A 71426-nucleotide genomic window follows, 5' to 3' on the forward strand; every position below is an offset into this window, starting at 1 on the left:
TTCTTGCAAATCATTGCCACCAAGCCAAGCAGGATAGCTATTCTGGTCACTGCCCCTCTGATGTAAAAACTACGTATTAGGGGCAATACTAAAGCTATTTCTGGATAAGAAAATAAACCTAAGGACTATAGAGGTATTAAAATCTCAAAAAACCCTAGGGACCATAAATGCATGCAAACCTTCACCCCAATAGACATTATGAATTCAAAAAGCATGGCTATTAGCTGCTTTAAACGAACACAGAGTAATAGCAACCAAAATGCAGTCAAAACAGGGTTTTTTCCATTCTCTCAAGCCCCATGTTGGGTGCCAAGATTTTGTCCTGGTTTAGGGCAAATTTGGTAGAGAATCTCCAAAGAAGAGCCCCTCCAGAAAGCAAACCCACACGGCCCCTCCCCCCAACCGGTTCGGGAAGAATTCCTCAGAAAGAAGTGGAAAGAACCTGTTTATTTAACAGGCACAGCAACCCCCAGCACACAAAATGAACAATATTGGATGATACCACTCTGAAAAAGGTGAAAAAATCAGAAAGTCTCTTTCGGGGGTGGTTGCTCTGTTAGTCCCTCCGGCGCTGGGGCAGCTGCTGCAGCTAAACAGTGCAAACCCTCAGTGTTCCCAGGTCCCAGTCTGGAGACAGTTCGAGATGGTCGAAGAAAAAGGAGAGGAGAAACAGTCCAGGACAGAATTTGGACTGTTTAGCTAGAACTAGCTAATAGGCAGAAGCAAAAGCAAGCAGAAGCGTGAGCAGAGAGAGAGCGAGCAAAGCAGAAAGCAAAAAGCGAAACCAGCCCTATGTACTTCCCTTCTCTGTATCCCTGATAAGAGAAACCCAAACAAAACTTTCACTCTTCAGAGCTGGTCTTAAAGGCACAGAACACATAAATGGGGATACAAGCATCATAATGTCACCCCAGTACAATATCAGAGGAAAAACAGTTCACATCAGAGGAAAGACATCACAAAACTTGATCCAAGTGGCTGAGGTATGGATATGGGAAAGGGAGCCTGTGAAAGGACCTCCTGTGGTCCTGAAAATGCCCATAGTGCACCCCACCTGGGACTACAACAGCACTGGGGGAAAGAAAGACATGGAGGAATACAGAACACTGATTACAAGTGGTATCAAAGAGGCAACTCCATGTAATCAAAATGCCCGTAAGGCTTTTGATGAGCAGAAACAGAGGGAAGAAACCCCAACAGAGTGGTTAGGAAGGTTGAGGAAAAATATGAGGCAATATTCAGGAGTTGACCCTGACACGGTGGCCAGACAGATTTTACTAAAGGTAAATTTTGTCACTCATGCCTGGCCAGATATACGGAGAAAGTTAGAAAGCTGGATGGTTGGCGAGAAAGGAGATTAGAGGATCTTTTAAGAGAAGCACAGAAGGAGTATGTAAAGAGGGATGAAGAGAAAGCCAAAGCAAAAGCCAAGGTAATGGGAACTGCCATTAGGGAAGGAAACCAGCACATAAAGTACTACCCAGGTAAGGGAGGGGGATTCCAAGTGCAGGAAGATAGATGGAGGGGGGATGCAGCTCCTTGGGACTGGGCACAAAAAGGAGAGTTTGGTAAATGGGGGAACCTAGGACGAGTTTGATTTTACTGTACAGTGGGCATATCAGAAAGAATTGCCCCCAGATGGAAAAGGAGCTGAGGGTCTATGAGACTGAGCAAAAAGGAGAAGTTGGAGTCCAGGGGTGTCAGGGGCTCTACCTCCTGGGGACAGAATACCATCAGGAGCCCTTGATAACTTTAAAAATAGATCCCCATGAGGAAGTATTTGGATTGTTAGTAGGCACAGGGGCTGAAAGAACTTGTGTTTGTAGAATCCCAAAGGGGTGCAAAAAGGATCAAGATACTGTGCAAGTAGTAGGTGCTAAAGGAAGGTTCAAAGCCTCAGTTATAATGCAAATAAAGTTTGAAGGAACAAATAAAATAGGAATTGGGCATGTTCTATTAGTTCAAGAAGCAGGATGCAATATATTAGGGTGAGATTTACAAGGGCAGTTAAGTATTTTAATACACCCAGAGGAAGGAAAAATGGTGGTTAAACTTCTCGAATAAGGGAAGAGGACGAGGGCAAAATTCATGAGATGGTGTGGGCAAAACCAAAAAATTGAGGCAAAATGAACATGAAACCTACAGTAATAAAATTAATTGATGACAGCTATCCAGTCTGTGTATGACAATACCCACTCTCGCTGGAAGGGAGATGAAGACTGCAGCCACTGATCCAGGACCTACTTGAGGATGAGACCTTAGAACCAGGATGATACCTTAGAACCATGTATGTCCCCCCATAATACACCCATATTACCAGTAAAGACGTCAGATGGGACTTACAGGCTTGTCCAATATTTGAGAGAAATGAACAAAAAAACCAGTGAATTGGTACCCAGTAGTGCCTAACCCCTATACACTACTGACTAATATCCCCCCAGCACACCAGTGGTTTAGTGTCATAGACCTAAAAGATGCTTTTTGGGCAGATCTGCTGGCAGAGAAAAGCAGGGATAGGTTTGCTTTTGAATCGGAGGACCCCGATTCTGGGAGGAAGCAATCGCTTTGGTGGACTAGGTTACCCCAAGGGTTTTCCAAATCTCCAAACCTCTTCGGTCAAACCCTAGGAGAAGTAACACAATTCTTCTCCATCAAACCTGAGATAAAGCTCATCCAATATGCAAATTATTTCCTTTTCACAGGACAGGACGAAAAAGAAGTTTGGGAATCCATCATAGTGTTGTTAAATTTTCTGAGGGACCAAGGATTTTGGGTATCAACAGGGAAACTCAAATTTGTAGAGAGGGAAGTAAAATAAATATCGCAAAATCAGTAAGGAGTATCCGGAGCCAAAAGGCTGAGAAATGGCTCACTGATTCCCGAAGGCTACAGTATGAAGCCATCTTAATAGATAAGGGTTTAGAGCTAATCATGAGTAACCGACTCAACCCTGCCCAGTTTTTGGATGGAGAAACAGATGAGAAACTAATACATAATTGCCTAGAGGTTATAACCTATCAACGTAGAGTAATAGAGGATGTAACAGATCAACCACTCCAAGGTGGAAAACAATTGTACATTGATGGATCATCACGGGTAATAAAGGGGCACAGAGTATTGGGATACGCTATAGTGCACGAAGGGTTGGTAGCCATAGAAAAGAGAAAGTTATACCTTCCAACTGGTCAGCCCAAGGTGTGAGCTGTGTGCCCTAAAACGAGCTCTGGAAACATTAGCATGGAAAAGGGGAACAATAGATACAGGACTCAAAATACACTTTTGGAATAGTGCATACCTTTGGAAAAATTTGGGAAGAGAGGGGGCTATTAAATCCAAAAGGAAAGGGACTGATTCACGAAACTTTTGTCTTAGAGGAGTTAGAAACCTTACAATTGCCAGAAGAAGTAGCAGTGGTGTATGTTAAAGGGCATCAAAAAGAGGAAACTCAGGAGGCATGAGGGAACAATTTAGCTGATTTTGAAGCTAAAAATGCAACTGAATCAGAGACAGATAAACTAATAATGGTGTTAACACCCATGAGACAAATGCAAAAAGTCCCCATATTCAGTGGGACAGGAAAGGAAGAACTCCTTAAAATAGGAGTCAAGAAAGATAACAAAGGGAAGTAGAGATGAGCAGATGGAAGGCAAATATTGAATAAAGCCCTTGCCAGGAAAATGTTAGAAGGCATACGTGGAACAACACATTGGGGTACACAAGTGCTAAGAGATCAGTTTCTAAGGGATTTGAGCTGCATAGGAATTTTCAGAATAGCTAAGCAAGTAAGTGAATGGTGTATGATATGTCAAAAAGTGAGTAAGAAAATCGTGAGGAAAAGACCCAGAGGAGGGTGAGAACTATCCTTAAGGCCCTTTCAAAACATCCAAGTAGACTTTACCGAGCTTCCCGAGGTACAGTGGTGGAAATTTTTGCCAGTGATAGTAGATCACGTGACTCTTTGGGTAGAGGTGGTACCCACTGTGAAAGCCAGTGACAGTGTTGTGAGTAAAACACTTCTAGAATCAATCATTCCCCAATTTGGGATGGTAAATAGGATTGATTCAGACCAGGATACTCATTTCACATCGAAGATATTGCAGAAAGTTGTTCAGGCCCTGGGAATAAAATGGGAATTACACACTCCATGGCATCCACAGAGTTCTGGTTGGTAGAGAGAATGAATCAAATTCTTAAAAGAGCTCCAGTTAAGCTAACGATTGAAACCCAAATGTCATGGATAAAATGTTTCACTTTGGCCTTATTAAGAATTAGAACCCAATCCCAGTCAGATCTGGGGGTGTCACCTTATGAAATGATGTTTGGGTTACCCTTCCTGACCTCACCCCAGAAGGTTGCCACCTATGAGGAAGGGGAAGCCAATGCCAAGAAATGTCTATAGCACAAACCTTAGAAGGGCTAAGGCATAAAGGGGCAATTCCTCAAACTACCACCCTGGATTTCAGAATCCATAATATTAATCCTGGGGATTGGGTGATGATCAAGTAATGGAGAGATCAGCCTCTAACTCCTCAGTGGGAAGGTCCCTTTCAGGTACTGCTCACCACCGAATTGGCCGTGTGAACTGCAGAGCGGGGATGGACTCATGCCAACAGAATCAAAGGCCCAGTAGGAGAACCCAAAGAGTGGACTGTAATGTCCAGGCTGGGTGAAACAAGATTGACTTTCAAGCAGAGACTGATAGACAACCAGAAAAAAACACCAAGATGCCCAAAAAGTAGAGTCAAGCTTCCACCAACCAGCTCAAGAACTGTCTTCCTGTTTTAGTGGGTAAGAATTACCAGCATCTGTTGAGGAGAAGTACACAAGGGACTGTAAAAGGTAATGGGGTAGGATCCTTAAGAAGTAAGACAAGGAATAGAAGGCAAGATCGGGTTGGCTCCTTTGTTCACTACCAAGAAGGCTCCATAGCCCTGCTGTGGGTAGCAACCCCGTAGGCATGGTAAGGTAGGGACAAAAGCCATACCAGACCTCTATCATTGCTCAGTTGCCTTTTAATTCAACAGGGACTGGAGGGCAGGACCGAGTTGGCCTCTGTACTCACCCCTAAGGTACACTGACTATGGGTAGCAGCCACATAGGCACGGCAGATGGGAGTCAAAGCCATACTGGACCTCTGGGATGCCCTTTTGTCCATTCCAAATAAGTGTGCCTAAGAAAAAACTGAGATTTTTTCTCCTGTCCCACTGTCTTTGCCCACATCAACAGATGCTGGTATGACTCATTCAAGAGAGATAAATTTTTTACCTAATTGTTCAAGCAAAATGACTTACACAAAAAGAAAAGGGGAGCTTGTTATAGATTAGTAATGTTATGGTTGACTATCACAATTAAGGGGTGAATATTAAATACATGTTAAGAAAAATTTTGTAGATGTATAGTTATCCTTCCCCTTCCCTTGCATTGTTATCACAGGATGGCCTCAGTAGTCGGGGCATTTAGGAGGGTTGGCTTGTTACTATGGCAGTGCCTGACCTCCAATCAAGGTGTAAGACAGTGATCTCCACCAGTGGACAGTGAAGGAGTCGATTGACAAGACCTTGGGAGGGGCTAGAGGTACAAAAGACAGAGCATCCATTTTGTAGATGAGCACATAGCGACTGAATCCTTTGTCCTGGTGCTGTATTCTTTTCTTTATTCAGTCTTCTGTTGTATTTTGATATGGCCTTAATAAACCATTTAAGATATTTGAAAGTAATAATTGTTTCTCACATGGGGTTGAGGAATGTAGGGCAAGGTTGTCCACACTGGGTCAGCTCCAAGGTACAACTTCACTGACCTGGCCAGACCAACTTAGGAGAGACCCTGGATCAATATCAATCACAGAATGCTGCAATCACATCTTGTAAAATAAGAACAGCAATAAAAGATACCCTTTAAGATAGGAATACATATTTCTTAGAAGCTGTTTAAAATAATTTTCCATAACTATCAAAGGAATACTTCCTAAAGAACTGCTCCAGACCAGAGAGAAATCAAGGCAGAGCCATGGTTTGTCAGGACAGGCTTGATCCTAATGAGCCCCGTGGTGCATTTGGAGCTGAGCCCTTGAACATCAGGGCCTGAGATTGCACAAACCTTTCCAGGAGTCAAAGTCAGAGAAAAACCCCAAAGTGTCTCAAAGCATGAATGGGTCTCATTGAGGTCCATCCCCAACACAGGCCCCTCATGGACTCCTTGGAGGAGAGAATTGGAGCCCAGGATGGCAAAAAAATCTCTGAGAAATTCAGTGTAGAAAGGCAAAATCGATATACTACCTTAAAAACCTTGAGTATCTCAAAGCATTAATGAGCCCCACTGAGTGTCAGTACAAAGCCCTCAAGGGACTGGTTAAACAGATAATTGGGGCCATGATTGCACAAATCTCTCACAGAGTCTGTATCAAAAGGGAAACACCACGTACCATAAAAAACCTGAAGTACATTGAAGTAATAATGAGCCCCTCTGAGTGCTGTTACTGACAAAGGCTCTCCAGGGACTAATTACAGCTGATAATTAGAGGCCATGATTGCACAAACCTCTCAGAGACTCCAAGGCAAAAGCAAAACCCAAAGTCCTTTGTAAAATCTGCAGTCCCTGCACGGAGCATTAAGGAGCCCCCAGAGCCATTCCTGAGCAAGGCTCCCCAGGGACTCCTTCCAGCAGATCCTTGAGGCCACTGGGAGGTGGGCTAGGGGGGGGAAGCTGAGGGCAGGTCAAGGGGCTGACAGTGCCCAGCCTGGCTGGGGCTGTGCCAGGAGGCCCCAGTGCCTCAGGACAAGGTGTCTCCTAACAGCCCTTGGTGGCACAGACCCTGCTGTGCCCTAGGGCACCAAGACCTACCTGGCTTCTCTTTGTCCCCACCTGTCATCACTGCCTGCAGTTCTCTGCTCTGCCTGGGGCCTGGGGACACTTCCTCAGTCGCATCCCTTAGATGGACCCATTAAAAGTCCAAGAAACTTTGGAGTTGGATTCTGACTTGGAGTTCCGGAGAGGTTTCTTCAGCTGCCTCTCAGGGACTGATGTTCAGGGCCTGAGCACAAATCCCCACAGGCTCATTAAAGTCCCTGTGCTGTGTCTGTGCTGCTGAGTCAGGCTGGGCTCCTGGCCCAGAGGCAGCTCCTGGTAACCAAGAAGAGCTTCAAAAGCACATTTCTCTTGATGAGCAGCTCTTCTGCCAGCCCAGCAGGGCTGGGGCACAGCGTGCAGCCACCCTGGGCACAGCACAGAGGCACAGAGAGCTTCAATCAGTCAGGGCTGGGAAGGTGCTGAGAAGTGCCTGGGGCAGAATCACTGCCAGCCCTTGGCACAGGAACCTCTGGCTGAAGGACAATGCAGCTGCAGCTCCTGGAGCCATCTCCTAGATCTGGAACATCCCAACGCCTACAGACGCTGTGAGTACAACTCTGAGTATTTCTGGTGCAGGGGAGGTGAAATGCTCATGAAACTCTGGCATGCTGAGGGGTTTACATAAGTCATAGAATATTTCCGAAATACTGAATTTTACAAAAATCAGGACATTTACAATAACTAAGTGGTTATCCTATTTCCTGCTATTGGAGAATGGCAGCCAACAGGAGATAAATATTAAAGGTTACTTATGAATTCTTCTTATTATTTTTGACAAGTGCCAGAAACATCTGAAGTGCTACTTTTACTGATCAATAGGTTCCCAGGAGATCCCTTATGAACTTTCAGCCATTCTGAAAGTGGCTATGGACAGCACCAGCATCACCTTTGCTGGAGCCATCAGGCTCAGTCTGAGCTGTCCTTTCTCCAAGCTGCAAACAGAACCTGCCCCCAGCCAGTGCTCTGCAAACAGAGAGAATGCTGTAGGGCCAAGGAGAGTGCACAGAGATTTGGGGTCTGTGAGTGGTGGCACAGAGAGATCAGGCACAGGGAAACACTTGCATAAGAAAAATCTCCAGGAAGCAGAGAAAAGATCAGGCAATCAGGCAAAACAAACCTCAGCAATGCTGTGGCAGGGAGAGTTTAGAGATGCCCACAGAATCCCCTCCAGTGCAGCCCCTCCCTCTGAACAAACCCCCCTCCCTCCCGTGCCCCCAGCCAAGCCTCTGCCCTCAGGGCCAGGGCTCCAAGGCGTGCAGCCCCTCCTGTGCAGGCAGAGCTGCAGCAGAGCCGTGGGGCAGCTCTGCAGCCCCAGGACCAGTTCCCTCTGCAGAGCACAGGGCTGGGAGCAGCTGCCCAGCCCTGGGGGCTCTGGCTGGGGGCACAGCTGGCTCAGGGTGATGCGGCCCCCAGTGCTCGGTTCTTGACAATGCTGTCAGGGCAGCCAGGGAAGGAGCTGCATCTCCCTTCATCCAATGCCATCATGAGGACACTTGGAAGTCTCCCTGAGGTTTCAGTCCAAGTTGGGAGCTTCAATCCAGGGTGAAAAGCTGTCCAAGAACATCTCTGAGTTCTAAGATTGATGGGGAAAGGCATAGGTGTTCTGACACTGAAAATGCTGCTGGGTTGGTGAAATGAGCAATGTGAGTCCTTGGCTACCAATGTGAGGCTGACCTGTGGTGGATCCATTTGCTCTCAGCAGTACCTGGGTTTTTTTAGGAGAAGCATGTGAAGCTGATCATCCCCTCCAAGAGGGTGGAGGCCAGTGAAATTTAAGGCCCAGTGAAATTCAGAACAGGTTAGAATGACAGACCATCACCCCTCACTCTCCACTCATCATTTGCCTCACAGAACTTCCTCTCTTCTCCCTGGGGGCAGCAGAAATGCTGAGGGTGAACAGCAGAAAAGATACAGGGGACCTTACAAAAAAACCCAACAGAACTCTTAAACACAAAGGAGTGTCTATGTGTTACAGGGGGGGTATATGAGAACGGGCTTTAATTTTCATTGCAGGTATCTCCTCTAACTCTTCACTATCATGTCTCCATGAACAGGTGCACATGTGCAGCCCCAGCAAATGTCCAACAGCAGCTCCATCAGGCACTTCCTCTTGTTGGCATTGGCAGACACGCGGCAGCTGCAGCTCCTGCACTTCTGCCTCTTGCTGGGCATCTCCCTGGCTGCCCTCCTGGGCAACGGCCTCATCATCAGCGCCGTAGCCTGCGGCCACCACCTGCACACACCCATGTTCTTCTTCCTGCTCAACCTGGCCCTCAGCGACCTGGGCTCCATCTGCACCACTGTCCCCAAAGCCATGCACAATTCCCTCTGGGACACCAGGGACATCTCCTACACTGGATGTGCTGCTCAGCTCTTTTTCTTTCTCTTCTTTATTGCAGCAGAGTTTTCCCTCCTGACCATGATGTGCTACGACCGCTACGTGTCCATCTGCAAACCCCTGCACTACGGGACCCTCCTGGGCAGCAGAGCTTGTGCCCACATGGCAGCAGCTACCTGGGCCAGTGGCTTTCTCAATGCTCTCATGCACACAGCCAATACATTTTCCCTTTCCCTGTGCCTTGGCAATGCCCTGGGCCAGTTCTTCTGTGAAATCCCCCAGATCCTCAAGCTCTCCTGCTCACACTCCAACTTCCTCATAGAGATTGGGCTCACTGTTGTCAGTCCCTGTTTAGGTTTTGGTTGTTTTGTATTCATTGTTTTCTCCTATGTGCAGATCTTCAGGGCTGTGCTGAGGATCCCCTCTGAGCAGGGATGTCACAAAGCCTTTTCCACCTGCCTCCCTCACCTGGCTGTGGTCTCTCTGTCTGTCAGTATTGGCATATTTACCTACCTGAAACCCCCTTTCATCTCCTCCCCATCACTGGATCTGGCACTGTCAATTCTGTACTCGGTGGTGCCTCCAGCCCTGAACCCCCTCATCTACAGCCTGAGAAACCAGGAGCTCAAGGCTGCAGTGTGGAGACTGATGACTGGATGCTTTCAGAAACATTAAACTGCTGGCCACATTCTGCAAATGATTTTTAATAAAACTCATCCTTGATACTTCTTGTTGGTTTGGTTGTGGTGTATTTTATCCCTTGAATTTTTTTTTCATATTATCTACAAAGAGATGTCATTGTTTTTGCAATTTCTCATTTTGTTTCTCTCCACCTCCCCTGTGGCCACAGACTGTGTCAACGAGAGGCTGTGCTCTCAGTGACTTTAAGAAACTGAAGGATGTACCAGCAGAGTTTTCTGCAGAGATGCCCTTTTATTTACTTTTCTGCAGCTGCAGCAGCAATGTCTGTGTGCAGAGCTGGGGGCAGATCAGGGCTGGCCCAGCAGCTGTGCCCAGCAGCAGCAGCACTTGGTGTTGCCAGTGCTGCTGCCATGGCCCTGCCCCGCTGCCCTGGTGGCCCTGGTGTTGCTGTAGGGCCTGAGTGCTCTCGGGGCCAGGCAAAGTCCTGGGGGTGGCAGTGCTGGGGCTGCAGCAGGGACAGCCCATGGGCACTGCTGGGGCAGCGCTGACGCCTCAGCCCAGGCCCTGGGGGCTCCAGGCTCCTTGCCCAGGCTCTCTCAAGAATACAGCCAGGCCAATGCTCAGCACAGAAAAGCCCCGTGAGCAGCCCCAGGCTGGCCATGGGCAGGCTGGGGGCAAACAGCGTCACTGGGACTCTGCAAGGGCCCTGGGGGAGATGGGAAGGAGCAGCAGAGCAGGGGCTGATCCATCCCCAGTGTGCTGAACAGCCCAGGGCAGCGTCCCAGAGCGTCCTGATGGAGCTGCCAACAACATCCCCCCTCTGCAGCCCTGGCCTCTCCCCCAGCTCACAAAGGTGCCCCATCCTTGCAGGCACAGACACGGCAGCACTGGCTCAGCAGCCCCTGTTTGCATTGCACAGAGCAGGGGGAGCACCCCCATGCTGTTGCTGTGGGGGCATGAACCTGAGGGAACACAAATGCCATCATCCCCTGAGGCCAGCAAGGGCTGGGGGACACCAGGGAGACCACTCAGCTTGGTCCTGACCTCTGCAGTCAGCCAGAAAGTTTGTTCCCATCAGCTGGGAGTTTCCTGTGCCACTGCAGACACTCTTTCTCAGAGCCAGGGCTGCCTGGCAGCCACTCCAAAACTGCCCTGAGCATTTCGTTGGCTTCACCTTTGCTTTCTTTACACCTCCTGCTAGAAATTTCTTCTAATTTCTCTCTCCAGGGGGCCTAGAACCTGACACAGCCCATGAGATGCTACCCAACCAGTGCCCCCAAGTGCAGTGGAAGAATCCCTGCCCTGGTCCTGCTGGCCACACCATTCCTGATCCAGGCCAGGAGCCATTGGCCTTTTTGCCCACCTGGGCACTCTGCTGGCTCATGTCCAGCCTGCTGTCCATCAGTCCCTGCAGATCCCTTTCTGCCTGGCTGCTCTCCAGCCACGCTGTCCCCAGCCTGTAGTGCTGCAGGGGTTGTTGTGGCCAAAGTGCAGGGCCCAGCACTTGGACTTGTTAAACCTCACCTTGTTGGATTTGGGCCCTGGATCCAGCCTGTCCAGGGCCCTTTGCGAGCTCTTCTACCCTCCAGCAGATCCACACTCACACCCAGCTTGGTGTCATCTGCAAATTTGCTGATGGTGGACTCAGTCCCCACGTGCAGATCATCAGTGCAAATACTGAAATCCATGCTGGCTGGCTCTGATCCCACAGCCATCCTGTGGGTGCCATGCGATGGCACTCAAGGTGATCTGTTCCATAACCTTGCCAAGCACCCAGGTCAGGCTGACAGGCCTGGAGTTCCCTAGATCTTCCTTCCAGCCCTTTCCTGGGAATGGGCTCACACTGGCACCTCCAGTCCTCTGGGACCTCCCTGCTGAGCCAGGACTGATGGTAAATGATGGAGAGCAGCTTGTGGAGCTCATCCACCAGCTCCCTCATCCCACTAGGATGGATCCCATCTAGTGTGAGAGACATTTGTGAGCATCTGAGTGGCTCAGCTGGTCACCAACTGCTTCCTCCTGAATTACAGGAGGCTGTTCTGCTCCCTGTACCCATCTACCAGCTCAGGAGAACACTTGTCCTGAGGACAACCAGTCCTAATATTGAAAGTTGAGAAAAACAAGGTATTAAGTAGCTCAGCATTTTCCTTGTCTTTAGTTTCTATATTCTCCACTGCATCCAATAAAGAGTAGACGTTCTCCTCCCTCTTTGCTATACACTTTAAAAAAAAAAACTATTTTTTTTTTTTACAGAATGGGCCAGGTTAAGTTCTGATTGAGCTTTCACCTCTCTAATTTTCTTTCGCATAATCTAAGGACATCCTTAAACACTTCCTGAGCTGCCAGTCCTTTTTGCCCTGAGTTCCCACAAAATCTCCATGGGCAGCCAGGCCAGTCATTTTCCTCTCTAGCTCATCTTGATAGTGAAGCCCTGGAAAAAGTTAAAGATAGAATCTAAAATGTTAAGCTTTGTGTTTTCCCAGATCAACTGCACCTGCGTAAGCAGTATGATAAATTATATAATTGTTAGATGTGATGATTGTTGAGTAATTAAATATAATTATTATATAACCATAAGTAGAATAATGAGAAACTATGTTGGAAATTCAGAGGGGGGCTAAATTTATGTATACAATAGAACAATATATGTTTAGTAATTAACATGAAAGTTATATAACGATAGAGTATAAAAACATGATCATTTCGGATTTATGGTCGGAGTCAGATTTGGGTTGAATATACCCCTGGCACCCAGAGCTCTTAAATAAAAAGCACCGCATACAATCCCTCCGTGATTATGTGTTTTTGAATGCTAACAATCTTTTGCCACACTGGGTCAGGCTGCTCCTTCCCCCTTAAGATTACTTCTTAAAGCGTGTCCATCCTGCCTGGACCCCTTTGTTTTTAAAAATATCACTTTTAAAACATCAGTACCTGATGTTTCCTTAAAAACATCAGTACCTGATTTGATACTCCCCAAATCAGCATCCTGAACAGGCCAAAGTCTGCCCTTCCTAATTCCTGGGAAGAGGTTTTGTTGCTGCCCCTCCTTCTTTCACAGAACATTGAAAACTTGGTTATTTCATGGTCACTGTGCCCCAGGCAGCCTCCAAGCCCCATATCTGCCACCAGCCCTTCTCTGTTTGTGAACAGCAGCAGACAGAGCTTTCCTTGGCAGTGGGAGCGCTACCAAAAATTTGGTGAAATATAAAGCTCCTTAACCCCAATATAGCATTAAGAAGCTGCATTCTTTATTCAGCTGGATGCACGAGGGAGAGCTCCTCCCAAAGCCATGCATGCTGAGTACAGGAAAGTTTCTGTTTATTTTCTGTATTTTGCTCACATATTCATTGATTGTCCTGGACTAAAAATACATGTGATAATCATTTCCCCAAAATCATTAACACATTTCCTGTCCCTATTACCCATGTGTTGTTCTGTCCTGGGGTCTCTCTGGTGGTCCCTGGTGGTCATGGACCCCAATGTTCCCATGGGCCTGGCTGAGCTGGCAGGACACTGAGGCTGCTGAACTTCCAGTTCCCCTTCTCACACAATGGGCATTGTGTGGTTTCCACAGACCTGGGGTTGTGGAGAACAAACCCCAGGTGTGAGCTCAGCTGGTGGAGACAATTCATCATCTGGTAGTATGAGGTCACAGAGTGGGCTATGACATCACAGAGTGGGTTAGGTGAGGTCATTTAAAAGGGATGACATCACAGACAGCCTATGTGAACATCAGAGAGCCAGCTGTGACATCACAGGGCAGAGCTCTGACATCACAGAGCGGACTATAACATCACAGAGCAGACTATGACATCAGAGACCAGCTGTGTGACATTAGAGAATGGGCTGTGACCTCACAGAGCAGGCTGTGACATCACAGAGGGGCTGTGTGACATCCCAGCAGGCTGTGTCAGGTCACTGGGTTGGTCACTCTGCCCCAGCTCCCCCTCACAGTTTCTCCCAACAAGTCCAATGCTGTTCATGCCCACTGGGGTCCCTGTCCCCCGGGATCCTCCCAGCCCACCTGAAGCCACAGCCTCCACCAAAGGATGTTCCACAGGATCCACCCCAGAGCCTGACAGGGGACAAGGGGCCAGGGCTGTGTGACCAGGACATCAAGGACAGGGATTATCCAGGTCACTGTGGCCTGGGTTGGGTTGCCCAGGGCAGGAAAGATGTCTGGCAGCTGGAGCAGGGTCTGGGAAGGGCCTCCAAGGTGGGGCTGGAGCCCTTGGGCTGTGAGCAGAGACTGAGGGAGCTGGGCTTGTCCATCCTGGAGCAGGGAAGGCTGAGGGGCTCCTCATCCTAGCCTGGCAGTGCCAGCGAGGAGGGGATGGAGAACACAGAGCCAGGCTCTTCACTGGGGGGGCTGGTGGGAGAGAAAAGCCAATGGGTGGAAGGGGAAAGAGGGGAGATCAGCCAGGGCCTGAGAAGATGAAATGAGTCTGGTTGCTTTCAGAATTTCCTCAACACCAAGAGCAGCCTGACCCCATTCTCCATCCACCACTGAAAGCTTTGCAAATCAGGAATTGTTCAGGCTGTTTTGCCCCCAGTCCAGGAAAAGCATCCTGATACAAGAATTTAATTGTATTTATATCTATCACAGAACCATGTTTGTCTGAAATTAATTTTAGTATGGAAATCACTTGTGGATGGTGGACTCATCAGATGCTGCTGGGATGTTGCATACAGCTCAGAGAAGAGTGTGATTGTTATTAAATTGTGTCCTGTTCAACTACGGTCTGTTGGCAGTGAAGAGAAACTTTCTGTGCCTCTGAGTCTCACCAGTTCCTGAAACTCAAAGGACACAAACCTGATGAGCTGTGGTTCCTACTCCAGTGGTGGCACTTGGACCTCCCTCCATAGCCAGAGCAGAGCTCCCTTGGCCCAGAAAGTCCCTGGCAAAGGAGGGATGAAGGAAACAGGACAGGCTGTGGGGATCAGGTGCGGGGTAGAGCCAGGGAGAAAAATGACTTTTGCATTTGATGGAGCTGTGCCTTCCCTTGGCTTTGTTGGCTGACAAGAAATGAACATCCCTCTGTGTCTCGGGCAGCTCCTTCTCCAAGGAAAGCGGGTGGGAGTTGGAGCCAAGGAGCTGAAAACTGCAGGTGCAGCCTGGGCTGGAGGGAGCTCAGATTTGCACAAGGCTGCTCTGAGTGCCCGGACTTGGATGGGGGAAATGGTGGGGTGGGTGTAGGGACAGAGTCTGATTGATTGTCAGCCATGAAGGGTCTTGAATTTCATATCCATTTAAACTGCATGAGGAGGTACTTGGGTTCAGTGTCAATTGGAGACTGCACCTATCAATTTATTATGGGTAAAAAAAGCAACAAACTAAACAGGACCTAAACTTTTTTTTCTCTCTGTCTTTTTAAACATAATACATTCTGTTGGAATAGGCTTCTGAAATCTGCCTAATTAACTACAAAATATTTGGAAACTGAAATCAAATTATTCCCAGAGGCTTGTTAAGGTGTTCTGAATATTAATGAGCCCTGGGACACTGAATTCCTGCACTGAAGAGCTGAAGGCTGAACAAGCCTCTGGAGCAGGAAAATTCAGCAGCAGCCTCCAAGTTGCTGAGGATGTCAACAGCCCCCACTGGGGCCATCCCTGCCCAGAGACCGTGGGGGAATGGGCAGACAAGGAGAGCGTCCCTGGGGCTGGGGCAGCAAAACTCAGAGGCAGCAGCGGCTCCAGCTGGGAAATGGAGTGTGGAATGTGGCTGGGAAAGCCCTGCCTGGTCTATGCCTAGCAGGACACACAAGCCCTGACTCCCATCCCCCAAACAACTCTCTCAAGGAGAAATTTAAAAGGAATTACAATTGTTTGTGTACTCTGAGTTGATGCACTGGGGAAATACCAACAAGAGATCCTCAGGGGATCAAAACAACAAAACAGCCTTTACTGGGAACTTTAGAAAATCAAAGAAATTTTTGCAAAAGATTTGATAGGCAATTCAATCAACAAAAAACCACTTCTCAAAGCATTAATTTGGCCCATTCAACTTCACAAACTCAAAGCCTGTTCAATTTTGAGTTAATCAAAATTTGGAAGAGGAAAAAATAGAATAAATATTTTTCTTTTTCCCTCTCAGAAAGAGAGGAAGAAAAATAGGATTCAGAGAGGCATTAACAGCTACCAGCTCCTGGATTCCAGCACTGTTCACATGGAAATTCCAAGAGGAGGTAGGGTCAAGATGTGTGCTTGCCTTGTGGTCAGCCTTCAATACCCCTTGGTCTTCCTGGGCCCTTCCCCCAGGTGGGACTTGGGGCCATTTGGTCACTCAGAAGCTGGGCTGGGGGCTGCAGCGGTGGCTGTGGAGCATTGCCTGTGCTGTGCCAGGGACTGGCAGACACTGCTGGGCTGGGATAGAGGCTCTGGGGGGATTGGGGTTCCAGGGCAGGGCAAGGCTGGACCTGCCCCTTCCTCCCACACACACTAAATGTTTCCACCAACAATCTCCTCCAGTCTGTCACAATAAGGAATTTTGGAGGTGAAATCCCAATTCTGGCCATGGGTATCTGGCCAAGAAAAACAGTTCTTTTCCATAGGAAGGAAAGCACGGAGCCCCAGTGTTTCTGCCACAGATGAGAAGTCACCCTCAACATGCAAGGTCAGCTGGACCAGTCAGGTGGTCCCTGGGAGGCCAAGCCAGCCAGACTTGTTCCGTGTTCTTTTGGTTTTATGGTGCCTCATAGTGTCACAATGGCACCTTGGATCCATGGGGCCCCGCAGTGCCATAATGGTGCCTTGATTCCATGGGGTCAGCAGTGTCACAATAGACCCTTCTTTCGATTGAGTTCCCCAGTGTCACAATGGACCACTGATGACATGAGGCCCTGCAATATCACAATGGACCTTTGGCTCCATGGGGTCTCAGGGTGTCACAATGGTCCCTTGGTTCCATGACACGCCAAAGTGTCACAATGGTCTCCACTGCTCCATAAGGCCTGGCGGGGTCACAATGGACCCTTCGTTTGATGAGGCCTCTCAGTGTCACAATGATCCCTACACTCCATGGAGTCACACAGCTGGCATTCCACACATGGAATAGAGGTGTGTGGTTCCATGGAATGTAGGGATCATTGTGACACTGGCGGAGGGACCCTGGGGCACAGGGGACCCCACTGTGCACGAGCAGTGTTGGATTTCTCTGGGGCAAACTCTAAGGAGGAATTGGGGAGGATTGACCTCCTCAGTGACCTGACACAGCTCCTTTGATGTCACACAGCCCCCTTGTGATGTCACACAGCCTTCTCTTTGATGTCAAACTGCCCCTCTGATGTCATACACAGCCTGCCATATCACACAGCTCCTGTGATGTCACACAGCTAACTCTATTATATTACCCTGTAATGTCATACAGCAGTGCTGTGATGTCATAAAAGACAGTGATGTCACAAAGTGACCCTGTGATATCACAGTCTGTTCTGTGATGTCACAGCCTGCTCTATGATGTTACACAACCAGGTGCTGATGTCACAACCCTCTCTCTGGTGCCACAGAGCCACACTCTATGATGGCAGAGACTGCTCTATGGCCTCACATCCTACTATATGATGTCACAGCCAGCTCTGTGATGTCACAACTCCCTCAGTGATGTCACAAATCCCTCAAGAACTCAGTTACATTGAAACATTTAAGTCTCTTGTACTTTGAAGAGATCCCTGTCAGGGACACAATTGAGAAAGTGTCCCCAGGTTCCAGTTAGAGCAGAACACTGGAGGCAGTGATCACAGCAGGGGACAAGCAAGGCAAAGGTGTCTCTGGTGCTGAGCACACCTGGATGTGTGTCAGGAATGCAAAGGGCCAAGGCCTGAGCCCCAGCCCCTGGCCAGGCAGATCCTGTCCCTCCCTCCTTGCTCAGGGCTCTTCCCAGGATGGGCACTGGCATGTGGGGATGTGCAATGCCAAGGGCAGGAGCATGGGGCGGCCCCTGCCAGGCTGCTGAGCAGGGACAAGAAGGCAGTGAGGTCCCAGGCCTGCAAGGGTCACTTGTCTCCTGCTCCTGCCTCAGGCCCAGGCCCAGCGGCCATGGCCAAAGTGCTGCCCAAGTTGGCTCTGGCAGGGCTGTCTTGCAGCTGCTGCCCATCCCTGTGCCCTGTGCAGCCCAGGCTGTCCCACGGTGTCCCTGCCCTGCGCCTCTGTCCCTGCAGGCTGTCGGCATCCCCTGGCTGCTCCACCTGGCTGGGCCCTTCCTTTGCTGACAGCTCTGCCTCCTGCCTGCCCCTGCCTGCCCACACAAAGCCTTGGGCTTGATATCTAAAGGGTTAATTGAAATTTTATTGTGCCTGTGAACTTTCAGCCGACAAACCAGGCATGCAGGGGCTGCTTTCCCAGCAGGAATGGTTGGAAGAGAAGATGAAGACATCTGGTTTGAGAATGCAGGGATAGAAAAAGCAAGGGCTGAATCTGGGAACTTGAGGTGGGTTTTATGGAAATGGTTAAATTTTAATATACACATAGTGACTGTATATAAGCGATACACTGGTAGAATCACATGTCCACATAAGGAATTATCACCCACTGCACCTCAGGCCTGAATAAATGCTGCTCTCTAAAACACCAAATTAGTATTAAGGAGTCTTATTCTGATATTTTGGACATTTGGTGACAACAGAAGCTCACAGACCCAAGGAGCCAGCTGTGACACTGGGTCCATTGTGATGCTGTGGAACCCCATGGAACCAAAAGTCCATTGTATCAGAGCAAGGCCTCATGGGACTAAGGAGACCATTTCTGACAGTGTGGAATCCCACAGAGCCATGGGGTCATTGTGACACTGTGGGGCTGCATGGAACCAATGGTCCATTGTGACACTGCAGAACCTTCTGGAATCAAGGGGGGTCATGTTATGCTATGGAATCTCATGGAACAAAGGATCCATAGTGACACTGCAGTGCTCAGACCATTGTTGACAGTGTGAAAGCTCCTGGAACCAAAAGTCCATTGTGATACAGCAAGGCCTCCTGGAACCAAGGGTCCCTTGCGGCTCTGTGGGGCTTCCCATAACCAAGGAGAACATTTGGACAGTGTGAGGCCTCATGGAACCACCTGCCACTGTGACACAGCAGGGCCACATGGAGCAAAGGGGCCCACTGAGACACTGAGGAACCTCATGGAACCAAAGGTCCATTGTTCCACTGTGGGGCCCTGTGGAACCAATGGGACCATGGCTACACCGTGGTGCTCCATGGAACCAAGGGGCCATTCTGATTCTGCTTTGCCTCATGTAGCCACGGGGCCACCACGACACTGCAGGGCCTCGTGAAACTACGGCAGCCTTGTTACACTGGGAATCCATTGGGAGATTGCAGGGCCTCATGGAACCATGGAGACCATTATGGCCCTTCAGAACCCATTGGAACCAAGGGGTCATTTGCAGATTGCAGGGCCTCATGGAAGCAAGGGGGGACAGCTGTGATTGGACGGGGCCCAATGGAAGCAAGGGGCCAGTGTTGCACAGCTGTGCCTCATGCAGGCAAGGAGCCACTGGGATCCTGAGGAGCCCGAAAGGACCACAGGGCCAGGGTGACACTGCAACCTCATGGAAGCAAGGAGGCCACTGTGCCACAGCAAGGTCTCATGGGAAGCAAGGGACCATTGTGACACTAGGGAGCCCCTTGGAAATAAGGGGCCTGCATGACACCAGCATTGTGACACTGAGGGGCCCCATGGATCCAAGGGAACAGGTATCAGGTCTGGTTGGCTTGGCCTGACCAGCTCAACTGATCTTGGTATGTTGAGAGTCTGTTCTGATGTGCCCCTGAAACCCTGGGGCTCTGTGCTTTTCCTTCCTGTGGAAAAGAACCATCCCTCCTGCCCAGGCACACCTTGTGGGACAACAGGACTCCTGTACGACTAACCAATATGATTAAGCAGAAGCCATTTATTGTTTATATTATGCACTTATTTATACATTCTAACCCTACTGCACACGCTCATCACGCTCTTCTTCATTGCTGCCTCTGTGTTGTCCTTGGGTTCTGCACTCACTCTGCAGGGTATGTGATTGGTTACAGTGCAGGTGGTTCACAGCCCTCTGTTATCAAGTTCTTGTGGTCTTGGTATTCTGTTTCTCAGTCTTTTCTTTCTTCATTTAGAACAGTTTATGTCTTAGTAACCTTGATGAATTCCCGAGGGCTCTGATAAGAATAACTACAAGTGGTATGGCTGGTGCACAATGTGGCCTAAGTTGTTCAGGTACATTGCTACAATTCCCCCTGTTTCTTCTTGCACCAGCCAAACCCTTTTCACTGTATTTTCTACCAAGCGGGTCACCAATTTCATTAGGCATGGAATAATACAAAGCAATGTAATAATGACTACTAATAATTACAAAGCTCCCTTTATATTGTCTTTCAACCACCCAGGTATTCCCCATCCCTCAAACCATTCATCCAATCCCAAATCATTCACTGTCAATTTCTTCACGTTGTCTTGTAGTTGAGTTTCCTGTGAATGGTTGCAGACTGGCCAGAGAGATTCATACAACACATTCCTTCAAAATCCTCACACCTGTGCACATGTGCTAACAGTAAAAAAATCTATAGCAACTCTGTTTTGCAGTGTGCCATGTCTAATACTATCTGCATGAGTGAGCATTTGTTTTAAAATAGCTGAAGTTGTGTTCAGTTGTTTGACTGTCCAGCATCCCAAGACGTAATGCGTAGCCAAAGCTGGAACAGCGGCAACACCTGGAGTAAGGAATGATGCTGTTATTTGTGCTGGAGCACCCCAAAACTCTACATGATTGTCGCAATTAGGTCTTAAGCTTGTGATTGCTCTTTTAGACTTCTTGCTATGTCCTGCTTTCCAAACAGTCTGATTCAGCATTTTGCACATGCTAGAGGCAAACATGGTTGGCTTTCCTAAATAACAAGGACCACCAAACGGATTGCTCAGAATTGCAGGCCATGCCCTATCCCCACAGATTAAAAAGACACCTGGTGGAAGCTTTTGTACAGTCACATTTGCACCAGCACTTCCAGGATAAGTCCAGTTGTGGCAATATTTGGTCACATTCTTATACCATGGAGAATTGGGATTAAGGATGACACTTTTATTTTTGGGACATGGGACTAGGACATTGCTCATATCAGTTGATTTCAGGTTTAAAAAGTAGTTAAAAAACAATCAATAATTCCCAGGTACCAATCCTAGCAAGTCTAGTTCTTGGGGCAGTAGTCTGCTTTCATTCAGTGATTGTGTTATCATACCTGCTTGGAAGCCCTCACTGTTTGGCCTAATTCCCAACCTTTTGCATATGTCCAATTTTGTACAACCTCTGATTGTGTTACACCAGTGATTCTCCACACTTGATCTATTTCCTCCCTCGTATCCCTTTCCTCTAGCTTCTACCCATCTTGTAAAACCAGTAAAATTACTTTTTAGAATACCAAATAAACTTGTACAGAAGGGATCTCATGGCATGGCTAAGGACAAATGAAAGGAGTCTACCCCAGCAGCATTGGCCCAAGGAAGCCACATATTCTGTCGATGCCATCCCGGCGGGTTAATTTCTTCTGCACTATGGATGTTGCCACATATCACAAGTAACAGAGGGAGACTCCCAAAAACCTGCAAATCTAATTTAAGACTATTCTTCATCTTTATCATTGGCAAAAACCACTTCCTCTATGAGATGGATAAAATTCAAACTGACTGTGCCTCTTGTTCTTTGCACTCTTCTCCTATTCTGTCTCCTCTGGTTCTTCTCTTCCCACTTTGTTTTGTTTGTTCTCACTGCTCAGATCTAAGTCCCCAAGTCCCAGGGATAAGTATTCCTTTTTCACATTCAATAGCCTTGATTTTATTCTCTCTCTTTTTGCTCGAGCTTCCAGAGTTCATTATGATACCACTGAAAAGCCTGCTCCTGAGATTCAAACAAATTCAGCCCTTCTTGACAGATTTCAGGTGATTTAACCGTTGTTCCTGTCTCTTGGGATAAAACCACCCAGGTATTGAATTCTTAGGTGTGCTGATGTCTGCACTCTATACACCTTGAGAAGCTCCTTCCTCTAAACTCATACCACCCATCTGATCCACACTCCACAATTCCAATCTCATCCAAGGATAGCAAAAGCGTTCACAGTTGTTTTCAGGTAATGCTGGTTGTTTCATTGGTGATATCAGGGGTCAGAGTTCCTTCTCAAGCCAGGGATGAACTCATTTCACTGGTATCCATCAGGGTCCTTTGTAATGATACAAGCATAATCTCTTCCTGCTGCAAACCTGAGTAATGTGTTAATGCTGGTGGGTCACTACCAGTACCTACCAGCCATAGAGGATTCATAACATAAACTGCTTTCAGCACTCTGTCCTGTGGGCTCAGCCCATCCTCCCCAAGTTTTTGTTTATCAAGCAGTCCTTTCAGTACCTGATGTGTTCTTTCAATAGTACCTTGTCCTGTGGAGTTACCTGGAATACCTGTGCTCTGCTTCCCTCCCCAACGAGGCAAGAAATCTTGGGTCTGTTGGGCTGTATATCCTTACCCATTGTCTGTCTTGATTTCCTGAGGCAAGCCCATGATGGCAAAGCAGCCTTGCAACTGTCGAATGACAAAACGAGATCCTTTGCTTGTCATAGGAGTGGCTCAAACCATGCAGAAAAGGTGTCTATAATTACATGAATGCATTTAAAGCGACCAAAAGAGGTGCAGATGGTCACATCAGATTGCTGTAACTGCAGGGGCCCCAGGCTGTGAGGGCTGACCCAGGACCCATTCCACCAATCATACCCTGGCATTGCAGACACGTTGTGACAATTCCTTGAGCATCCTGCAGTGATATTAAAAATTGTTTGGGTAAAACTTTTGCACTTTGGTGAAAAAACTTGTGAGCACTTCGGGCCTGGCCCAACTTATCAATAATAGGAGAAACAGAGGCCCAAAGTGGTGCCACCAGTTTGTCAGCCCTCTCATTTCCTAAGGGCAGGCCTCCTGTCAATCCAGAGTGACTCCAGATATGGAATGACAGATTTAGCTGGGAGTGTATATTCTATCTGTTAGAGGTGGGGCAGTTATCTTCTGTTAATTGGGCAGTTCTCTTTATCTCTTCCACAAACCAATCCTCCCTCTGGGAAATATCGTCTGTTAATGGGCCATTAAGTGTCACTGCATGGCTGATAAAATTACAGCATCCCGTTGTGAGACGCTCCACCCAGGGGGAGGAGCCAAGCATTCCTACCTGGATATAATTTGAGATTTTAGGACACCAGAGCAGCCTTTTCCCACTGAATTTGCAGAGCAGCAGCTTTCTTCTCCACTGGATTCCCAGAGGAAGACCAGGCCTACCTACACCACCACTGGACTCTCAGAGGAAAACCCCACCCTTCTACAGGATCACTGCTCCAACAGAACCACACCTGTCACTGCAGGAGGGCTGCAGCCACCATTTAATGGGACTGCTGCCAATACCCTGACCAACAGGGTGTCAGGTCGTATTCTGACTCTCTCAGTGGTGTGTTTTCTGGGTTTTTTTTGTACTACTGTATTTGTATTTTTTTTAAAACTTTCCTAGTAAAGAACTGTTATTCCTATTCCCATAGCTTTGCCTGAGAGCCTTTTAATTTAAAAATTATAATAATTCAGAGGCAGGGGGTTTACACTTTCCATTTCAAAAGAAGGCCCCTGCCTTCATTAAGCAGAGCTGTCTTTCCAAACCAAGACAGATTTTTGCACCCAGTGTTAGGCCCAGGGGCATTGATAGAAAAAGGGTTAAAAAGGAATAATAGTTCTTGAGTAATCTAATTTTTGTGTGCTGATACTGAAACCTCATTAAGTGTCACCATGTGGTGTAACCATGGTTTGAGTGGCACGAGGTTGTGGCTATATTTCTAACCATTTGTAGGCCCGTATCTAAACATGGGTCCTATAACTAAGGCCAATGTGACTGTTACCCAGTTTGCTTTATGGCTTAATAAGGTGAGGAATTCATGGATTTTTAACTTCCTCTGGAAGGCAGGTGTATGGACTCAGAGCTATCACACACTAACTGAGTGTTTTTGGGGTTACTTTAATAATGGTACTTACTGTGAGGAATTGACACTAGTGGAAATTTTCTCCCAACCCTTCACCCAGCTCTTTGGGCCTGCCCCACCAGTTCTCAAAGGGTTCAGATCCACTCTAAATGCTAATGATATCATACAGTGGTTGGTGTTGCTGATAGGCCTGTTCTATTTAGCATTGAGAGATAAGGGAAGATTGACCTGGATAACCACACTGACACCTGCCCCAATGACAAGGGATGCTGCTGCCCCAGAGCCTGACCCTGCCCCACAGCCCACCTCAGAAATGAACCACCCAGATTGGGTGGGGGTTCTGGTGAAGGAGATGGGCCAGATGATGAAGGAGTACTTTTCCCCAGCTGGTGAGAAACCCTCCCTCTGCCTCAAAGAGGGAGAGTCTGAGGGTGCAGCAGTGGAACCCACAGATGTTACAACTGTCCAGGTTCCAGCTGAACTGCAAAGGCAGCCACAGCCAGCAGCAGTCGCTCCTGTGGAAACAAGGAGATCTAAAATGAAATCAGAGCACCCAGGCAAGGATAAGAAAGGAGGGCCTTCACAACCCACAGGGGAGCCAATGGTTGAGATCATCACTGAGTCCCTGATGTACAAAAGTCTCCATAATCTGCACAAAGACATTGTACAATGGGGACGTGAGGCTTGTACAACCTGGTTACTCTGGGTCTGGGACCTCATGGGTACAGGCATGCAGCTGAATGGTGGTGAGGCAAGGAATTTGGGACCCTTGACCCAGGACTCAGGTATGAATCAGATTTTTGTAAAGGGAACCTGGGTCCCTTTCTCCCTGGGAGCAGCTATTAATGAGTGTCAGAGAGAGGTTTGTCCCCAGTGAGAGAATGCAGAAGCACCACTATAGAATGTGCTAGAAGACCCTCGAGGAAGGAATCAAACAGCTGAGAGAAGTGGCAGTATTGGACTTTTTGGGAGGGATGGACAGCATGATAATGATCCCAACAAGGTCAGGTGCACAGGGCAAATGCTGTGGAGTCTGGCAAATCTGGGGCCAGATCAATACACTACCTTTATTGCAACAATTAATGCCCATAATAACCAAAAGACAGTGGGTTCTGACACCAACAAGCTTAGAAACTCTGAGAGTGTGATCAATGACCCCAAGCAGGATCATATCTCTGCCGTTATTAAGGACCACAGAGAGAAGATGAGGGAGATGAGGGAGGAGGTGAGGAGGAACAGTTCCCATATGGCACCAGTGCAAATCACAGGCCCCAGTCACAGCCAAACATCCCCCAGCCAGAGAGAGAGCACACCCCACGGGCTGACCTGTGGTTCTTCCTTCGTGACCATGGGGAAGACATGGGAATGTGGAATGGGAAACCCACTTCTGTCCTGGCAGCACAGGTGCATCAACTCAAGGAGGGAAACACCAACCAAGAGAGTTCCACTAAAGTGAAGGTAGCTCAGCCTCCTGTGACCGAGCTGCCAGGTATAATCTGTCAGATCCCCTTGAAGGAACCTCTAGTATGTATGCCCAGGAAAGAAATGATAACCAGGGCTAGGGGGGCACTGACTCTAGCCAGGAAGAGGCACAGCAAAAACAGATCCTCTGGATTGTGTGGACCCGATGGCCTGGCACATCAGAGCCACAAAAATATGACACCTTATTTGATACTTGTGGCATTCACATTTTCTGAAAAATTCTTTCGCCCAGGATTTTTCTCCTGGGAAGCAGAGAAGCCTCAGAGAAAAAGGAAAACAATAATTATCTCATTTTCTTCTCCTGTATTTTGCTCCTTTGGAATGTATTTGGAGATTTTTTACCAACAGGTGATTGCTTCATTGGTTTCTGGTGTGTTTTCACTCATTGGCCAATTAGGGCCAAGGTGTGTCAGGACTCTGAAGAGAGTCACGAGTTTTCATAATTAGCTTTTTAGCATTGTGTAAGTATCCTTCCTGTATTCTTTAGTATAGTTTAGTTTAGTATTCTTTAATATTATATAGCATCTTAAAATAATAAATTAGCCTTCTGAGAAAATGAGGTCAGATTCATCATTCCCTCCTTCATTGGGGAACCCCACTAATACAATAGATACTGGTGTGCAGTGTACCCTGATGCCACCAGGACATGTGGGGGAAGAACCTGTTTCCATTGCCGGGGTGACAGGGGGATCACAGCAATTGACCCTGTTGGGAGCCCAGGTGAGCCTGACTGGGAAAGAGTGGCAGAAACATCCCATTGTGACTGGCCCAGAGGCCCTGTGTATTCTGGGCACAGACTTTCTCCAGAACAGTTATTACAAAGACCCAAAGGGACTCAGATGGGCTTTTGGCATAGCTGCTGTAGAGGCAGAGAACATCAAGCAGATCAACACTTTACCTGGACTATCCAAAAGACCATCCGCAGTAGGTCTCCTGAAGGTGGAAGAGCAACAAGTGCCAATTGCCACCCCAAAGGTGCACTGCCGGCAGTATCAGATGAATCGAGATGCCGTGATCCCCATCCACAAAATGATCCGTGAGTTGCAGAGCCAAGGGGTGGTCAGAAAAACCCACTCACCCTTCAACAGCCTCATCTGCCCTGTGCACAAGTCTGAAGGAGAATGGAGATTGACTGTGGACTATTGTGCATTGAATGAAGTGACTCAAGCGCTGAGTGCTGCTGTGCCAGACATGCTGGAACTCCAGTACGAGCTGGAGTCCAAGGCAGCAAAGTGCCTTGCCACTATAGACATTGCCAATGAATTTTCTCCATTCCTCTGGCAGCAGAATGCAGGCCTCAGTTTGCTTTCACCTGGAGGGGCGTGCAGTACACCTGGAACCGACTGCCCCGCGGGTGGTGAGACAGAGTAATATTTTCCAGAGTAGAAATCCATTTTGATTCAGGTGAAATGTACATCTTTGAATTAAGCCTGTAGCTTGCAAACATAGCTATTGAGTCTGACTGCCTGTTCTTGCAAAAAGCCTATGCTCAGAGAAACTGCTTCAGCCAAAGGACAGATATAGAGGGGTGGGGGGGCGAGGCCTTGAACTCTGAAACAGACAGAAAGGCTGTTATGGAGAGCAGGGCAAAATGACCCATTATGTTTTTTCTGATAAAGAAAAATTAGTGGCAAATGTCACACAAAATCACTAGAATGAATATGTATGAATCTATTGTGAAATTGCATGCATATATATTTGAGAGGGAGATAAAAAAGGATCTGGAGTTCCCAGAGGTATGCATGTCATTTAAGGGGAACAATTCCCACATGTGTCCAGCTGTGTAATAAACATACCGGCTTTACAACTTTCACAAAGTTGTGGAGTTTTTTGCTTCTGAAAATCAGGTGGAAGCACAGTCCCACCATCTGCCATGGACTGATCCAGGCTGCACTGGAAAAGGGTGAAGCTCCAGAACATCTGCAATATATCAATTTTTTGGGGGAACACAGCAACAGAAGTGTTTGAGAAAGGAGAGAGGATCATCCAGATTCTGCTGGAAGCTGTCTTTGCCATCAAGAAGAGCAAAGTCAAAGGATCTGCCTGAGAGATACAGTTCCTGGGAGTGAAGTGGCAAGATGGACGGTGTCAGATTCCCACTGAGGTCATTAATAAGATCACCGTGATGTCTCCACCAACCAGCAAGAAGGAAACACAAGCTTTTCAAGGTGCCATAAGCTTTTGGAGAATGCACATTCCCAAGTACAGTCAGATTGTGATCCCTCTTTACCTGGTCACCCGCAAGAAGAACGAGTACCAGTGGGGCCCTGAGCAGCAACAAGCCTTTGCACAGATCAAGGAGGAGACTGCCCATGCAGTAGCCCTTGGACCAGTCAGGACAGGTCAGAGATGAAGAACGTGCTCAATTCTACAGCTGGGAATCATGGTCTGTCCTGGAGGCTTTGGCAGAAGCTGCCTGGAGAGACTCAGGATCCACCACTGCGATTCTGGAGCCGAAATCACAGAGGGTCCAAAGTCAACTACTCTCTCACAGAGAAGGAAATCTTGGAAGTGTTTGAAGGAGTACAAGCGGCCTCAGAGGTGATTGGCACAGAAGCACAACTCCTCCTGGCACCCCAACTGCCAGTGCTGGGGTGGATGTTTAAAGGAAAGGTTGCCACTACCCACCACAACACTGATACTACATGGAGCAAATGGATTGCTCTGATCACACAGCATGCCTGTATTAGGAATCTGAATCGCCTTGGGATTTTGAAGATAATTACAAACTGGCTGGAAGGTGAAAACTTTGGTGTCACTGACAAAGAGGAGCAGGAACAAGTGACACAGGCTGAAGAAGCTCCACCGTACAACCAACTACCACCAGACGACACATGCTATGCTCTTTTCACTGACCTGATTGGTTCCTGTTACATTGTAGGGATGAACTGGAATTACTAAGCAGCTGTATGGAGCCCCACATGACAGGGTGCACAAGCTACCAAAGGGGAAGGTGGATCAAGTCAACTTACTGAACTCAAGGCTGTTCAGCTGGCCCTGGACATTGCTGAAAGACAGAAATGACCAAAGCTCTACCTTTATACCAAATTGTGGATGGTAGCCAATGCTCTATGGGGTTGGCAGGAAAGGTAGAAAAAGACCAACTAGCAGCACAGGGGAAAACCAATCTGGGCTGCTGATGAGTGGAAAGACATTGCCACTCAGGTAGAAGAGCTAGCTGTGAAAGTCTGCCATGTAGATGCCCATGTCCCCAAGAATCAGGCCAGTGAGGAGCACCAAAACAATGAGCAGGTAGATCAGGTTGCAAAGATAGGGGTCAAAGACAGATTGGCAACATGAGGGGGAGTTGTTCCTAGCTCGAAGGGCCCATGATGCCTCAGGCCATCAGGGCAGAGATGCCACCTCTAAGTGGGTACAAGACCAAGGGCTGGATTTAACCATGGACAGTGTTTCTCAGGTTATCCATGACTGTGAGACGTGTGCTGCCATCAAGCAGGCCAAGGGAGTGAAGCCCCTCTGGTACAGTGGGCGGTGGTCCAAGTACAAGTATGGGGAGGCCTGGCAGATTGACTCAATCACACTGCCCCAGACACACCAGGGCAAACGCTACGTGCTGACCATGGTGGAAGCCACCACTGGATGGTTGGAAACCTACCCTGAGGTAGGTCTCACCAGCCTCAAGCCACTGCCTGTAACATCATCCTGGGCCTAGCAAAGCAAATACCATGGAGACATAGCACCCCTGAGAGAATTAAGTCGGATAATGGGAACCATTTCAAGAACAGCCTCATCAACACCTGGGCCAGGGGACATGGCATTGAGTGGGTGTACTATATCCCCTACCTTGCACCAGTGGCTGGGAAAGCTGAACGGTGCAATGGCCTGCTTAAAACCACCTTAAAGGCACTGGGTGGGGGGGCTTCCAAGAACTGGGAGATTAATTTAGCAAAGGCCACTTGGCTAGTGAACACTCGAGGTTCCACTAACTGAGCAGGCCCTGCCCAATCTGAGCCCTTGCAAACAACAAATGGAGATAAGGTTCCAGGGGTACATGGGAGAGCTATGCTGGGAAAAACTGTTTGGTTTAATTCAGCCACCAGCAAAACCAGTCCCATCTGTGGAGTTGTCTTCACCCAGGGACTAGGTTGCACCTGGTGGTTGATGCAAAAGGATGGAGAAACCCAATGCATACTTCAAGGGGACCTTATTTTAGGGTGAACTACCCATGACGCTGTGCTTGTATCTGTATCTGCATGTACATATGTATATAATTTTAAAAAGTTTAAATTTTATGTAACATGTCGGAATGGGAAAAATTTGAGGTGGATAATATTGAGGGCTGGGTTTTGGTTGTTTTTTTTCTTTCTTGTTCTCTCCTTATTTCTGTAGAATTTCTTCCCAACTGAGTTACTAATGGGAATTGATGGCTTGAGCCAGGCAGTGAGGGGGAACTCTTGGTTTTTTTGGGAGTTTCTGTGGTGGCTGGGCGGGTGGGGCAGAGATACTGGGAGATTTGGGCTGGGGGCAGTTCCTAGCACACTCCTGCTCCTTTGGCACTGGAGGGGACACAGGCTGGAGAGGGAATTCACCACCACTGTGAGACCCCGTCCCTGCTGCCTTCTCCTACCACGATCGTGACCCAGCAAGGAGCCTTTCTTCTGCTGCTGGGTCTCATGTACCCCTGCCCTGCCAAGACATCCCGCAGGTTCCAGCTATTTGCCCTGGAGTTTTGGAGCATTCTCGTTCACTGTCCCAGGATTTTCTGCTCATCCCTGCCCTTCCAGCCTGCTCATTCCGAGAGTCCTGTTGGGGCACGGAGCTCAGCTGCCCCAGGGTTTGTGGAGCAAAGATTCTCCTCCATCCCTCCCCGTCTGGGCCCAGTCGTCATAGCCGCATGCTCCCCGTGCTGCGCCACAGCACCCCCTGCAGCCCTGGGGGGATCACTGCACCGGCCCTGCCCACCGGGAACCCCCAGCGCCCCTGCTGGCTGTGCCCGGAACTGCACCAGAGGGGAAAGCACCGCAGCCCCAAGGCTGGGACTGTGCTCCTGCTCTGGGATTGGTGATGCTGCAGGGGTTGGAGTTCTGCGTACCGTGTTATACATACTAGGAAAGAACTGTGGGACTGGGCTCCTGCTCTGGGATTGGTGATGCTGCAGGGGCTGGTGCTCTGTAGGCCTTGTTATACACACCAGTAAAGAACGGTTACTGCTATTCCCATTCCCATAACTTTGCCTGAGAGCTCCTAATTTCAAAATTATAATAATTCTAAGGGGCGAGTTTACATTCTCCATTCCAAGGGACACTGTTCTGCCTTCCCTAGCAGACACCTGTCTTGTAAACCAAGACAAGGTGTTTCAGTGCCATGGATCACAGAGTGTGCTATGGATCATTTCCATGTTCCCCATGGAAGGACTGTTACTCCCCATCCCCTCTAAGGAGCCGAGGAGGAGCTCACAGGGTGGTTGCCCTGTAGAGCAGCTTCTGCCTTTAGACGGATGAAAGTCTGCCTGGTAATGGCCCTGCTCACCTGGGTTCTTCTTCAGTTACGCGGTGCAAGGCAGAAGGACATGCTTTGTGGTCTCCAGATGGTGCCATAAATCTTTGTCCAAATTTTCAATTCCTTGGGAGAGCTGCCAAAGGTTCATATTCAACTTGGATTCCAGGGCCTTTGCAATATCCTCCTCTTCGTTTTCTGGGATGAAAGAACAAGGTCACAGGGTCACTGGTGTTTCCTCCTTGAGCAGGAGACCAGCTATCTGACACAAGCAGGCCCAAAGGTTCTGATTTATCATCCCTTACTGAGGGTCTCTCCTCAGGGCTCACCTGTAGGTATTTTTTCCTTCCTCTTTCCCCCTTAGAAATCCTCACCTCACAGGAATTCCAGTTGGCCATGAAGGCACAATCTGGAGATGATTTTCCCTTTACCCTCACACTTTTAGCAGGGTGGGGACAAGAAACACAGAACAAGCTTTCATCCCTTTTCAAAATCTCATTTGTGCTTTTGCCAGCCCAATAAATAGAGCTCCAGCTTTGAAGCGGGCCACACACTTCATTCCAAGCTCACAATTACTTGAGCCAGCAGGAATTGCAGAGGTTTCCCTGGACTCTTGGGCTGCTCCTTGCCCTGGCTTTGCTGGCTGCAGCTGGAGCACAAACAGGACCCATGGTCAGGGAAGGCTGATTGTTCCTCAGCTGTCCCTGCCCTGGGGCCAGAGGCTGCTCCCAACACTCTCTGTGTCCTGCCCAGGCCCAGGGGCACAGCCTGGGGCCAGCAAGGCCCACACTGGGGGCTGTGCCCCAGCTGAGCCTTCCCCTTGCCAGCACCAGCTCCTGAAGGCACAGCTGCTCTCCACAGGCCCTGCGCTCACAGACACGTCCAGCCTCTGCTCAGGGCAGCTCCTTTCCCTGCTGAGCATCCACAGGGAAACAAGGCTGAGCTCACGTGTGCCCCAGTGTGGGACCAGGAGTGGGGCAGCAGCAGGAGGGCAGGGGGAGAAGGGAGAGAGATGGGGACAGGACTTCAAGGGGGGACCCTTAGCCAGCATCAGGCAGTGAGAGAACTCCCAGCACACACCCCATGCAAACCTGAGGGACAGAAGAGGGACTCAGACCACCTGCACCTGCAGAGAACACTTCAGCATGGAGGTGTGTCAGTGCCATGGGTCACAGAAGCTGCTCCCCATGGAAGGGCTGTCCCTCCCCATCCCCTCTGAGGAGCTGAGCAGAAGGAGCTCACAGGATTGATGGCCTGTAGAGCAGCATTTGTCCTCAGATGGATGAAGGTCTGCTTGGCAATGGCCGTGCTCACCTTTGTTCATCTCCAGGTATGCTCTGAGAAGCCTAAGCTCATGCTTTATGGCTGCTGGCCATTCCTCTACATCTTCTGCCAGAGTTTGAATTCCTTGGGAGAGCTGCTGAAGGTTCATATTCAACATGGACTTCAGGACCCTTGCAATTCCCTGCTCTTTGTTTCCTGAGATGAAAGAACAAGGTCACAGGGTCACTGGTGTTTCCTCCTTGAGCAGGAGACCAGCTATCTGACACAAGCAGGCCCAAAGGCTCTGATTTACCCTCTCTGCTGCTCCCCATTGAAGGACTGTCCCTCCCCATCCCCTCTAAGGAGCTGAGCAGGAGGAGCTCACATGGTGGTTAGCCTGTAGAGCAGCTTTTGCCTTCAGATGGATGAAAGTCTGTTTGGCAATGGCCCTGCTCACGTGGGATCTTCTACAGCTCTGCTCTGATCTCCTGTAATTCTTTGAAATCTTCATGCAGAGCTTCCATTTTATTGTTGAGGTCCTGGAATGCCTTGTCCACTTCGGATTCCAGGGCTTGTTGATCTTCTCCCTCTCCCTCTTTCCTGTATGAAATGACTGGTGTTAGTGGGAAACTGACATTTCTCCCTTGAGTGGGAGTCCACCCATTCTCTCTGAGGATGCTCATATCCTCTTTTCTAAAGTCTCTTCTTGAGAGTCTTTTCTTAGATCTTTCTGTAGGTTGGTTTTTTCTTCCACTCTCTGGAGAAATAATCACTTCAGAGGAATTAGCCACTGTGCTCAAGGTGCAATTCAGAAACAGATTCTTTTTTTTGCCGAATTTCTTTATTCAGAGGACAAACAAAAAGCTCAGACTTAGTTCCCTCATGTCCTGCCTGTTTATCAATTTGTTTTCTCCAGACCTCTTTTTCTTAGATCATCCTTTCTAACTCAGCAGCCTTGGAAATGAATTCACTCATCCCTGAAAAACAGAGATGTGGAATTCATAGGCTGATGCACCTGTGGGCACCACATACCACGATCCTGACTTTCAAATCCTATTCCAACACGAGTTTGGTGTGGGAAGAAACCTTGGCCTCCCTACTGTAGCCCCAGTTTTCTTCCTGACATGGAGACTTTCTCTCTAACTTTCTCTGTTGAAAGGAGTCTTGGCACCACTTAGAGCCCTTCTAAACATGGGTTTGGAGCTCCAGTGCTGCTGGTGAGGAATACTGGGAGGAACCCCAAGGCCTCCTCACTGCCCAAAGGCCTGGACATGGGGGAGAGCCCAGGCCATGCTAAATTCCAAGTGTACCTTGAGGGAATGATATTCCTCTGACAGCATCCCAGCTAGAAAGGGCAGGGGCAGGAGAACAACTGGCCTTAGAATCCAGGGGGTGGGATCCAGCAGGGGTCAGGCTGTGCTGGTCTCTGCTGGGAAAAGCCCACTGCAGAGACATCTGCATCCTGAGATCCCAGGGTCCTGGGCAGCTGCATGGGGATGGGTATGTAACAAAGGACTGGCTGGGGGCCTTTAGAAATGGGAATTTATGGACAGGTGGGACTGCTTGATCTGACTGCACCAGGCCCTCACCTCTGGATCTCCTTCCTGTTTGGCAGGGTTCAGTTTACAGGTAGAGTGGGCAAGGACCGGCACTCACCTGCAGAGAAAGGCTTCTCCCTTTGGTCCCTGTTGCTAAACCCAGGGTTAGATTTCTCCTTTCCTGTTCAAAGAAAGGAAAGGAAATCCCAGAAGGGATGTGCTATGTCTTGAAATTGTTACCAATTGCCAGGAACACCCCTTGCTAGAGTAGGATGTGTCCCTGGTCAAAGAAGGTCATCCTTCTGACCAAACTGATCCCAGCCCAAAGGCCAGGCCTTCTGCTGGGCTCTGGAAAGGGTTCTGCAGGCAACATGCTCAGGGGAGAGACCTCCACTGGCCTCACTTCTCTCAGGGATAACACATCCCATCCCATCCCCTCCCATCTCCCAAGGGTTCACAAGGATGGCCACAGACAAGAGGAATAGGATCCAGCACACTTACTTGATCCCTTGAATATAATTTCTATCTATTCCTTAGCTGTATCCCATGCTGTTTCTGGACATCAGGTATATATGAAAATAAAAATCAAAAAGAAAACCAGGACATTTAACAAGGGCCTTTCCCCAAGGAACTCCAGGACTGCACTGAGCAGGTTCTGGGAAAGAACACAGTATCCCACAGCTGGCCCAGGAGCCCCACAACAGTGCTGGGGGGCTCCTGACCCTGAGGCCCACTGAGGCTCTCCTGGGCCAGGGAGCTGCCTCAGCTGCCACAGCACTCAGGCACCACACAGGTGACCCAGTCCCACCAGAGCACAGCCACCCACGAGAGGGTGGGTGAGACTCTTCTGCCTCACACCAGGAGTGGAGAGGAATCTCCCAGGTCCCTTCACTGTCCCTTGGCACATTCATTTCAGCCTGACCCTCAAAGCCCTGCTCAGCAACACCCCCTGTGTGGAATCCTCTGAATCCCCACCCCTCACTAGGAAGGAAGCTAATAAAAAAACATCTAGTTTAAAGACCAAAGACTCCAAACACTGATTGCTCCCCAGCTGGTGTTCCTGTGTGCATGCTAGCACATCTATTTCCTCTTCAGAGGACAGTGATACCTCAGATTCAGACAGTGAATTTAAGGATCAAGGGCAAAAGTCCAAAGAGAAGTAGCTTTGGACAGTAATTGAGATTTTGCTCAAAAACTAAGTCCTAGCAGCCCCAGCTATATACAAAAGAGGGAGGTTGCCCAAATGGGAATCTATTCCATAAAAGAAATTTAAAGAACTATGCAAAGCATCTAAAGATCAGGGACATAAATCTCCATATTTTAAATATGTATTACAAGTAACTTTCTCAGCTCATGTGCTTGTCGCCCACGATCTTCGTTATGTTATGCCCCTCCTCCTATCACCTACAGAGCTTCTTCTGTGGGAATCAATTTGGAAAAAATAAGTAAAAGCATTAATAAAAATTTACAAAACGGAGGATGGGTGAGCTCATTTTACAGTAGAGCACTTGAATGGGGAAGGACCATATGAAAATCCACAAGACCGAGGCCTAAATCTACCCCCAGCTGTTCTAGAGGACGTTAAAAATGCTGCCCAGAATGCTTTATTCTAAACATGGGATGGTACCATCCCACAACAAAGTTTCACTGACATTTGTCACAGCATTGGTGAGACATTTATTGAATTCACAGACAGACTAAAAGATATTATTGATAAACAAGTCAACTGCCCAAGGGCTAGAGAAGAGCTGCTCAGTAAACTAGCAGTGTCCAATGTGAACGAGGAATGCAAAAAAAATTATAAGAGCACTCTCTCCAGACCCTGAATCCACCATTCAGCAAATGGTGGAAGCCTGTACCCGTCCCACAACTACAGAATATATGGCAGCCCTGGCAGCCAGCAAACGAGCAGCTGAAGTCTTTCTGGCACAAAATAGACAAAATATGAGATGTTATAAGTGTAGGGAACAAGGCCACCTCAAGGTGGAATGTGACAAAGATTTTGGCAGAGACATCCCTCCACTGGTGGTTCCCTCGGCTGCACGCTTAGACTTTAAAGAACATTCTAAACACCGTCCCTAGTTTCAGTACCACAAGCAGATCAGCATCAGCTGTCTCAATAGCAACACCAGGAAAACTTCCAGCAAAGTGCAGGGTGACCCTGTGCAATGACACCAAATGCCAAGGTGTTCTGTCCCTCTTCCCCACCACCCCAGAAAGTCAAGGCACCAAGGGACTGTGACAACAAGAAAGAGAACCAACTCTCCGAGACCTACTAATACATTCAGGCAAGAACACACCGCACGCTCGCTGGTAAGGGCCCTTTCCATCCAGTTTGAGGATGAGGCAAGCTACCGAATTCCAACTGGTAAATTTGGACCTTCTGATGGAGCAAGGGACATTTTAATCACAGGGGATTCCATTAACAGACCAGTTTACAAGTACTTCCAGAAGTCCAAACTGTGGGACCAAGGGATGAAATTACTGTGACCGTCTCATTTGTAGACCCACCTTGGTATTTATCTAAGGGCACACCAATAGTCCAAGGTTTCCTCATACTCAAATGAACTGACATTATGCCAAAAAAACCCAAAGTTTTTTGGGCAGAGATTGTGGGCCAAGATAGACATCTGATAGAGTGTGGCTTGTTTAACAAAGGGGACAAAGTTTATCTTACAGGTGCAGCAGATACCAGAAAGGACGTGACCAACATTGCCCACTCCGATGGCCACAGGACTGGGAACTGGTGCCAGCCAATCGAGACATCTCTGGGACTGGAGGAGCTGCCACCTCTATGCGGAGCAAACAGACAATTCTTATTGAAGGACCTGAGGGTCAGGTGGCCACAGTAAGACCTTTTGTGGTAAGGGTACCTTTTACCTTATGGAGCAGAGACCTATTGTCTCAGTGGGGAGCAAGGCTAGAAATCCCCTCACCACCACAGGTGATGTGGTTTGACAGGAAGTAGGTTTTCTGGGGTGTTGTAGTCACACCAATGGGTGCTCAGATTTGAATATTGGCAACTGGTTTGGCCACTGGCGCATTGGATATGCCTCTGAGAACACAGGGGTTAAAAGCAGAGCTCTCCCCTGGGAAGCTCTCTTGGGTTTCCTGCCGGAAACCCCGTCCCAGCGGCCGGCTCGGGGCGGGGGGGAGGGGAAGCCATGCGGCCGTGAGGTAGGCCGGGCCTTCGGGAGATGGAGGGAGAGACAGACAGACAGAGACAGACAGAGAGAGAGAGACAGACAGAGACGATGTCTGGGACTGGACTGTTACCTTGAAATTTGATATCATGTGCTGCCAGCACAGCCCGGCCTGTGGAGAAGGTGGGGTGGGGGGGGTGCACCGGGTGTACCGAGAAGGAGTCTGGCCACTTGTAGGAGCTTTTAAACCCTTCCTAGAAGAGAGACAAGAGTGGAAGGCGAAGAAGGAAATGGGCAAGTGCTGAAGGTCTGAGCAAGGGAGAGATGTGAAAAGAATAGAGAAGAACTGTGGGTGGGAAAAGATGATGGAGGATGATGGAGTGGCTTTTATGCTGGATTCTTTTTGTCTAGCCATGGACAGAACCATGTTTCTTTGTGATACAGAGACTGCATCCAGCGGGGGCAATGCCCTGGAACCAAGAGGGTTCAGTGTTGATGTCCCTCAGTCCCCGAGGGAATAATTTGGGGGGGGGACAGGTGTCCCAAAGGAGACACTGTGCCCTTTTTGGAATGGGACAAAGCATCCTTAAAAGATGACCCTAGAAGCAGCTCTGGTCCGTGTTCAGTGGTGAGAGCACTGGACATGAAAGGAAGATGTCACCATGGCACAAGAAGGACTTCTTTCTTCTTGATGAACTGAGGATTGATTGTCTAAAGGATGGTGCTGGAACAAGAGCTGGTGATTTTTGGGGATGGATGGACGTATTGGAAGTCTAGTGGGGAGGAGGAGGAAATGTATTTGCAAGGTTTTCATTTTCCTGTGTGTGTTCCTTTTTATATATAGTTGTAGTGTAGTTAATAAAGTTTTGTTTTCTTTATTTCTAAGCAAGAGCCTGCTTTGCTTATTCCTGGTCACATCTCACAGCAGACATCAGGGAGAGTGTGTTTTCATGGGGGCACTGGCATTGCACTAGTGTCAAACCATGACAACAGGATTTCGAGCTGGGGCCACTGTGGAGCGCCCTGCCACACTGCTCACATGGAAAACTGATGAACCAGTGTGGGTTGATCAGTGGCCCCTTTCAGAAGTAAAGTGAAAGGCGCTTGAATTCCTTGTGCAGGAGCAGTTTTCCAAAGGCCACATAGTACCATCCATTAACCTTTGGAACACCCCTGTCTTTGTCATTTGTAAACCAGTCAAAGACAAGTGGAGGCTCCTGCAAGACCTCAGGAAAGTCAATGAGGTAATTGAAGACATAGGCCCTCTGCAACCCGGCCTACCCTCACCCTCAATGCTCCTGAGAGATTGAGAATTGGCAGTCATTGATATAAGAGATTGCTTTTTTAACATCCCCCTCCATCCCAGAGATGCCCCAAAGATTTGCATTTTCCATGCCATCAATTAATAGACAAGCCCCTCTCAACAGCTATCAATGGGAAGCTCTTCCCTAAACACTGTAAAGTTCACCAGCTATCTGTCAAATGCTTGTTGGTTGCATTCTCTCGCCCATTCAAGAAAATCTTCCTGATGCCATAATTTTTCACTCTATGGATGATATTTTAATATGCACAGAGACTGACTACTATTTAGAGACTGTTCTCAAAAAGACTATTCAAGCCATTGAAAGAGCAGGATTTGAAATTGCTACAGAAATGATTCCGCACACCTGCCCATGGACCTACCTAGGACTGTGGATCAGCAAAAGCACCATCGTACCCCTGCAGCTCACCATCATGGACAACCTGAGAACCGTGAGGCACTTTCATCAGCTATGTGGGAGCATCAAATGGGTTTGTCCACTGCTGAGGACCTTGCACCCCTTTTCAAACTCCTGAGAGGCTGTAATGACCTCGACTCACCACAAACAATCACACTGGAAGCCCTGGTAGTGATCCAAAAGGTATCAGAGGCATAGTCCACGAGACAAGCCCACCGTGCTGACCCTACCCTGCCTCATCAATTTGTCATCTTGGGTAAGTCACCCAAGTTTCATGGGCTCATTTTCCAGTGGGACCCCACTCTGAAGGATCAGCTTTTAATCACAAAGTGCATGTTCCGATCACACCAATCACATAAGATTAAAACAATCACTACACCCCAGGAGCTCATGGCTCAGCTCATTGTAAAAGCCAGATCATGCCTCAAAACCCTAGCAGGGTGTGAGTTCAATACATTTACCATCCAGTGACATCAGGTGAACTGGAAGCTTTGCTCCAGACAAATGAACACCTCCAGTTTGCTCTTGACAGCTACCCAGGTCAAATCTGTATCTGCCTACAGAAATATAAACTATATAATGATTGTTTTAATTTGGTCCCAAAATCATTAAAGAGTTGTACTCCTTTTACTGATGGCTCCAGAAAATCCCATAAATCATTACTCGGAAAAATTCTGACACTCACGAGTGGGAGTCTGATGTTCAGATTGTTCAGGGATCCCCACTAATTGCAGAATTAGCAGTCGTTCTCAGAATCTTTGAGAAGATCAAACAACCCTTGAATCTGGTTACTGATTCGGCTTATGTTGCTGGAATAGCTGAAAGAGCAGAACATTCCTTGTTGAAGGAAGTGCCAAATCCAGATTTATACAGCTTGCTTTCAAAGTTAACATACCTCCTCTCCCACTGAGAGCAACCATATCACATTAGGCATATGAGGTCACACACTAATCCCCCAGGACTGATTACAGAAGGCAATTGGAGAGCAGATATCTTAGCCATGGCAGAGCAGACCACCCTACCACACATTTTTAATCAGGCTAAACTGAGCCACTCATTTTTTCACCAAAATGCACCAGCCCTGCTCCCTATGTTTAAAACCACAAGGGAACAGGTGAGAGCAATTGTGGGCTCCTGCCCCAGCTGCCAGGAATTTGTTTTGCCTTCCATGGGGGCTGGGATCAACCCCCGAGGCCTCAAAAGTTTACAATTGTTGCAAACAGATATTACACACCATGCACCCTCTGGGAGACAGGAATATATTCATGTGTCCATAGATACATTCTCCAGGGCTATATTCGCATCTGCCCACACAGGAGAAAAGGCCACAGATGTTATCAAACATTTTCTTCTAGTGTCCTCCATCCTAGGCATTCTGCAAGCCATCAAAACATATAATGGTCCTGCTTACCCCTCCAAAAATTTCCAAAAATTCTTAGATCAATGGTGGGTGAAACACACTACTGGCATATCCCATTCCCCAACGGGGCAATCTGTTGTAGACAGGGCTCACTGTACACTCGAGAGAGTCCTTCATCAGCAGCATAGGGGAGTTGAAACACTACCAAATGTAGAAAGATTATGTAAGGCTCTTTATGTCATCAGTTTTCCTAATAATTCATTCATGGAGCCAAACCCCTCCATTGTCCAGCGCGTCTCAAAGGGCCTTGAGCTCAGCTCACAGAGAAACCCCCTGTGCTGACCAAAGACCCCAAATCTAAGTGAATAATGGGCCCATTCCCATTAGTAACTTGGGGCAGAAGCTATGCTTGTGTGTCCACAGAATCTGGCCCAAGGTGGACTCCCAGCAAGAATGTCATGCTGTTCATCGAATCGCCAAGTGCAGCTCCCAGAGACACTTCCCTGGAACTCCAGAAACAGCATAGAGATCAAGCTCGGTAGGTGTGGAGGAGAAGAAGGAAAAAGACTGTAAACGCAGATGTTTGTCACAGAGGAAGATGACTCTCCACTGCTCCAGACAATCATAAGACTCTCTGTTGCATTTTATTTGCTCTTTTTTTTTTTTTTTGCACTGTTACCCCTCTTTAGCTGGTTTTACTCTCTTGAGTTTGTTGCACTGTTACCCCCTCTTGTTTTCCCACCCCTTTTCTACTCAGTGAAAACTGAGGGGATAAGAAGAGAAGATTTGAGGGACTGTTAAAATTATATAAGTCTGAAAATCCATTTTTTCAAACTCACAGATCAACTCATCACCCCCAAGCATCCTTCCATGTTTCTGGCAGCAGGGAATCCCTAACTATTCCAGACAGGATTTTGGATGCTGCTTGCCTTTCCATCAGCTGGTGCGTGGATTGTCCTTTAGCCCAGTCAGAACATCTGGGTCACACTAGCCAAGACTTTACAGCAAGACAATCTATGCCTGTCCATGGGTAGCGTGGACAAACCCCTGTCGATGTGCCTGGTAGGGGCTCCTTTAGCAACAAATGAAAACCCATATACAGATAAGAACCCAATGGGTGGACCCAGACCCTACCTCGAGCACCAGAGGAACCCCAAGAATTAGAGCTGTCGGGGTCCTCTAAAGCTCATTACTGTGTCCAATTTCAGTATCAACCTCCCGACCAACACTTGACCTACCTTGAACTTATTAAGTCTACCCACAGGGAAGATGCAACCCCATTTAGTAAAAATTATACCCCTCCAAATTGGTGCAAGTAGACCAGTCCCACACTTTCTTCATCCTCACTCCATCCCAAAGTGCTGCTCCGGGGAGTGTTCCTTATCTCTGGAGACCAAGTATGGGCCAGGATCCCCTCACACCTTCAAGGGAGTCCCTGCAGCCTTGGCCTCCTCACTACCTTCCCCCCAAACATAACTTTACTCCAAAATTGGAAACAAAAAAAGAAATTGGCACGCCAAAAGAGATCATATACTGAATTTGATGAAAATTGCCACAGCCAAGTTTACAATTGGAACAAAGTAAAGAGAGCCGTGGTCTCACCTTTTTTACCTTGGGGGGACACAGCTGAGGCTCTTGGTGAGCTTTCTCACCTAGAGTGTTGGCAGAGTAAGCAGGCAAACGCTACCTCCACTGCAGTCAGTGACGTGACTGCACGCAACATTGCAAAATCAAGCAGCAATAGACTTTTACTGCTTGCCCATGGACATGGCCGCCAAGACTTTGAAAGGATGTGCTGCCTCAACCTTTCTTCATACTCAAAATCTACCCATGCAAGTATCCAGAAGCTGAGGGAACAAATAAAAGACTTAAAGGTGAAAAAGAACTCAGATTGGATCAATGAACTTTTCTGATAATGAGGGCTGACGAGATGGGTTTCATCTTTTGTTAAAGGAATTTGTTAGATTGTAATAATTGTTTTTATCGTTTTACACATTTCCCTGTTTATTTAAGTGTCTGTAGAAGTCCATTGGGGAAGTCTTCATTGTAAGAAAAAACAGGGGAGTTGTGGAATCCTCTGAATCCTTCCCCCTCAGGGAAATCCCCAGAGCATTGCCTTGGAGAGACTTACCATAGAGTTTTCCCCACCTAGGAAAGGAAGGACAGAAAGGACTTCCCCATGGACTCTTGCTTAACACTGATGCTTCCCACTTCCCCATATGTCCCAACTTCCCCTGGTTTCTCCTTTCCCTGTTTCCTCATTGGTTGTGGTACCCCTGGTGCCTGGCCCTGTCTTCCCTTAAGGCCAATGCCCTTCGCCCTGCCCTTTGTACCACCCCCATGCCCTCCCATACTTAAGAGTGTGCACAGCACAGGGCCAGGTCTTTTTGCCCCTGGTTTCCCTTCAGTGTGCCACAATAAATCTCGCTGGAACTGACCATACAAAAAGGCCCTTCTGCCTCTCTTTGCTGAGCTAGTGGTGGTGAGTGTGGTGTGTGGACTTGACTGCTTTGCCTGAATGCTAACCCAAGTGGCCTTTCCACAGGAGATGCTTATTGGGAACAGATATAGGTAGCAGCAACCACCATCTAAACATATGCCGCTACACACCTGCTAGAGTAGGATGTGTCTCTGGTCAAAGAAGGTCACCCCTCTGACCAAACTGACCCCACCCCAAAGGCCAGGCCTTCTGCTGGGCTCTGGAAGGGGTTCTGCAAGCAACGTGCTCAGGGGAGAGACCTCCACTGGCCTCACTTCTCTCAGGGATAACAGATCCCATCCCACCCCAACCCATCCCATCCCATCCCATCCCACCCCATCCCATCCTTTCCCAAGGGTTCACAAGGATGGCCACAGACAAGAGGAATGGGATCCAGCACACTTACTGATTGTGTTGATTATGCATTCTATCCATTCCTTAGCTGTATCCCATGCCGTTTCTGGACATCAGGTACATATGAAAATAAAATCAAAGAGAAAACAAGGACATTTAACAAGGACCTTTCCCCAGAGAACTCCAGGACTGCACTGAGCAGGTTCTGGGAAAGAACACAGTATCCCACAGCTGGCCCAGGAGCCCCACAACAGTGCTACTGGGTTCCTGACCCTCGGGCCCGCTGAGGCTCTCCTGGGCCAGGGAGATGCCTCAGCTGCCACAGCACTCAGGCACCACACAGGTGCCTCAGTCCCACCACAGCTCAGCCACCCACGAGAGGGTGGGTGAGACTCTTCTGCCTCACACCAGGAGTGGAGAGGAACCTCCCAGGCCCCTTCACTGTCCCTTGGCACATTCATTTCAAACTGACCATCAAAGCCCTGCTCAGCAACACCCCCTGCTAGTGTAGGACACGTCCCTTGTCAAAGGAGGTCACCCCTCTGACCAAACTGATCCCAGCCCAAAGGCCAGGCCTTCTGCTGGGCTCTGGAAGGGGTTCTGCAAGCAACGTGCTCAGTGGAGAGACCTCCACTGGCCTCACTTCTCTCAGGGATAACATATCCCACCCCATTCCATCCCATCCCAAAGGTTCCCAGGATGGCCACAGACAAGAGCAATGGGATCCATGAGTCCACTCCTACTTATGGACCTACCTGAGTCTCCTTGGGAATGCTTTGAGTAGCTCATCTCTTCTAGCCAGTGCTTCGCCTGAAAAGAAAAAGAAAAAGAAAAATGAAAATAAAGGAAGCTTCACTACAATATTTCCCTACGGATTTAAAAAGTGCATTTCAGAGCTTTTTGGGGACACATATGTCCCTTATACTACTCAAACCTCTGATCTACTCAGGAATTTTTATTTTACTGATTTTTCCTTCCATCACTGTCTAAACAAGTAATACAATTCTTAGCAAAAAAATTAGCTGTGTCCTCATTTCTTGTTACCTGTGTCCTTTTTTCAATATTCACTCTGCAATGCAAGGGAAAAGAGGGTCAAAATCTCTGTGGTGAGCACACAGCACTGGAGAAGATAATGCAGTTAATAAGAAGTTCTGTTGTACAAAACTTCTCTCACTCCCCCTCCTCAACTGGACAGGAGGAAAAAATACAACTGAAGAGCTCACATAAAGCCTGGGACATCCCTCTCCAGCTCTACCATGGGCAAACCAGACACGACTTGTGGATGATTGCTTTGCTTCTCAGCAATTCCCAATAGAGCAGCAAGCCAGGTAACAAAGACAAAACTGAAACCACCCCACTCCCACTCTCCCCTCTCCTGGCTGTGAACACACCTGGTGCAGGTGGCTGGGGCAGCTGCAGTGCCTGATGCAAGCTGAGCTCCAGCTGGGAGCCCAAGACAAGAGCTCGTGAACGGCCAACAGAGCCCAACAAAGGGCACCAAGAGTGGTGGCACCGCTGGGGAAGGGACACCGAGAGACCCAGCAGGAGCTGAGGGCCCGGGAGGAAGAGCCAGACTCGAGCCTTGGGCATCCAGACTGTGAGGGGATAAAACTGAGGGGCTCCCTTGCTGGGGGAACAGCTCAGGCTGTTCCTGTGGCACTGCACTGGGAATAAATGGCTTTATGGAATCAGACAGCTGAGACTGCTCCGGGAAACTTGGGCTGGAACCAGGGAGGACACAGGGGCTGGGTGTGGGGAGTCCAGCAGGGCCCATTGGGGCACTGCAGCCACTGCTGTGGAGGGGCTCCTCCCAACACTGAACACCTCTGGTGGCTGGAGTGTGATGGCCAGAGAGCCTTGGGAAGGGTCAGACTGGGAAGTTTCCCAAATATCCTCTTCTGCACAGCTGGCTGCAGAAAGCAGGGCCCTGCTGACCCTTCCAACAAAGCCACCTGTCTCTCCTGAGCACATCCATCAGAGCAGCAGGGATGAGGTGAAGGCAGAAACAGGGACTGCTCAGGAGGAGAAAGGTCTGCTCAGGGCACAGCTTGCTGCTGTGCTCTGCTCTCCCTCTTTCTTGCACTCCACTTCCCTATGCTGTCTGCTCCTTGGGACTTTCTGTTTACTTTGGCCATGTTCCAGAGAAGGAGAAGGACCTGGACTGAATTAAGGGACCCCTTGCCAAAAGCTGCTGCATGTCAAGAAAGCTTTCCTGGTGTTCAAGGGGAGGATAGACCTGGGTGAGGAAAAGAGGGGAGGATTAGCAATAGAGAAATGCCGGCAGGGACCCAAGAGAAGTCACAGCCCCAGGGCCCATGGCTGTCCCACAGGTCTAACTGAAGGCATCAGACAGGAAATGCCAGGGGTGATTTCCCAGGAATGAACACTGCTCCATCTCCTCCCACTACATTTTGCTCTTTTACTCTGGTCTGAAAGGAGGGAAAGCGTATAAATGGTATAAAACACTCAGAGTTTGAGGGGTTTTCTCCTGAAAGCAGAGCAATAGCGTGATGGCTTCTCAAACAGTAACAATGAGTAGATGATGTGCACGTGGAGCTGTCCTGGATGTGCCTCTGCCATTGGTCACTGATGAGCACAGACATTAGCTCAGATCACCGCTCATGGAAAGATGGTTGTGCTTCCAGGGATGGGTCACACCACTTCTCACAGTCAAAGACACATTGTCCTCTCTGTCTCTCATATTTGGAAGGAGCCCTGACAACTACTTTAGACAGGAGAATTATTTTATGCAGGGCCAGATCTGCACTCTTGAGCCAAAGCTGAAGCTTTGAGGGGGAAAAAGAAAAGGAAAGGGGAAAGACAGGAGAAGGGAGGAGAATAAAAAAGAAAAGAAAAGGGGGGGGGCAGGGGTAAGAGGAGACAGAAAAAATATGGAAAAAAAAAAAGAAATAAAAGAAACAAAAAAGGAAGAAACTCTCTCTGTCACATTGTCAGTGATGGCTTTGTTGCCCAGAGACCAAGAGAGTCTAGTCTGCCAACAGATGCCCAATAAATTAGACATTTTGAATTATGCATTGAGTGCAATAAAACATTATTACCAGCATGTGAGTTAAATCCAGGAGGATTGTCTGAGTGGTGGTGAAATCTCATTATGCTTTTTCTGGGGTGCTAAGGTGAGCTAATAATATTAAATATAAAAATTAAAATACGTTCTAGTCACTCCATGAAATAAGTATTCATTTTATATTCAGACTAAAAATTTTTCCGATCAGCCAAGATCAAAGAAACAAACAATTATCCATAATGTATTCATGGCAACCAGGCTGTGCCTAATCAATATGCTACTTACTTTTTACTTTTCTCCCATTTAATGTGTAGCAAGTGTCATGGTAACAATTTTTGCTATCAGACAAAAAACCCATAAAATAAATAAGTAAGGCCTGAATTGACCATTTTTTCTCTATGTAGGAGTGAATTAGGAACTGAGTTAGTGTCCGTAGACTGTGGGCAGGAAGGGACAATCGACTTTAAATAGGAATTCTATGAAATATTAACTTTGTGGTCTCCCTCCAACCCTTCCTTACTGGTCCCCCACCCTCTGCAGCACAACTGGGCCTTGATGAGGCAAAGACACTGAAAGCCCTGGGGCCCTGGAGGGCAGCAGGGCTCCCTCAGGCCTCAGCAAAGCCCAGTGAAGGCCCCAGGTTGGTCCAGGGAGCTTTTCCCACTCAATCCCCTGTGGCAGAACTGGACTCAGCACGTGAGGGCCCTCAGCAAGGCCCAGCCCAGGGACGGTCACTGCCCAGGAAGCCTTGAGAGGAGTGGGTGTCACTGCTGTGCATGGCCAACAGTGATTGCACTGGCCTTGCCCAGAGGGGCGGCTGCAGATTGCTGATTGCTCTGCTGCAGACAGCTCTGTTTGGGCAGGGTCACGCTTCTGCTGTTGCAGACACTGATATTCTTTAGGAAATTCCACCGGGACTGAAGGACAGCTGGAGGAGGATTGCCACCCCAGTGACCCCAGGGCAGTGGTTCCTGAGTGCCACAGCCCCCTGTGGCTGGGCAGGTGTGGTGTCAATGTGTTGGGCAGGGATCAGCTCTTCCCCTGGCTGGGCTCCTGCTCACACAGCCGCGGGTGCTGCTGCCTTGCTTTGCTGCTGGCCCGTGTGCTCCACCTCCCAGTCGCTGCCTTTTCACCTGGAGCTCGCTCAGTTCAGCTGAGAGCCTCAGGAGAGCAGTGCTTTACTCCTGCCTCCTGGAGAGGCCATTCCTGCCCTCGGAAGAGGCTGCCCTGGAAAGCTCGGCAGATTTCCTGATAGGCATTTATGGGAAATCAGTGTCAAACGGAGAAAGGAGGTGCTGGGGGGGAGGGAGGAGCCCGTGGGGGTGGGAACCCTCCGCAGCTGCTGGTTCAGCCCATCAAAGCCTTCTCCTCTGCACCCCGAGCTGTGTGCTCTGGTGCCGGCCTCAGTCCCTGGCCGTCGGTGCCTGGACCCCGCTATTTCCCGGCTGTGACAGCCCAGGCTGACACTGAGGAGCTCATCCCTGTGGGGCAGGAGCAGCTCCCCGTGAGAACCCCCCATTCACCCGCCAGGCAGCTCTGCTGAGCCATCGCTCCCGGATCCCCCATGCTGCTGGAGTCCTTTGCTTTGCCTGGCCATGGATGCCAGGGCAGCTGCCATTCCCATGGGAACCTGCTCACTGGCCTGAGACCCCTCCAGGCTGCCCCCAGAGCTCTTCTGCCCACTCTCCCTGATAATCAGGGAGTTTCTGAGCTGCCAAGGCAGCGTCCCCCCTTTCTGACCCTCCACTGCTCACTCACACAATTCACCCTTTGCCCATCCTGTTGAGGATCTCCAGGTATCCCAGCTGCTCTTCACACCTCCCATCCTCATCCTCTGGCAGAGCCTTTCCCCTTCCACTGCATTCCACCAGCACTCAGGCACAGCCTCCCAAACCATCTAGGGATGAGTGTGGCTCCAAAAGAATGATGCAGGCAGCTTCTGAGATAAAAACAAGCAATTTTGGGTTCTCAGGGGTTCAGAAACTCCCATTCAGGAGCATTTGGGCTAAGAAACTGCCAGTTTGGGAGCTTTGAGACTCAGGGATTTAGAGAGCTTTGGGGTCCCAAACACTGATTTAGAGAGATTTTGGCTCTGAACAAACCCAAACTTCAGGCAGCACGGCGGTTGAGAAGCACCAATTTAGGGAGCATTTTGCTCAAAACCACTGATTTGGGGAACTTCTGGGCTCAGAAAGTCCCCTCTAGGCAGGTTTTCAGCTCAAAATTCCAATTTAGGGAGCTCTTGGGCTTAGAAGCACATGTTTAAGGAACTGCAGTACTCAAAAAGTGGTCACAGAAAGCTTTGGGGGTCAGGAAAAGCAACTGGGGGAGTTCAGAAACACCCATTTAATGAGCTTTGGGGCTCAGAAAAATCAATGTCCAGAGACTTGGGGTCCCAATGCAGCAATTCAGAATACTTTGGGACCCAGAAATGCCATTTAAAGATGCTTTTGGCCTCAGAAAATAGGCATTTGGGGAATTTCACAGCTGAGAATACGGACGTTTCAGGAGCATTGGGGCTCAGAAACATCCACCTGGGGAGTTTTCGGGACCTGAAACAGCATTCGGTTCAGAAATACTGATTTAGGGAGCACTGGGGCTCCTAAAGACCAATTTCGGGACGTGCAGGCCAAGTAAACCCATATTTGGGGAGTTCGGGGCTGAGAAAAAAATCATATCAGGAGCTTTGGGACTCAGGAAGAGTGATTTGGGGATATTTTCAGATCAGCAAGAATGATTTAGAGAGCTTTTGGGCTCCAAAAACCAATTTAAACCGACTGTGGGCTCTGTAGTCCCCATTTAGGGAGCTTTGGAGCTCCAAACCAGCGATTTCAGGAGCTTTTGGACTGAGAAACATCAATTTCAGGAGCAGAAGGAGCAAGCCCTGGGGAAACAAGGGAGCAAGGGGCTGGCACTTACCTGGGACAAGGCTGGGAAGAAGCAGCTCCGTGCTGGGGTATGAGCAGCGGGGACTCCTCATCCCGAGTTTATCTCCCCCCTGCCCGCTCCTGTTCCCGCCCCCACGGGCTCCTCCCTCTACCCCTGCAGCTCCTTTCCCGGTTTTACGCTAATTTCTCGTAAATCAGTTGTCAGCCTGGAAAGGGAAAGTGAAAATGCCCCGATCGGGGGCGGCTCCTTGGCTGGGGTGGGAAATGTGCGCAGCCAGCGGCCCCTCCGTGCTCCTGGAGCCTCCCAGGGCACCGGGAATGCCCCGGGAGCGCTGGGAGTGAACCCCAGGGGCTGCTGGCAGACAGGGCACAGGGCTTGAGTTAGGGGTGTCAGAGCTCTGGAACACTGATTTTGGGAACTTCATGCTTAGAAATCTAATCTATTTCAGCAGCTTCGGGGCCATAACGGCGATTTCAGGAGCTTTGGAACCGAGAAAGTACAATTTTGGGGGCCTTGGGGCTCCAAAATACTGATTTTGGGAGGTTTTTGGCTCGGAGGAAAAAAAAAGGACCTTCGAGTCTCAAAGAAAGCAATTTAGGGATATTTTGAGCTCAGAAACAGCAATTTAGAGATATTTCGTGCTTAGAAACACCCATTTAAGGATATTTTGGTGTCTGAAACACTAATTTAGGGAGCTGAGAAACATTCATTTAGGAAGGATTTGAGCTAAGAAATATCAAATTAAAGAGGTTTTTGCTTCCCAGTTCAAAAACCTATCTATGGAGGGGTTTGCTCACGAGGGCTGGAATACAAGTATGGGGAGGCCTGGCAGACTGACTATACCCCAAACCCACCACGGCAAGTGCTGTGTGCCTGTGGTGGCGAGAACAACTGCTGGGTGACTGCAGACAGACCCTGTGTCCCATGTCACTGCCTGGGACAATGTCCTTGGCTTCGAAATGAGTGCTATGGGCACAGGTGCCCCATGAAAGAATTTAATGAGACAATGGTACCCATTGTCAAAGCAACCTTACAGACACCTGGCCATGAAGCAGGCACTGAGTGGATGTATGACATCCCCTGGGATGGAGCAGCCTCTGGAATGATGGGATGGGCTGGTGAAGATGACAGTGAGCAACGGGTGGTGGGACAAGAACCTTCTGCTACAGCTGATGTTATTCTTGCATCAAGAACAAAATGACATTAAGTGATGTATACAGAAATGTTTCTCAGTTTGTTTAGGCTTTAGAGAAGGAAAATAAAGAGAAAATTATTAAATGCTGTTGTTATATCTGTAGCATGGGACATATCTGCTGTAAGCATTTAGATTATCAACAAAAAGAAGGTTTAAATGCAGTTGCAAAGCCCAGTGCATAGAGGACTAAGAAGGCTGGCTGCAGGCACAGACAAGAAAGCAATAAAGGCAAAATAAAGTTCAGGAGGAAGGTGAAAGTCATCTCGATGATCATTTAGAGGAAGGTAAAAGGCATCTTTTTTACATAGCATAGTCCTTAATAATATTTGAATACAATTACAGGAAATCCAGGAAACACGTGCATTTGATGTGGGTAAACTACTTGACATTGCATGGGCAGTACATACAAATCAAAAGAAAACCAGCTGGAAGTGAGTTAATAGAAAATAATACCAGCTGAAGAAAAAGGAATCAGCAAAGGACTGCTGCCCGAGGGAGGAAGGGGGTCTCATGGCAGGGAAAAGAGTTCAGTTCCTGGACCTTCATTAGGAAGACTGGAGACAAACCAATGCTCATATTGTAAAAAGGAGGGACATTCAAAGCAGAAGTGTCCTAACCTAAAACCCAGGACTTCTCCAAACTCCCTCATGGCAATAGCTGGGTACTTGTGAAGGGGACGAGAGGTTTCATTCCCAGCAGAGCCTGTGGTAACAGCTACACTGGGAAAGGAAACACAGGAAGTTTTGGTAACAGGAGCTGGTTATTTTATATAAAATACCCTGCAAAGTAAGTTAAGTGATGATTCCATCACAACTGTCAGTGCCACTGGCACTTGTGAAAGACGCCCCTTTTTCAAGCCAGCTGTGTAATGCAAACTTCACAATGCCAAAGGTTTATGTCCAAAAAGGAGACTAAAGGATCCTGTAACTTTATTCTAATAAAGGGAGAGGCCATGTTTACCCTGGGGTCTCTCCAATCTTTTGAGGCCATAGCCTCCTTTTCAATGCTCTTTTCCCATCCACACTACCCTCTGTGTTTCCCCATTGGCTGAGATACTTGACAGGTACAGACTTCCCTGTGGGAAATGGATTTGTAGAGAGTTCCCAGGGTCTGACAGACACAGAATCACACGAGGTTGGAAGAGACCTTCAAGATAATTGAATCCAATCTGGACCCTAACACCTCAACTAAACCCCGCCATCAAGTGCCATATCCAGTCTTTTCTTAAACACATCCGGGGATGGTGATTCCACCAACGCCTCGGGCCATTCCACCAACTCCTTGGGCCATTCCACACCATTCCAGTACTTTCTCATTCTTTCCGTGAAAATTTTTTTCCTAATATCCAACCTATAATTCCCTTGCCACAACTTGAAGCGATAACCTCTTGATATGTCAGTTGCTCCCTGGAGAAAGAGACCAACCTCCACCTGACCACAACCACCTTTCAGGAAGTTGTAGAGAGTGATAAGGTCACCTCTGAGTCTTCTTTTTTCCAGGATAAACAACCCCAACTCCCTCAGCCATTCCTCAAGGACTTGTGTTCCAAGCCCCTCACCAGCCTGGCTGCTCTTCTCTGGACGCACTCAAGTGTCTCAACGTGCTTCCCAAACTGAGGGCCCAGTATGTCCCAGTCCTCCCCAGTGTTTCCAAGGACAGTTTAATTTTTCTCGGTGGCCGTGGCAGCCAAACCCAGCAGTGGGGTCAGTGCAGTGCCCATGGCCACAGCCCCTTGCAGGGGCCCAGTGCAGCTTGGGCTGATGATCCACCCTCACAGCTGGCCCAGGGCAGCTCTGCAGTGCCTTTGGTGGCACCTGGGGCTGGCACACACCTGAGCAGTGTGTCTGTTTGCAGTGGGAAAACTCAGCAGTTTGAGATTGCTGCAAAAAGTACAAAAAGGGAAAACCCCTCTTAGGCTGGGTGCAGCCAGCTCTGCAAGCACAGCAGGGCCCAGGGCAGTGAGGACAGACAGGATGGGGCTGGGCAATGTGGAGCAAGGTTGGCCACACTGGGTCAGAGCTCCAGGCACAGCTTCTGTGAGCAGGCCAGAGCTGCTGAGGAGAGACCCTGGTTCAATATCAATCACAACTGTTGGTATTGTCAATAGTCTAGAAGTGGAGGTAAAAGGATTTTTGATGATAGATAATGTAAGTTTGGGGAATTAATCAAGGTCAGCACATGGATGTATTCTGGAGTTAGTGGAATCTACACAAAGGATACTTGTACCATGTTTGCTATTTCTTCTGCAAGGGCCTGTAGGGGGATGGTAGACATGGCATTTATTTAAAAGAAAAAAAAGGGGAATTGTAGGCACACAGTTTGTGTTAATTGGGAGTGGGACTATGGCTGAGCCTCATCCCTAAGGGTGACAACCTCGCAGGACAGGTGAACTGCATTAAAGGTAATGAGACATAGAGTGCTGAGGTGTACTGACCAACTACAAAAGGGTACAGAGGGCACACAGGTGCAATGCATGTAAGATGAAGGGTATAAAAAGTTGTACTGAAGAACAATAAAGGGCTGTGGAAGAATGGCTGGATGAACAGGGTCATGGGTCCCTGGAGAAGTTGTACAAGCAAACCCCTTGTTAGTGTAGCATGAGTAAAAGCATAAGTAGGCTGCACTGCTTGTTAGCTTGATATGAGTAGGCTTCATTTGACATAACTAGGCCTTACGCCATGATAAGGAGTTTGCAAAGTATGCTGCATCATGCTGACAAGGTTGAAAGGGCAAGGACAGCAGCAAAAATAAGGAAGAAAAGAGGTTTTGCAATATAAAAAAAGAGAAGTAAAAGCAACGAGAATGAGCAAGAACCCTGTGTTAGAAACCACAAAGTAGGAGGAGTGTGTAAAAACAACCTTTTGCTTTAAACCAATGAACTAATGACGAGTATGGATAATTATTGACAAGTATGAAAAATTACTGAAAACATATAAAAGTGTCGTTGTACTCAAAATAAACTGAAGCTTGCTTTACAAATCACATTGATTGATTGCATGTCTTCCCTCGCCGTCGTCAAAGGGCTGGTACTTGAAGCCTTCTTTGGTGTCAGTTGTACCCCCAGCTGTGACATCTGGCGACCCCAATGTGATCCTGAGGTGATTTGATCAGACAACTGGGGACCTAAGACCAGTAAGATGGTGGAGCCAGGTGGACTATGAGCTTGGGAACTCAGCCAGGTGGACCAAGAGCCTGAGAGCCTAAAAATCTGGACTAATTATAGCCAGGCAGAGGGGAGAGCCAGAAAAAAAAGTAGGTGGACCTGAGAGCCTAGAAGCCTGGACAATGTATGAGACACCCACACCAAGAGGAAGGATGCTGGATATGAGGAGCAGAGGCTACACACTTTGCTTATTTGGTATGAAAGAAATAGAGTGAGGCTATACATTTTGCTTGTTTGGAAGGGGATGGCTTGGGAGCTAACACAAACTGCCTTTTTTAAAATGTGGGAGAGTACCAGCCATGTTTTTGCTTATGCCCCTCCCTGCAGGCAGAGTGGAGTGAGCCCCGCACTCCCTGGTGATGTTTTAGCCTGCTCTGTGATGTCACAGCTCATACTATAATGTCACATAGCTGGTCTCTGATGTCACAGCCAACTCTGTGACGTCATAATCTCCTCTGTGATGTCAGACCTCTGCCCTGTGATTTCACAGCCGTCTCTGTGATGTCACAGAGACAGCCTATGATGCAGTAGCTGCTTTATTACTTCACAGAACCTCTGTGATGTCATGGCTAACTCTGTGTTCTCATGTTATCAGATGATAAATTGTCTACACCAGGTGAGCACACACAATGCTGGTTCTCCAAAACCCCAGGCCTATGGAAACCACACAATGCCCATTGTGTGAGAAGGGGAACTGAAATTCACCAGCCTCAGTGTCCTGCCAGCTCAGCCAGGCCCAGTGGAAAATTGGGGTCCATGAGCACCAGGGACCACCAGAGAGACCCCCAGGACAGGAGAATGCATGGGTAAAGGGGAGGGGAAATATGTTAATGAGTTAGGGGAATGATTATCATATGTAATTTTAGCCCAAGACCATCAATGAATATGTATGCAAAATACAGAATGTAAACAGAAACTTTCCTGCACTCAGCATGCATGGCTTTGGGAGGAGTTCCCGCTCTGTGCATCCAGCCGAATAAACAATGCTGCTTCTTAATGCTACATTGGGATTATGGATTTTTCTATTTTGCTTTTTTTTTTGTAACAATCCCACTCCCAAGGAAAGCTGTGTCTCCTGCTGTTCACAAACAGAGAAAGGTTTGTAGGAGATGTGGTGGTTGGAGGCTGCCTGGGCTACAGTGACCATAAAATAATTGAGTTTTCAACATCCTGTGAAAGAAGGAGTGGCATCAACAAAATGTCCACTGGAATTACAGAGAGCAGACCTTGGTATATTTGGGATGCAGATTTGGAGAGTAGTCAATCAGGTACTCATTTTTTAAGGGGAAACAGCCCTTAAAAACAAAGGTGTCCAGGAATGATGGACACACCTCAAAAAACTAATTGTAAGGGGGAAGGAGCAGCCTGTCCCTCTGTGTCAAAAGATAAGCACGCTAGGAAAATTACTGTCCTGGCTGGGCATGGAGCTATTGTGGGAACTCAAGGAAAAAAAAGAGGGTGCATAACCTTTGGAGAGAAGGTCAGGCGACTCAAGAACTGGTTAAGGATGTAGTTAGGCCTTGCAAGAAAGAAAAGTAGAGATGTGAAAGCTCAATTAGAGGTTAACCTGGCGGCTTTGGGTAAAAATTATAAAAAATATTTTTATCAATAAATTAATACCAAAAGGAAGTGTAAGGAGAACATCTATTCATTGTTGGATGCAGTGGGGAATAGAGTAACGAAAGATGAGAGAAAAGCTGAGGTACTTACGCTTTCTTTGCCTCAATTTTCAACAGTAAGACAGGTTGTCCTCAGAACAAGTGTCCTCCTGAGCCAGTGGATGGGCACAGGGAGCAGAACAGCCCCCCTGTAATCCAGGAGGAAGCAGCTGGGGACGTGCTGAGCCACTCAGATGCTCACAGGTGTCTCTGGGAGCAGATGGGATCCATCCCAGGGGGATGAGGGAGCTGTGGATGAGCTCCCCAAGCTGCTCTCCATCATTTACCATCAGTGCTGGCTCAGCAGGGAGGTCCCAGAGGACTGGAGGTGCCAATGTGAGCCCATCCCCAAGAAGGGCTGGAAGGAGGAGCTGGGGACCTCCAGGCCTGTCAGCCTGACCTGGGTGCCCGGCAAGGTTATGGAACAGATCACCTTGAGTGCCATCACAGGGCACCCACAGGATGGCCGAGGGATCAGAGCCAGCCAGCATGGATTCCAATGTCTGCAGTGATGATGTGCATTAGGGGACTGAGTCCAGCATCAGCAAATTTGTAGATGACACCAAGCTGGGTGTGAGTGTGGATCTGCTGGAGGGTAGGAGGGCTCTGCAGAGGGACCTGGACAGGCTGGATCCAGGGCCCAAATCCAACAATGTGAGGTTGAACAAGACCAAGTGCTGGGTCCTGCACTTTGGCCAGAAAAACCGCTGCAGTGCTACAAGCTGGGGACAGAGTGGCTGGACAGCAGCCAGGCAGAAAGGGACCTGCAGGGACTGATGGACAGCAGGCTGGACATGAGCCAGCAGTGTGCCCAGGTGGCCAAGGAGGCCAATGGCTCCTGGCCTGGATCAGGAATGGTGTGGCCAGCAGGAGCAGGGCAGTGATTCTTCCCCTGTGCTGAGCACTGGTGAGGCCACACCTCGAGTGCTGTGTCCAGTTCTGGGCCCCCAATTTAGGAAGGCCATGGAGGGGGTGGAGTGTGTCCAGAGAAGGGCAACAAGGCTGGGGAGGGGTCTGGAGCACAAGTCCTGTGAGAAGCCACTGAGGGAGCTGGGGTTGTTTATCCTGGAGAAGAGGAGGCTCAAGGAGACAAGGCAGTGTCAGGACATAGGTTGGACTTGATGATCTCCAAGGTCTTTTCCACCCTTGCTGATTCTGGGATTCTCTAGAACCACCCTTGGAGCAGTTGCAGGAGGAGCCCTGGGCCTCCTGTTCAGAAGTTCCAGCAGCCCAGGTCCCTCAGCTTCTCCTGCCAGCCCCAAAGCCCATCCTGTCAGTCCTGCAGAGCCTCTGCAGCCCCTCCTCACTGCCCAGAACAGGGAGCCCCAGAGCCAGACACAGCAGCCCAGATGTGCCCCCCTGGCCTTGGGTGCCTCTGGCAAGGGAGCAGCACCAGGCACTGCAGGAGCCTGCAGACAATTTCTGCAGCACTTGTAAGATGATCCTGCTGCCCAAGGGACGTTCCCATGGTGCCAAGTCAGGAACTGCAATGGGGAGTGGGGCCAGAGAGGAAAGGGCAAACAGGGATGGGCTGTATGCTGGGGAGGGGACAGGGATGGGCAATAGGAAGAAATCTGGATCAGGAAAGAGGAAAAAAAAGCATAGGTGAAGGAAAGGAAATGCTTAGGGCAGTTTGGGGGTGGCTGCCAGGCAGCCCTGCCTCTGAGCAACAGCGTCTGCAGTGGGACAGGAAACTCCCAGCTGATGGGAGTAAACTTTCTGGCTGACTGCAGAGGCCAGGACAAAGCTGAGTGGTTTCCCTGGTGTCCTCCAGCCCTTGCTGGCCTCAGGGGCTGATGGCATTTTTGCTCCCTCAGGTTCATGTCCCGACACCAACAGCATTGGGGTGCTCCTGCCTGCTCTGTGCAATGCAAACAGGGGCTGCTGAGCCAGTGCTGCCGTGTCTGTGCCTGTAAGGATGGGGCACCTGTGTGAGCTGGGGAAGAGGCCACAGAGGCAGAGGGGGGATGTTGTTGGCAGCTCTCTGAGGACGCTCTGGGACGCTGCCCTGGGCTGTGCAGTGAACTGGGGATGGATCAGCCTCTGCTCTGCTGCTCTTTCCCGTCTCCCCCAGGGCCCTTGCAGAGCCCCAGCCATGCTGTTTGCCTACAGCCTGCCCAGCAGCCTGGGGCTGCTCACAGGGCTTTTCTGTGCTGAACATTGGTCTGGGTGAGTTCTTGAGAGAGCCTGGGCAAGGAGCCTGGAGGCCCCAGGCCCTGGGCTGAGGCGTCAGTGCTGCCCCAGCAGTGCCCAAGGCCTGTCTCTGCTGCAGCCCCAGCACTGCCACCCCCAGGGCTGTGCCCGGCCCCATGAACACTCAGGCTCTGCAGCAACACCAGGGCCACCAGGGCAGTGGGGCAGGGTCATGGCAGGAGCACTGGCAACACCAAGTGCTGCTGCTGCTGGGCACAGCTGCTGGGGCAGTGCTGATCTGCCCCAGCTCTCCACACAGACATTGCTGCTGCAGCTCCAGAGAAGGGGACAGAAGAGGGATCTCCAGTAAAAACTCTGCTGGGAGATCCTTTAGTTCATTTAAAGCCACCAAGAGACCCACTCCTCATTGACGCTTTTCCACTGTGAAGGTGGAGATAGACAAAATGATAAAGAGCACAAGCAATGATCTTGCTTTGTGAACATTACTGATATCTAAAACAAGGAAAAAATAACTCAGCAACAAAACCAACAAGAACTATTATAGCTTGTTATTGGGATTTTAAGAAATTGCTAGCCAGATTAATTTTTCTAATATCCTCCAGTCACCAATCTCCACACTGCAGCCTTGAGCTCCTGGTTCCTCAGGCTGTAGATGAGGGGGTTTAGGGCTGGAGGCACAACCGAGTACAGAATTGACACTGCGAGATCCAGGGATGGGGAGGAGATGGAAGGGGGCTTCAGATAGGCAAATGTGCCAGTGCTGAGGAACAGGGAGACCACAGCCAGGTGAGGGAGGCAGGTGGAAAAGGCTTTGTGCCGTCCCTGCTCTGAGGGGATCCTCAGCACAGCCCTGAAGATCTGCACATAGGAGAAAACCATGAACACAAAACAACCAAAAGCAATAGAGACAGTGAAAATAGAAACCTTAAGTTCCCTGAGATAGGATTTAGAGCAGGAGAGCTTAAGGATCTGAGGGATTTCACAGAAGAACTGGCCCAGGGCATTGCCATGGCACAGGGGCAGGGAAAATGTATTGGCCGTGTGTAGCAGAGAATAGAGAAATCCAATGGCCCAGGCAGCTGCTGCCATGTGGGCACAAGCTCTGCTGCCAGGAGGGTCCCGTAGTGCAGGGGTTTGCAGATGGACACATAGCGGTCATAGCACATGACGGTCAGGAGGAAAAATTCTGCTGACACAAAGAAAAGAAAAAAGAAAACCTGTGCAGCACATGCTGAGTAGGAGATGTCCCTGGTGTCCCAGAGGGAATTGTGCATGGCTTTGGGGACAGTGGTGCAGAGTGAGCCCAGGTCACTGAGGGCCAGATTGAGCAGGAAGAAGAACATGGGCATGTGCAGGTGTTGGCCGCAGGCTATGGCGCTGATGATGAGGCCGTTGCCCAGGAGGGCAGCCAGGGAGATGCCCAGCAAGAGGCAGAAGTGCAGGAGCTGCAGCTGCCGCGTGTCTGCCAATGCCAGCAGGAGGAAGTGTCTGATGGAGCTGCTGTTGGACATTTGCTGCCTCCAGACATTGGAACCTTTTGAAGGAGAAAAGACAGGGACGACTAGGGGGAGATTTCTCACAGAAAAATCAAAGCTGTTTCTCACAGTTTCCTGCCACTGAACACCTCCCCCTTGTCTATTTCTAGGAGACCTTACTTCACCTTTGTTGCTGGAGCCCTGATTACTACTGCCCAATGTTGTCTGAGGAGCTGGACCTTGACCCGCATGACACCTGGGAGTCAGCCCTGACCTCCAGTTCAGTTCAGGGCAACAGTGAGGGCAGGGGCCAGTCCTGATGTTTGGATTTGTATAAATAATCTTCTCCTAAAGCAGACGTGCTGCCTGGGTGAAGGAATGGTGATAGCAGGATGCAGAACGAGGGATTCTGCTGCACGTGCAGAGAACAGAGAGTCCAGAGAGGCAGTAGGATTGTCTGAGGCTTAGTGCAGACTTAGGGGAGCTGCTCTGTCCCTCTCTCCTGCTCCAGCTGCCCTGCACTTACACCTTTCTGAGATCCACTCCTGGGTTACCCTGGACAGCCAGGAGACACTGCTGAGAGCAGAGGGATCCCTGGCACACAAAGTGGCTCCTGCCTTTCCCAGAGTCAGGAGAGTGGGCTCATTGCCAGCCTCCCAGGCTGCCCTGCCCAGAGCTGCCTGGGCACAGGGAGCTGGGACACCCCATGGCTGTGCTCAGCCTGCACAGGAGGAGCCCAAGGGCTGGGCCTGGCCCTGAAGCTGTAACTGCCATTGCAGAGAGCCCCTCAGCAATGCCAGCAGCACCTGGGCAAGGCAAGGAGAGAGAGAGAGCCAGGCCTGAGGAAAAGCCTTTCCCTGGCAAACCCTGTCCAGCGCCTGCCAGGCAGCAGCAGGGCAGGACAGTGGCCCTAAGGCCCTGGTCAGCAGGGAATGGGCACATGGCCGCAGTGATGCCCTTCATCTCTGGGGCTGTTCTGCCAGCCCAGGAGGCACTGAGGGCCCCGAGCCCTGGGCTGAGGGCTGTGATGGCTGTGAGGGGACACAAGAGCTGTGCTGCTCAGGGCAGTGTCTGCCCTGCAGGGCAGGCCTGGCAGGTGCCACATCTGCCTTGCAGCAGGGCTTCCCTCAGCACTGCCTCCCTCCCTGCCCACGGTTCTGCTGCTGGAGCTGCTCCTGTGGCCCCGGGCTCCTTCCCTGCCAGAGCTCCCAGAGCCAAGCCCAGCCCCTGGGCCAGCCCTGCCCTGCAGCTGCTGGGCCCTGCAGGGATTAAAGAACAGCTCCCCCAGCCTGGGCACCATGGAAAGTTGATGCTGCATGAATCTGGAGGCTGAGCAGGTGCAGGCACTTGCTGAGGTGCCCAGGAATCCTCAGGGTGATGGTTTAAGAGTCTCAGCCCCTGCTCTGCCCTGCACAGCTGAGTTTCCCTTGCCACCAAGCTGAGCCAGGGAAAAGTGGGAGCACAGATTTGCGAAAGCAGGGACCCAAGCAGGAAACATCTGCCCTAAATAAGTTCATGACAAGTCCCCTCAGAAGGGGTGCCCTGCACTGCAGCACATCCTCCTCCTTCTCCTGCTCCTCCTGAGCCACAGGGAAACTGGGAGAGTCCTCCTGACACATCCTCCAGGCTGTGGAGAGTGCTGGCTTCAGGAGATCCCTCCAGGAACACAAGAGACATTGCCCTGCACCCACACACTCACCATGCCCAAGGCTGTGAAGTTCTTTCCCCAAGTGAAGTCTCAGCTCAATGTCTTCCCAATCCTGATTGCCTTCAGCCTGTCTCTGCCTGGCTCCTGTCCCCTCAGTGCCTGAAGGCAGAGCCCTCAGCCCTGCTGGGCTGGGAGAGGAGCTGGCCCTGGGAAGAGCTGTTCCTTTAAAGCTCAGCAGCACAGACACAGCACAGGGACTTTAATGAGCCTCTTGGGGATTTGGTGTTGTTTACACCAGACTCAGTGCCTCAAAGGGTGATCCAAAAACTTCTCAAGAACGCAAAATTAAATTGAAACTCTGAAGTTTCTTGAAGTTTTAATGAGTTCCACTGAGGGACACGAATGAGAAAGTGTCCCCAGATTCCAGGCGGAGCAGAACACTGGACGCAGTGATGACAGCTGGGGACAAACAAGGCAAAGCTGTCTCTGATACTGAGCAAAGCTGGGTGTGTTTGAGGAATGCCAAGGGCCAAGGCCTGAGTCCCAGCCCATGGCCAGGCAGATCCTGTCCCTCCCTCCTTGCTCAGGGCCATTTCCGGGATGGGCACTGGCATGTGGGGATGCGCAATGGCAAGGGCAGGAGCATGGGGCGGCCCCTGCCAGGCTACTGAGCAGGGACAAGGAGGCAATGAGGCCCCAGCCCTGCAAGGGTCACTTGTCTCCTGCTCCTGCCCCAGGCCCAGGCCCAGCAGCCATGGCCAAAGTGCTGCCCAAGTTGGCTCTGGCAGGGCTGTCTTGCAGCTGCTGCTCATCCCTGTGCCGTGTGCAGCCCAGGCTGTCCTATGGTGTCCCTGCCCTGCGCCTCTGTCCCTGCAGGCTGTTGGCATCCCCTGGCTGCGCCACCTGGCTGGGCCCTTCCTTTGCTGACAGCTCTGCCTCCTGCCTACCTCTGCCTACCCACACAAAGCCTGGGGCTGACCCAGGTCCCTTTGGGGAATGTGTTGCACCACAGCCATGCCCTGGGAGGGAAATTCCCGTCTCCTCATGTCCAGTCTTGGTCTCCCCTTCTGCATTTGTGGTATAATTTCTCTATCTGGCTTTTTCCCGCTATGGAAGAAATGCTCCACCATTTCTGAATCACCTTTTCCAGCACTGCCAGGCCACTCCTGTTCTGTCCTCAGTCTCTTCACAAATGAGCCCTGCGCCCTCAGCCTCCATATATAGGTTAGGTTCTTCACGCCTGCAAACCCCAGCTTGGGAGATTTTTGGGCCCTCTCAAAGGTGTTTACAAATGAAAACATTTTACTAATAGTCTAAGAAAATCATCAGAGGCCAAGGACAGCCAGGCAGATCTGTCTGTCCTTGCAGCTTTTTTCTGGGAGCAATCCTGTGATAGGTGGAATTTTGGCTGCCAAATTCCAATTTCTGCCATGGCCCCTGGACAAGAAGGCCAGTTCTTTTCCATAGGAAGGAAGGCACAGAGTCCTGGTACTTCTGAGGCAGATGAGATGTGACCACGAGAGGCCAAGGCCAGCCGGAGCTGGCAGGATTTTGTCTGGGACATACCCTTGCATACAGGAAATTTTTAGGTGAGTTCCAATTTTGTCCATGGGCATCTGAAAAGAGAGACAGTTCTTTCCATAGGAAGGAAAGCAGAGAGCCCCAGTGTTTCAGGGGCGGATAAGAGGCAGCCATTGTCTTTCCAAGATCAGCCAGACCTGTCAGGTCACCCTTAGGAGGCCAAATCAGCCTGATCTGTTTGTTCCATGTTCCCCTGGTTCTATGAGGCCCCACAATGTCCCGGTGGTTCCCTTGATTCCATGAGTCCCTGAGGTGTCACAGTGGCCCCTAGGTTACATGAGGCCCTGAAGGGTCCTAGTGGTCTCCATTGTCCCACAAGGCCCCACAGAGAAATGGTGGTCTCTTTGTTCCATGAAGCCCCATGTTGTCACCATGGTATCCCAAAGTGTCACAATGGTCTCCATGGTTCCACCAGGCCCTCACAGTGTCACCGTAGTCTCCATAGGAAGGAAACAACCAAGCCCTAGTGTTGCAGGGGCAGATGAGGGGCAGCCACCAGAGGCCAAGGGGAGCCAGAGTAGATGGTGCTGGCAGATTTTGTTTAGGAGCTATCTCTGGATATAGGGAATTGTAGAGGCAGAATACCAGTTTCAGACATGGACAGCTGGAGGAGAAGGATGGTTCTTTTCCATAGGAATGGATGCACGGAACACCAGTGTTTGAGGACCAGATGAAAGGTGGCCATCAGAGGCTAAGACCAGCCAGAGCTCTGTGTCCTGGCAGCTTCTGTCTGAAAGCAGTCCTTGGATATAGGGAATTTTGTAGGTGGAATCCCAATTTTGGCCATGTCTGCATTGATAAGAGGAACAGTTCCTTTCCACAGGAAGGAAAGCAAAGAGCCTAAGAGTTTCAGGGGCAGAAGTGGAGAGAGAAGGCTCCTAAGAGGCCAAACCAGCCAGACCTGTTTTTCCTGGCAGCTTTCATCACAGAGGAATCCTTGGACAAACGGAATTTGGGAGGTGGAATCTCAGTTTTGACCATGGGAACCTGACAGAGCTGGATGGTTTTTCCCATAGGAAAGAAAAGTGTGAAGTCCAAGTTTCTTGGAAGAGGACGAGAGGTGACCACTCATGGGCCAAGACAGCCCGATCTGTTTCTCCTGGCACCTTTCATCTGGGGAAATCCTTAGATGTAGGGAATTTTGGAGGTGGAATCTCAGTTTTGGCCATGGACACCAGGACAGGAAGAAGAGTTCTTTTCATTAGGATGGAAAGCATAGAGCCCAGTGTTCCAAAGGCAGATGAGAACCAGCTCTTCAGAAACCAAGGCCAGCCAGACCTGTCTCTCCTGGAAGCTTTTATCTGGGAGAAATCCCTGGATCTACGGAATTCTGGAGGTGGATTCCCAACTTTGGCCATGGGTGCCTGGATATTAAAGGTGCTTTTTTCCCATAAGAAAGAAAAGCACATGGTCCCAGTGTTTCAAAGGCAGATGAGAGGTGGCCTCTGGGTGGCCAAGCCAGCCAGATCTGGCCTGGCAGATTTCATCTTGGAACAATCTTTGCATAGATGAAAACCTGGAGGAGGAATCCTGATTTTGGCCATGGACACCTGGAGGAAAAGGACAGTTCTTTCCACAGGAAGGAGAGCCCAGAGCCCCAGTGCTCCAGGGGCTGATGAGCAGCAGCCCTCGACATGCCAGGGGCAGCTGGACCTGTCAGGTGGCCCCCAGATGTCCCAGACAGCCAGGCCTTGATGCCTTGAGAGGCTGCCTAGAGCAGAGGCTGGACAGTATAACAGGAATAAAGTAGGGATTTATTAAAAGGCTTTCAAAGGATACACCTGGGGCAGTACAAGAGCCTGGATGAGGGTACACCCAAGATGGACAATGGGTCACACATTTCCACACTTTTATAAAATTTGGTGCATTTTCCATATTGGAGTTAATTATCCAATTACAGCTTCAGGTTCTGAAGTCTCATCCTCCCAGTCTGCTCTCCTCAATTCACTGTTGTTTGCACTTTTTGGGCTTGAAGCTGCAACAGTGTCCTTGGCTCTCCTAGGTTTCTAGGTTTCCTACTCCAATTATGGAGAAATATTTCAAAGAGCTCCTAAAAAATATGCACTCCTATTTTAAAGGGTATGTTTTATTAGTGCTCTCTTTGGAGCGGAGACAATTGCAGCATTCTGTGATTGATATTTACCCAGGGTCTCTCCTCAGCAGCTCTGGCCTGTTCACAGAAGCTGTGCCTTGAGCTCTGGCCCAGTGTCGAAAACCTTGCTCCACATTGCCCAGCCCCATCCTGTCTGTCCTCCCTCCCCCGGGACCTGCTGTGCTTGGAGAGCTGGCTGCACTCAGCCTAAGAGGGATTTTCCCTTTGTGGGGTTTTTTGAAGCAACTTAAAACTCCTGAGTTTCCCCACTGAAAACAGACACACTGCTCAGGTGTGTGCCAACACCAAGCTGCCACCAAAAACGTTCCCCTCACCCAAGGCAGAACTGTGCAGGAAATGTTTTAGACCTTTGGACTCCATGGTTCCATGAGGCCTTGCTCTGTGGCAATGGCCTTTTGGTTCCACAAGGTTCTGTACTCAACAGTATCCTTAGTTCTAGGTGTCACCATGGCCCCTTGTTTCCACGGGGCCCTGCTGTGTCACAATGGGCTCCACGATTCCATGATTAATGCAAAAAGCTTTGCATAAACAGCGAGCGACACCATGGTCTCCTTGGATCTGCGTTGTCACACTAAACAATGGGTTCCATGAGATCCCAAACTGTCACAATGGATATTTGGCTCCATGTGGCCTTTCTGTGTCACAAAGTACCCTTGGTTCTATCAGGCCTTACAATGTCACAGGGGTTTTCTTGGCTCCATCTACCCCAAAATGTCACTGGGTTTTCCCTTTTCCTGCTGCAACCAGCAGCAAACCCCAGTGCCAGGGTCAAATGTCTGGCAAGAAGGAGCAAGGAGGGACATTTGGAGTAATGGATTTTGCATTCCCAGGTCACAGTGATGTGGGATGGGGCACTGCTGCCCTGGAGATGGCTGAACACAAGCCTGCCCATGGGAGCGGGGTAAGAGACAGCCTCTGTCTATGGAACTGCAACAGCAGAGAGGTCAGGAGAAGGCTGGGTTTTAAAGACTCTCACCAGCACAGGAAAGGTCAACCAAGGACACTTTCTTGAAAGCTGACATTTTAAATAATTCTTTTATACAGACATGGACCACCAAATACCAAGTTGAAAAGCTTTGGTTTTCTCTCTGCCCTGAGACCAGATGGAATCCTTTCAGCAGTCTGTGCTGTTCCATCCCTTGCTTAGGCCGAGGATGTTGGGGCATCTCTTCACAGGCAGGCTCTAAAGGCAGAACAAAACAAAACAGCAGTGTACGGCACAGCACAAAGAAAGCACTGGGCTGATCAACACTGCCCTTGCAGTGACATTTCCCGAGTGCTCCTCAGCACTCCGGGCTGCAAACAAGCCCTCTCAGGGCGAGCACAAGAGCCGCACCCAGAGCTAAACACCAGCCCGAGCCCAGCAAGGCCTTGGAGGAGGTGGGGGCGAGCTCCGGGCTGAGCTCCAAAGGGGCCTCAGGGCTGGGGGCGATGGCACCGAGTGCCCTGCCCGTGTCTCCCTCGGCCCTGCTGCACCACGGGGCCAGAGCCCGGTGCCAGGGCTCAGTCCCTGCTGCCACAAGGGCGCTGCCCAGGGCTCCCTGCCTGACAGGGCCTGGCCCAGGGGCTGAGGGGCAGGCACCGCCAGCTGCGGCACCTTGTCCAGGCCAGAGAACGGCTTGGGGCTGGGGCAGCGGCAGCGGAGTTGCTCCTACGCCCGGGGAGTTTGCGCTTCAGCTGCAGCAGCGCCAGCTGTTATGAAAAAGTTCTTAAGTTAATGCAATAAGAGCTGTTAAGGTTAATCTGAAATTGTAGTAAATTAATTGTGTTAATTAAATTGTTGTTAAATATTAAACCTTTATGTTACCCCCACTGTTAATCCCCTTACCTTACTGGTACCCTTTTTGCATCTGTCTGCTGCCTCCGCTGCTCCCCAAAATAGTATCGGGTAACATCCCCAGGAAAATATGCAAACTAAGACAGTCAAGAAAATCCAATGAAAGACCCTAAAAACAACAAGCTGGCCGAAGATTTAAGGAACTAAGCAATGGCTCCTACTAGCAAAAAGTTCTCCTACTCCACCAGCAAGGTGTCAGGATCTGTCCTAGGGAACAGATGACCTGATGGTTCGTAGGAATGATCTCAGAGTGCAAAAATCAACACGGTACAATGGGGTCTGCAGTGATAATCAAAACAAATGCAGTTTTATTGAAATAACCACAGCAAAAATGCAATAGAGGGATTAAGGGAGAAAAAAAGATAGAGAAAGAGAGAGGAGAGAGAGAGAGGGAGGGAGAGGGGATATAGCTACCAACGCAGAGACGAAGTCCTTTGGTCCAGTCCAGTCGAGGGTCCGCCTACTACGCTGGGGAGATCTCAAAGGCTCTAGCTAACTCAGAGGATTTTATTACTAAAAATTGTGAGGCGGGGGAAACAGATACAATAGAGAACACATGTAACAGGTAGTCTATGTTCTCAGGAGTAAATGAGAGCCATCGTTTTCTCAGTTCAGTGATCACAACCTGCAGGCAAACATCTCGCTTCGATCAGCTTGCATCCCCCACACACCTTCCCTGGGCTGGGGGTTTCAGTCCCAGTACTTGAAAGGAGCAGAGGGGCCTTTTAGGAGTTTCATGTCTCAGTCATTGGTGGAGAAGCTTCTTACATCTCAGTCCGTCTGTCACGGTGGTTGTAAAACAGGTGAGGTCTTCTATGGGAGACCACCTGAAACTCAGGAGAAGTCCAGCCAGGCCGACCGGTGGGACAGCTTCCAGAGCTGCTATTGTTGCAAACGGGGCACGGTGCCCACTTCTTAGCATACAGCAAACAGACTTGTGTAAACAGAAGCTTAACACTGAGCTTTCAGGTCTCAGGGCCCGTGGCGTGTGAGTTTTTTTTTCAGAGCCAGGGATTCTAGATGGGGGGTGTCTTCTCTTCAGTGGTCTCCCAAGGACAATCGTGAGGCAGATGAGGGAAAATTCGGACAGACTCTCACACGACCCCGTGACTCACAATTGTCTTGAAGGGATCTTCATCAGCAGGGCTCTGGAGTATCACTGATGGGTCTTGCCATACGTTGGTATTGTATCTGGAAAAATAGGGACAGTATGACAGAGAGAGAGAAAAGAGAAAAGGAGGAAAAGAAAGGATAGGAAAAAGAAGGGGGGAAAGGGAGACAATAGACAAACATAATTAATATTGATTTTCATAACAATTTTCACAAATGGTTAATTAATTAAAACATTATTATTTTTATAACAATTTCAAGAAATTTAATTAATTAAAACAATATTATTTGTATAACAATTTCAAAAATGGGTAAAACAAATCACAAATCATCAAAAGCAAAAGCAATAAACAAATAATAATACAAGCATTAACTTTAAAAATTATTTTCTAAAACAAGTCACTTAAAATCAAAAGTAATTTTCACAAAATCATAAAAGGAAACTCAGGATTACTCTAAAACACATATGCTTAATTTATAGTTGCTTTGTGTCAAATGTCTTGGGGATTTCTATGGTGCAGGGGACATCAGCCAAGTTGTGTGCATTAACTGTAGATATCGATCTTGTCAGCTGTTTCACCATTTTCTAATTCATAATGAATAGGATTACTGATAAAATAAAACCAAACAGAATTAAAATCAAAAGGATCAAAAGGATAACAATGGGATGACATACAATGTTGAAGACACCTGTGGCAGGAGACCACCCAAAAGGGTGTCCCACCACTTATGCTCGGCATCTTTCTTCACTCTTTCCATGACATGATGTATCTGTCTTACATTGTGATGAACAGTCACCAGGGTCTTCTGTCCGCTTTCCTTGATCTTCTCCAGGATTTCAACCAAGTTCTGATGGAGCAGCAGTTGTCTTACCAAAGTAATATTCATCTCAATAGTAGTAGGCATCAGTATGTGAATCATTGTGTAGTTGTATTGCCATAGGTAGTGAGAAGTGACTGGAGATTAACAAGAAAAAATCACATCCTGAAATCTTAGTAAAGTTACAAGCACAGAAATTTGAATGATTATTAGTATCTACTATAACATTTTATATGAGCACAAAATCACAAATAGTTGTAAAACATGCACATCTATTGCCTATGTATATAAGAACTGTTTCAGAAGTCTCGTTAGGACAAATCTCAAAAGTGACAGATATTCTGCTCTATGTCTAAACAAATATCTTGAGCTATTATTGCATTGCTTTCACAGATGAGCCCTTGTTGTTCTCGGGTAATACAAGGTTCTAAATTAATTGTTTGTTGTATCTCACCAATTTGACGGGCCCATTCTCTATGTTCAGAAAAAAAAAATAGAGAATAACTCCCTCGTAATTCAGTTCTAAGGCTATACCAGGGAAAAGCAAATGCACTGAGGCATTAAATGTGGTTAACACAAAAACTGTGGCTGTATTTGAAAGGGGGTCATAGGTCAAATTTCACTAGGTTCCACCAAGATTGGAATTCTCTTTCAAAAGCAGTGTCACTGTCCCAAATTATTTTCTAAATTTCAGTGGGAAAAATGCCTTCTTCATCTTCTCTTATAGTTGAAGCGGAAACTGACTGCATCCACAGTTGTGCCTGGATACAGCTGAGAGCTAAAGAAACATTGTTTTGTGTAGCACCAAGTGCATCAATTACCAATTTGTGATCATTTACCTTTACCTTCTCCTAATTTGGTATTATGTTCAATAGCAGCCACTGGTGTGTTCACAAAGCCAACAAGAATGACTGCAGTGGTTGCTGTAATTTGGTCAAATCTCTAATTGTGACAGCCAATTTATCCAAGTTCAAATTATTTACATGTCATGTGTAATATCATCACCTGGTGTTACCATAAAGGAGGGGAAAACATTATTTCTGTTGTCCATCACTAGTGTTATCATGGTTTATCAGGTCTTCATGTCCCTCGGAGTTCTTCTGAAAAAGTAAACACAACAGACACTGGCACAAATAGGCAGAAAAAGTTAGAACAATGGAATTTCCAGAGAGGTTTTGAAGTGGTACTTCCCCTACAGCAGCAGGGGGTCCACCAGAACCAGGTTCTCCAGGGCAATGTGCTGGGTTCTTGAAATCATCTGGTCTCTGTAGTGAAGGAATTATGCTTGGAGCTGTGGGGCAAAAAGCAGTGATTTTGGAACACTCATTTACCCCCCATCTATAGTAAGAGGTGTGAGAAGTCCATTCAATCTTTTGACCTTTTGCCCAATCCTGCACACCTTTGACAGTAAAGTGAGAAACATTGTCAGATTGAATTTCTTGTGGTTTTAGGAAAATCCCAAACCATCCCTGCATTGCTTTAACAGTATTATCTCCTGTAGCTCTTTTAAAAGCATTAGCCTGGACCAACCCAAATATAAACATAGCACAGGACTAGGTGTAAATAAAGACAAGAAAGTAATTCTGTCCCTCACTTTGGAAAATGCTCCAAACAGTTAACAGTTCCCCAACCTGGGCATTGTCCTGTTCCTCTCTGTTAGCAGAAGCAGAGGAGAGAGGAGGGGTTGCTTTAGTCACAGAGGCAGGTTTATTTTGGCTGCTACCCAAGCTCCCAGTTTCTTGGATTGCCCAGTTCTCCTCCACCTCCCTGAGAGCCAAGCCAACCACAAACAACCCTCCTTCCCAGGCAGTGTACCTTTTATCAGCATCTTTGAAACCACAGGAATAAAAACCAACAGGCTTTTTCAGACCCTCAGGACCCCACTGCCAAACGTGTACTGAAGGCTGTGAGGAGGCAAATCCCCACTCCACCTGAAAGGGGTCTGTAGGATGGGCAGGGTCCAGTGTCTGATGAGCTGTCACTTCAAAAATCAGTAATTGCAATGTTTCCTACTGAGAAGAAGTCCAATCCCATTTTATTCTTTTTCTCAGCAAGTCATAAAGGGGAACAAAAGGGTCATTCTGGTTACTAAGAACTTTATGTGGTCTTTCTATAGGAGACATAGCTACTATGGTTTTCTGAAGGAGAATTGTTGTAGGTTTAAGTGATCCTGGAAGCCCTTGAGTTAAAGAGGTCATAATTTCAGGCTTTACAGGTGATTGGATTGGTGACTCGAAACAAGGAATTAATTTATTTTCATGAATCAATTGCAGGCAGCCAGCTTTGTGAATGTTTTCCAGGAGTTGGTCGGGGGTACCAAACAAAGGGTCTCTCCTTTCCAAGGGGTTAAGCCCCCCTGCCCAATGAGCTGTGTGCTGAGTTAGGGACCATGGGATGGGTCTGTCTGCTGTTGTTAGGAACACCCCATGTCCCCAGCACCCACTGACTCCTTGTTCTGACAAAAGAATCTGATCTCCCCCAGTGAGAGACACTTGGCAAATGTGTTCTGTTTCAGATTTTTGAGGGAGAAGCCCGTACTGCTTTGCAAGTTTTGTTAATTCAGTAGCAGTGTATGGGATTTCTTTAGTGATTATGTGTGGGTTAAGATCTTCATTATTGATATAGTAGCATTCTGTTTTAATTAGAGGTTTTATGTTATTACAGCAGTGCTTCCCGCAATTTTTCATCAGGGCTAATTCTGTTTGAGAGCAATTTTGATTAATGTGAGGAGTTTCTTTCTCTTCTGTTTCTTTTGAGGAATCAGAGTTCTGTGAATTTTTAACATGTTCCTCTCTCAGGGCAACCCGTAACAAGTTATTTACATTTCTTTCTTCATCCAAATGTTTTTGCAAAACTTCAACTAGGTTTTGGAGGGAGTCTATGATAGCATTTTCCTCACTTTTTCGCTTAAAGCAAGTTTCTATGGCTGCTGTGAGACAGGCACCCAAGACTGAGCAGAGGATGGTTTTATTTGTGCCCAGTTTGAATTTTGATTCATGTTGCAAAGAAGATATTCTATCAATAACATTTTCTAAGTTAAACCAATTGCAGCTTGCCCATTCTTCTCCCCCTGGAGAAGGTGTGGCATTGTATTTAGCAAGCAGAGCATAAAATTCAGCTTTACCTTTTGCACTGAAGTTTTTAGTCATTTTGTGAGGGGACCAAACTACACCAGGGAGTTAACTAAGTTACACAAATCACACAGCCTTTCCACTGTCCCCTTGCTTCCCTGGGTAGTTGAAGAGACAGAATCAGTCTGGGAGGCTCTGTGAGGTTGCTTCAAATTTGTCTCTTCCTTCCCAGACAGTACAGATACGCACTCACATGAACACACACACACAAATGTTTTCTTTGTGAGTGGACCAGAAACCTAGAACAGGGGGAAAGCCACTCAGCCTTCGCTGGGCCGCCCCTCACTCCCTTGTGTATGTGAAGGGACAATATCTGTCTAAAAGGCACTGTGTAATTTCTTCAGGTCTGTCCCTTCCTTTTTAGACAGTCCAGGCACACAAAAATACAACAGTAAAAACAGTAACAGTTTCAAATTCAGCTCAAATACAACAGTAACAGGTTCAGATTCAACTCAAATACAACAACAACAGTATCAATATCAGTAACAGCATCAATATCAGGATCAGGAGAAGTATCAGTGTCAGAGTCAGTAACAGTAGTGACAGCAACAGTTTCCCCTGTTTTGCACTGAGAGATCTTTTGTGCCAATTCTGGAGACAGAGCACTCAATTTAGCATGGGATTTGCCTGCAAATCCCTCTGCCTACTGCAATCCTGTCCGTGATGCCAATTTAATGTCAGGGTCAGTCCTAGTGGACAGATGACCTGATGGTTCGTAGGAGTGATATCAGAGTGCAAAACACCAACACGGTACAAGGGCGTTTGCAGTGATAATCAAAACAAATGCAGTTTTATTGAAATAACTACAGCAAAAATGCTATAGAGGGATTAAGGGAAAGAAAAAGATAGAGAAAGAGAGAGAGAGAGAGAGAGAGAGAGGGGGGGGATATAGCTACCAACGCAGAGGCGAAGTCCTTTGGTGCAGTCCAGCTGATGGTCCGCCTGCTACGCTGGGGAGATCTCGAAGGTTCTAGATAACTCAGAGATTTTTATTACTGAAAATTATGAGGGGGGGGGGGAAA

At 48.7% G+C, this 71426-nt stretch overlaps 1 protein-coding gene, 1 long non-coding RNA gene and 1 pseudogene across 4 annotated transcripts; 1 reads left to right on the plus strand and 2 right to left on the minus strand.

The window, feature by feature from the left end:
• Positions 1 to 9091: 9091 nt before the first annotated feature.
• Positions 9092 to 9829, plus strand: LOC134420519 (olfactory receptor 14J1-like; the record flags this gene model as incomplete). Its single annotated transcript, XM_063160676.1, has 1 exon — positions 9092 to 9829. A coding segment is annotated over exon 1 (738 nt), but the record flags the coding sequence as incomplete, so codon positions are not given.
• Positions 9830 to 19744: 9915 nt separating this feature from the next.
• LOC134420585 (uncharacterized) lies at positions 19745 to 48648 on the minus strand. 3 transcript variants are annotated; one of them, XR_010028395.1, is made up of 7 exons: positions 48551 to 48648; positions 43362 to 43416; positions 42659 to 42712; positions 32400 to 32614; positions 32066 to 32230; positions 30785 to 30949; positions 19745 to 20529 (listed from the first exon to the last, which is right to left on the minus strand). It is a non-coding gene; the product is annotated as an uncharacterized LOC134420585 (long non-coding RNA). The 3 variants fall into 3 exon arrangements; XR_010028394.1 differs by lacking the exon at positions 32400 to 32614; XR_010028396.1 differs by lacking the exon at positions 32400 to 32614 and having other exon boundaries at positions 19745 to 22611.
• An 8630-nt stretch (positions 48649 to 57278) lies between these two features.
• Positions 57279 to 58033, minus strand: LOC134420887 (olfactory receptor 14J1-like; annotated as a pseudogene).
• Between the last annotated feature and the right edge of the window lie 13393 nt (positions 58034 to 71426).

Source organism: Melospiza melodia, chromosome 7 (genome assembly GCF_035770615.1).
Source record: "Melospiza melodia melodia isolate bMelMel2 chromosome 7, bMelMel2.pri, whole genome shotgun sequence".
Taxonomy (NCBI): Eukaryota; Metazoa; Chordata; class Aves; order Passeriformes; family Passerellidae; genus Melospiza; species Melospiza melodia.